Below are 70,442 nucleotides of genomic sequence, written 5' to 3'. Positions count from 1 at the left end.
GTTGGAAGGGACCCTGAGGGTCATCTAGTCCAACCCCCTGCTATGCAGGAATATTCGGCTTTTCTTTACGGGTATTGAACCTGTAACCTGGTGTTTTCAACACCATGCTCTAACCAACTGAGCGATCCAGGCACAAGAGTACCTCAGTATGGAAAACTCAAAACGGGCACGTTTGAAAACCGAGCCACTTCTGGGTTTTCGACGTTTGAGTTTCAGAACGTTCGGCTACGAAGGCGTTCGGAAACCGAGGTACCACTGTATACCAAAAGCAATAATAATAATTATTCCCTGCCAATAATAATAATAATAATAATATTTATTATTTGTACCCCACCCATCTGGCTGGATTTCCCCAGCCACTCTGGGCGGCTTCCCCCCCCCCCCAAAACCAAATACATTAAAATATCACACATTAAAAGCTTCCCTAAACAGGGCTGCCTCCAGATGTCCTCTAAATGTCTGGTAGTTGTCTATCTCTTTGACATCTGATGGGAGGGCGTTCCGCAGGGAGGGCGCCACCACCGAGAAGGCCCTCTGCCTGGTTCCCTGTAGCTTTGCTTCTCGCAGGGAGGGAACCGCCAGAAGGCCCTTGGAGCTGGACCTCAGTGTCCGGGCTGAACAATGGGCTGAACGATGGTAGGAATTTGAAGCAACTCTGCTGCAGTTTAGCTGCACTTTTTGTGGGGGGGTGGGTGGGCTAAATGACCCTTGGGGGTCCCCTCCAACTCTACACTTCTGTGATTCTACACTGCATACGGTTTGTGGCGCTTGGGAGTCATTGCAACAGCACAGGGCCTTTGCAAGCCTTCCTGCTGCCAGCAAAACGAATCCCTTGGAATGTCTGCAGGCCAGTTTCTTTGAGGGAATGTGCGGTAGCTGGCAGAGAGATGTCAGTTTGGCTGGGAAGGCGACTCTCGCACCGGCCTCCAGCTCTGAGATTAGTTCCGAGCGTGGAACAAAGCTCCGTGGAACCTTTCCTCGGCTACCCTTTGGGGGTGGGGGGTGTCTGCAATTTCAGTGGGTTCTTTCTCCCAATGCACACGGCCCCCCCCCCCCGATCTGGACCCTTAAGCAAAGGTGTTCAGGGACTTGAATCCCCCACTTGGCAAATACCCCAGCAGGAATCCTAGAATGGTAAGATCCGGGAGGGACCACGGGGGTCATCTAGCCTGAATTGTCGTCACACCCACAGGTGAAGCCGTCCTCCACCGATGTCGTTTTCCGCACAGAGAGGCACGTCCCCAAGCTGGGCGTGATGCTCGTCGGCTGGGGCGGGAACAACGGCTCCACGGTGACAGCCGCCGTCTTAGCCAATCGGCTGGGCCTCTCCTGGATGACAAAGACGGGACGGAAGGCAAGTGAAACTGGGTGCCGCTATCGGGCTTTATGTGGGAACCAGTTCCTTGGCGCGAGGGCTAAAAACGGGAGCGAGGAATGTTCCGTGCCCGGCCAAGTCTGACTAGCATTTTGTAGCAACAAGTGTATTTTATCTCTTTTTTAAATGTGTGTCCATAATTGCTTTTATTTCTGCTGGTTTGTTGTTTCCTTCACTGCTGTTTTTCCTTTTTTGTTGTTGTTTTTGTCATTGTTTGTCTTGTTTACTCACCACTTGTCAATACTGCAGTGAGTCACTCTTGGAAATTTGTTTGAACTGCGATGCAAACATGTTTTCCCCCTTTTAATAATGTTTCTTTATATGGTTTATCATGCGCCTTCCATCGAAAGGGCCAGGTTGGTTTTGGGGTGAAAATGTTGGCACGAAATTTGACAATTCCTTGCCACTAATAAAAAGCAACATTCAGTCTCTGATCTGGGGGTGAGAATGTTGATTTCGGTCCGATCCATTCCCCCCACCCGCTTCTAATAAAAAGCAGGGTTCAGTCTCTGATTTCTCATCTGTTGCTGTTTTCAGTCTCAAGTAAATAATCCTTAACTTTTTTAAAAAAACAAACAAACAAACAGCTGCAGCTCCATGTTAGGACAACGTTAGACTACCCAAAATGTCGACCCCAAAAAAGTGCATTTCAACTGAGTTGAATTGGTCTGTCTAACCCAAACCTGGGGAACCTTTGATAGATATATAAATTTTTTATTTGCCTCAGCCACAGCAAAGGAATTAAATGCAATCAAATACAGATCTACCTGCAGTTGGCTGTACAAAATACATTCTGAGAACTTACTATACAAATGAAAGAGTTGATAACTGCCCTTGATCACAAATACAGCATATCAATGTGTGAGGCTTTCTTTACTAGCCGTTAAAACAGGTTGGGGAACCTTTGACTCTCCAGATGTTGCTGAACTACAAATCCCATCAGCCAGGGATGATGGGAGTTGTAGTTCAGCAACACCTGGAGGGCCAAAAGTTTCCCCGCACACCGATCAAGATCACCTCTGGGAAGATCGCAAGTGGGGCGTCAGAGGGACAGAGTCTCAAAGGTTACCAGATTTTTTTTCAATGAATCCACTTTTCAACTTCCTACTAAATAGATGGATTTTGTCAGGGGACTGATTTCTAAATCCGGGGGCTGTCCCCGGGAAACGGGGACGTCTGGTAACCATACCCAAGGGTCATAGTCCAACCCCCCTCACTGCAATGCAGGGATCTCCACCATTTTTATTTTTTTGCTCTCTGGCAACTACCATTCTAAGGTAGACTGCTGCTGAACAGGGAGCTCTACCTATTACCTAACTGATTTGTAAATCTGGGGACTGTCCCCGGGAATCGGGGACGTCTGGTAACCTTAGGATAGACCATCCCCACCTCTCTCTTTTTGGGGGATCTCTGGGATAGACTGCATCTGAACATGGAAGCTTGCTTAATAGTTGTGATGAGACGCCCATCCTCCAACCCCAGGCGCCCGCCAGATGTTTCGCCAGCAGCCGAGCATCCTTTGAAACCGGAGCAAACCTTTGCTGGGTACCGTCCCTGAATCTGGAAGGTTGCGGGCCGAAGCTGTGAGCCGAGATCTCGACGTTTCTAATAAGTCTCCGTCTTTCTTTTTCATAGCATGCCAACTATTACGGATCTCTTTTGCAAGCGTCCACCGTGTGTCTGGGCACCGGTCCGACTGGCGAAGTCTACATCCCTTTCCGGGATATTCTTCCAATGGTTCACCCCAATGATATCGTCTTTGACGGTAGGTGCTGGGTTGGATAAGGGGGTGGGAGTAGAGCTGGCACATGTCCGGAATCTCCCCGGACCTAGCTGGGATTTGGCCGTCGGAAATGGCGTCCGGGTGGAAATTGCCTAAAAGTTATTTACAGATAAATTGCAAGCAGATAAAATCACTGGCAGGATAATAACCTGCAGTTAAAAAGTAAAGGGACCCCTGACCATTAGGTCCAGTCACTGACGACTCTGAGGTTGTGGCACTCATCTCTAGCTTTATTGGCCAGCGTACAGCTTCCGGGTCATGTGGCCAGCATGGCAATGCCGCTTCTGGCGAACCAGAGCACCGCACGGAAACGCCGTTTACCTTCCCACCGGAGCAGTACCTATTTATCTACTCGCACTGGTGTGCTTTCGAACTGCTGGGTGGGCAGGAGCAGGGTCCGAGCAACGGGAGCTCACCCCGTCATTGCGGGGATTCGAACCGCCGACCTTCTGACCGGCAAGCCCTAGGCTCTGTGGTTTAACCCACAGCGCCACCCGTGTCCCCAACCTGCAGTTACGTAAGAGTATGTATTTAAAGAAGATAAATGAGTAAGTTAAGTTCATTTGGATATGCAGAATATATATATATATATATATATATATATATATATATATATATATATATATATATAGGACCCAGGGGCGCTGTGGGTTAAACCACAGAGCCTAGGGCTTGCCGATCAGAAGGTTGGCGGTTCGAATCCCCGCAATGACGGGGTGAGCTCCCGCTGCTCGGGTCCCAGCTCCTGCCCACCTAGCAGTTTGAAAGCACGTCAAAGTGCAAGTAGATAAATAGGTACCACTCCGGCGGGAAGGTAAACGGCGTTTCCGTGCGCTGCTCTGGTTCTCCAGAAGCGGCTTAGTCATGTTGGCCACATGACCCGGAAGCTGTCTGCGGACAAACACCGGCTCCCTCGGCCTATAGAACGAGATGAGCGCCGCAACCCCAGAGTCTGACACGACTGGACCTGATGGTCAGGGTCCCTTTATATATATATATATATATATATATATATATAGATATAGATATAGATATAGATAGATATTATATATATATGAACCGCAGAAAGAGGGGGAAGGAAGTCATGTTTGTAAATGTCACATTTATGCTGTAAACCACTTTGAGATTTTCTTAAAAAACATAAAGCGGTATAGAAATTTATAAAATAAAATAAACACGATTGTAAAATCAGTGACAGGTATAATATATACCTGAAAAGTATAAATAATTTAAAAAATAAAAATAAATGGCTTAAATGTCCAGATAGCAACCTCTGTCGGATGTGTAGTCTTTGGTGAATTTCCTTAAAAATAGCTATTCCCCCCCCTTTAAAATAGCTACTGATAAAGTTTGCTGACCCCTGCCTTAGATAGGCCTTTAAAAAACAAACGAACGCAGTATATTCACAGTGCTGCTGTGACCGTCTTGCCCTTTTCTCCCGTGCCAGGCTGGGACATCTCATCCCTGAATCTGGCCGACGCTATGCACCGGGCGCAAGTCCTCGACTGGGCGCTTCAGGAGCAGTTGCGCCCCCACATGGAGGGCATGAAGCCAAGGCCCTCCATCTACATACCCAAGTTCATCGCGGAGAACCAGGAGGAGAGAGCAGACAACGTCCTGGCGGGAACCATAGCGCAGCAGGTGGGCGCTTGGGACCAGCGGGTGCGGGGTTCCCAGCTGCTGGCATTGCCCCTCGTGACGGGCTGGATCCAGACCTCCTGGGCTGTTCCTGTGCGCAGGATAGCTCTGCAAAGCTCGGGTTTATTACTGCGTCCCGGGTTCGGTTCCCGGTAACGTCTCCTGGTAGGCCTGGGAGAGAAACGCTGCCAGTCCGTGTTTCCCAAACATTCTCTGTTCCGATTTTAAACCAGTCGTTTATTCGGAAGCTTGGAAGACTCCGCATTGTCTTAGTTTCGAAGGGAAGAACCGCAGCTCAGCTGTTCGACATCCCAGAATGCTCCTGGGAAGGACTCCCTTGTCAGAAACCCTGGATAGCTGCTGTCGGTCAGTGTAGACAATACTGGCCTATGTGGACCAATGGTCTCTGGCGGGCATTTCTTCCTATATTCCTACTCAAAATGGCCCCTTTTATTCAAATCCACGAGAACTGCGATCATAGGTTTTTTTTTCTTAAAGGAATTGTCCCCTAGGGCAGGAATGGATCACCTGCTCTGCATGTGATCTCTGCAGGTTCAGTAGTACCGCTGGATCCCTCCCCTTGCCTGAAATCCTGGCGGGTTGCCGCTGCCCGCCAGTGTGGACAGCACTAAGCTAGATGGACTCAGCTGGATCCTCAAGGCATCCCAGGGGCTCTCGTTCGTCATTTTGGGTTGGGAAACGACATTTGTAACATACCTGGTCGATCTCTCCTCCCCTCCGCTTAGATGGCCCAGATCCGACAAGACATCCGGGACTTCAAGAATTCCAGCGGGGTAGACAAAGTGGTTGTGCTCTGGACGGCAAACACGGAGTGCTTTTCCGACGCCCAGCCCGGTGTGAACGACACAGCCGACAACATACTCCAAGCCATCGAGGCAAGTTGCCCAAACACCACCTCCTTTTATCTGCAATGCCTCTTTCCTCGACCCTTCTATTTTTATTTTTATTTTTGCTTTATCATTTTTATTGGTTTTACAAACATACAGTATATTACACATATTATTACTTCATATCCAATCTAATACTTTTTTGGCTTTTCCCTCAATCCTTCCTTCCGGTTTCAAAAATTATTTCTCTTTTTTGTTTTGTTTTTATACTTCTTAAGTCTATCATTGCTTTACTATTCATATTTAACATCATTTTTACTTAATTTCACTTTACAACAATATTTCTTCTGTAACTGCAAAGCCTCTTGTAGTCCTATTAACGTATTTAATTGAGTTTTTTTTTCCTTTCAGATAATTTGTAAATTCAGTCCAGTCTCTTATGAATTTTTGGTTTCGCTGTTCGCGAAGTCTTCCTGTCATTTTTAACTCTGCGTACTCTGTTAATTTCATTATCCATTCCTCTTTTGTCGGTAGTAGATCTTGTTTTCCATTTTTGTGCCACTAGGATTCTGGCTGCCGTCACTGCATACTGAAATTTTTTTAGATCTTCTTTTTTAATTTCTGTACCTGTAATGCCTAATAAAAAACGCCTCTGGCTTTTTTGGCAAAATTATACTTTTAACATTTTTCTCAATTCGTTATATATCTCATCCCAAAACAATTTTACCTTTTTTACACTCCCACCACATATGGTGGAAAGAACCAATGTTTTCTTTGCATTTCCAACCTTTGTGCATTTTTGCCAATTTAACTGGTGTAATATACCACCTCTATTTTAAAGGTTGGTTGGTTGGTTGTTAAATGAATTGCAGGGTCGTTTGCTGCGAAGCGAGTTCAAACTTCCCCTGGCTCCCAAACTTTCCCTGGCTCCCAAGCAAGCAAAGGGGCCATGGGAAAGGCAAAGGGGTCCCTGGGAAACTGCAGAACTGCAAAGGAGATGGCGGCAATTTTTTGGACGCCGTTTCTCCAGAATGTGTTGGGGTGGGGACATACCTGTGGCCCTCCAGGGCCTTGCAGGACCCAGGCTTCCACAGTTGTTGCCATCGTCATCTCTGACGGGGGGCTGACGCGAGTGCGAGTCCTCAGCGCTCTAGATATTGTCATACCCCAAATCCCACCATCCCTGAGCATGGAAGGTGCCGGCTCCTGGGAGTCCCAACAGTAACTGCCAGGGCCACAGGCTTTCTTGGGATGTAAGGGGACGTGGGTGGCGCTGTGGGTTAAACCGCAGAGCCTAGGGCTTGCCGATCAGAAGGTCGGCGGTTCGAATCATCTACCCCAACCCCCTGCAGTGCAGTAGTCTTTTTTGCTGAACGCAGGGCTCGAACCCACGACCCTGACATAAAGAGTCTCGCGCTCTACCGACTGAGCTATCCTGGAATCCTTTGCAGGAAGCAGGGAATGGGGCACCATCGTTCAGGGATTACTCCTAGATCTGCGTAGTTGGAAAGGGTTCCTGGGAGGGGGGGGGGTCATCTCGACCAACCCCCTGCAATACAGGAATTTTTTTGCCCAATGTGGGACTCGAACCCATAACCCTGAGATTGAGAGTGAGGGATCTTGCTGGCTGCTGAGAGTTGGAATCTAGATGCGCCCCCCCAGTGAGTTTTTGTGGTTGGGGGGGGGTGCCTGGGTGGGAGAGGTTGCCCCCCCCAAGAAATCTTCTGCCTTGCTGCCCATCAAACCACCCCTTTTCTCTTGCTTTTTTGGGGATCCAGTGCGGCCTGGACGTTTCCCCCTCCACCCTCTTTGCCGTCGCCAGCATCTTAGAGGGCTGCAGCTACATCAACGGCTCCCCCCAGAACACCTTCCTCCCGGGGGTCGTCCAACTGGCGGTCCAACGCCGCGTCTTCATCGCCGGCGATGACTTCAAGTCCGGTCAGACGAAGATCAAGTCGGTCCTTGTGGATTTCCTCATCAGCTCTGGGATTAAGGTGAGCCGCTTAACCAAATGGGTCATTTGTTGTTGTTCAGCCGTTCAGTCGTGTCCGCCTCTTCGTGACCCCATGGACCAGAGCACGCCAGGCACCCCTATCCTCCACTGCCTCCCGCAGTTTGGCCAAACTCATGTTGGCAGCTTCGAGAACGCTGTCCAACCATCTCATCCTCTGTCGTCCCCTTCTCCTTGTGCCCTCCATCTTTCCCAACATCAGGGTCTTTTCCAGGGAGTCTTCTCTTCTCATGAGGTGGCCAATGTACTGGAGCCTCAACTTCAGGATCTGTCCTTCCAGTGAGTACTCAGGGCTGATTTCTTTAAGAATGGATAGGTTTGATCTTCTTGCAGTCCATGGGACTCTCAAGAGTCTCCTCCAGCACCAGAATTCAAAAGCATCAATTCTTCGGCGATCAGCCTTCTTTGTGGTCCAGCTCTCACTTCCATACATCACTACTGGGAAAACCATAGCTTTAACTATATGGACCTTTGTCGGCAAGGTGATGTCTCTGGTTTTTAAGATGCTGTCTAGGTTTGTCATTGCTTTCCTCCCAAGAAGCAGGCGTCTTCTAATTTCATGAGCACTGTCACCATCTGCAGTGATCGTGGAGCCCAAGAAAGTAAAATCTCTCACTGCCTCCATTTCTTCCCCTTCTATTTGCCAGGAGGTGATGGGACCAGTGGCCATGATCTTAGGATTTTTTTTGATGTTGAGCTTCAGACCATATTTTGCGCTCTCCTCTTTCACCCTCATTAAAAGGTTCTTTAATTCCTCCTCACTTTCTGCCAACAGGGTTGTGTCATCAGCATATCTGAGGCTGTTGATATTTCTTCCGGCAATCTTAATTCCGGCATTTCCGGGTACTCAGGAAACCTAAAAACCATCCCTTTCTCCACCCGCTATTGCCTCTGGACCTGGCATGGCACCCCCAGAAAGTTACTCAATATACAGTATAACAAACCTTTGGCTATCACAGCTCAGAACATCCGTCAACCTCGACTAATGGTTTTCTAACTTTCTTTCTGATTATGTGTTTTATTTTAAAAAGCTATTGCTATAAAATCCAAATCCTAAATAAACTCATTCTTAGTCCTTTTTTCACAATAATTCACATAGTTCTCCTTAAAAAAACTTCTAGCAACCCTACAAGCGATGCCAATTACAGTTGTCTTTCAAATACGTCATAAAATTTCTTCCAGTCTTTCAGGAAAGTCTGGTCCTGCTGGGTCCAAATTTCCCGTTAGTTTCGCCAACTCGTCATAGTCCCATCACTTTCATCTGCCACTCTTCTTTTGTTCATAATTATTCCTCCTTCAATCGCTGGGCTAATAGTATTCTCGCTGCAGTTGTCACATATAAAAACAATTTTTTTTATCATGCTTGCAAATCTCTGTAGCTACTATAACAAGTAAAAGGGCTTCTGTTTTTGTGTTGTTGTTGTTTTTTGCAAATGTTTATTTCAACATTTTTAAAATCACATTATAAATCAGTCCATTACTTTCTTGCATTCCCACCACATACCTTCTTTTTCCTTACATTTCCAGCATTTGTTATTTGTTTTGTACATTTTAGCTAATTTCACTGGTGTTATATACGGTCTGTACATCATTCTCACTATGTTTTCCTTTAAAGCACTGCAGGCAGTGAAATTTATTACCTCTTTCTATCATTTTTCCCAGTCTCCTAATTGCATATTATATATTTAGCCCAGTGTATCAACCCAGAAGTGAATCCTGATACAGAAATGAGAGCAGTAGGGAGATCTGTCCACAGGAGTCTCTGCTAGCTTGACCCTTGGGGCAGCCAAACCGGCTCAACTTGTTCCAAACCATCCATAAACCGCCTCTTGAACCAAGAGAAGGCAGCTGTTTGCTGTGTATTTTCCTACTTCTACGCTTTGCTATTTACTTAAGGTGTTCCTTGAGGTCTAGCGGCTTTGTGCGATTTTAAAGAATGGTAATAATTTTATCGTTTAAATGCCACCCATCGGACTGCCCTAGCCACTCTGGGCAGATGCCAGCAAAATATTAAAAACGTGATAAAACATCAAATATTAAAAACTTCCCAGAACAATAAAAAATTACAAAATTCCTTCCAGTAGCACCTTAGAGACCAATTAAGTTTGTTATTGGTATTTTAATTATAGGCACACCAGGTACCTGAATTGTGAAGTGCAAAGAGGTCTATGAGCACTTAGTGATTGGGGGGGGGGGAATTCCATGAATAATAATAATAATAATAATAATAATAATAATAATAATAATAATAAAAATAAATTTATTATTTGTACCCCGCCCATCTGGCTGGGTCTCCCCAGCCACTCTGGACGGCCTCCGACAAATATTAAAATACATTGGCATCTCAGAACTTTACATGCATTCCCTAAACAGGGCTGCCTTCAGATGTCTTCTAAAAGTCAGATAGCTGCTTATTTCCTTGACATCTGATGGGAGGGCGCCACCACCGAGAAGGCCCTCTGCCTGCTTCCCTGCAACCTCACTTCTCGCAGGGAGGGAACCGCCAGAAGGCCCTCGGAGCTGGACCTCAGTGTCCGGGCAGAACGATGGGGGTGGAGACGCTCCTTCAGGGATACAGGGCCGTTTAGGGCTTTAAAGGTCAGCACCAACACTTTGAATCGTGATCGGAAAAGTCCCGGGAGCCAGTGAAGTTCCTTTAGGACCGGTGCTATATGGTCCCAGTCACCAGTCTGGATTAGCTGCTGTTTCCGAGTCGCCTTCAAAGTGAGCCCCATGTGGAGCGCATGGCAGTAGTCCAAGCGAGAGATAACCAGAGCATGGGCCGCTGTGGCGAGGCCATGCGCAGGCAGGGACGGTCTCCGATGGAGCTGGTGGACAGCCGCCCCGGACGCAGAATTGTCCTGCGCCTCCACGGACAGCTGTGAGTCCAAAATGACCCCCAGGCTGCACACCTGGTCCTTCAGGGGCACGGTTACCCCGTTTGGGACCTGGGAATCCCCCGTGCCAATCCTCTCATCGTCGCCCCCCTCTCTCTCCCGCCGGTTCCAGCCCGTCTCCATCGTCAGCTACAACCACCTTGGCAACAACGACGGGAAGAATCTCTCTGCGCCTGCCCAGTTTCGCTCCAAGGAGATCTCAAAGAGCAATGTCGTGGACGACATGGTACAGTCGAATCCCATCCTCTATGGGCCCGGGGAGCGCCCAGACCATTGTGTGAGTAGGGGCGGAGGGCGGGCGACGTTTGGCATGTGTCTTCCTGCACCAGGCTGCCAGGAAAAGGATTGTTTTCCCGGTTTCCTCACCAGCCCCATTCCCCTCCTCTCCCCGGACAGGTGGTGATCAAATATGTCCCCTACGTCGGCGACAGCAAGCGAGCTATGGACGAATACACCTCCGAGATTGCCATGGGCGGATCGAGCACCATAGTCATTCACAACGTCTGCGAGGTGCGTGAGGAGTTGCGCCGGGAGCGGATGAGGAAGTGGGGAGAGTTGTTCCTCACCCGCCCCAAAGTCCCTGTTTGGAGAAAGAGAGCTAGAAAATGAGCGGCTAAGGTTCGCAGGCTACGAAGGACTCGCTCGCCAATTTTCTTGGCCGCTGCACGAATTTATTACAGCCAGGAAGCGGGAAAGGGCAAGCAGAATATCAAATGGAGGAACGGGGTATATATAGAGGTGTGGGGTATAGCTATTAACGATAAATTAACACGTGCCGTTAAGGTAAGGCGGGGAGTAGGCAGGAGAAATGATTTTTGAGGAGATGGGGAAGGTGTTTGTAGAATTCGTACTGTTAAAACGGAAAGGGGCCTGACCATCGCAAGAGGTGTTGACATTTTGGGAGGTTGGATACTTACAATAGAATGGTCTCTGTGGTGCGGTACGCATTTTTATTCTTATTTATTTATGATTGTTTGTCAAAATAATAAAATATTTTTGGGGGGGAGGGAGAGAAAAAATGAGTGGCTATTTCCGAGCTGGGGATACAGGTGCGAATTATTGTGGAACAAAAAGGCAAACCCTGCTGCTCCCGTCTCTGCAGGATTCCTTACTGGCCAGCCCTATCATATTGGATTTGGTGATCCTGGCTGAGCTCTGTGAACGGATCCGAGTGACTGTCGATGGCGACTCGGAGCCTGAGCCGCTCCACAGCGTCTTGTCCCTCCTGAGTTTCCTCTGCAAGGCTCCCCTCGTCCCCGAAGGAGCGCCGGTGGTCAACGCTTTCTTCCGCCAACGGTCCGCCATCGAGAACCTGTTCAGGTAACCGCAGGCGCCGCCGCCCCCTTTTGGAAACTGTGTCGTAGCCGGCCTTGGTCCTCCTCCCGAGGAGACCCACGGAAATGAGCAGGTGTAACTAACTTGGAGGGACGTGGGTGACGCTGTGGTCTAAACCACTGAGCCTAGGGCTTGCCGATCGGAAGGTTGGCGGTTCGAAGGCCCGCAATGACGGGGTGAGCTCCCGTTTCTCGGTCCCAGCTCCTGCCCACCTAGCAGTTTGAAAGCACACCAGAGTCAAGTAGATAAATACCGTATTTTTCGCTCCATAGGGCGCACCGGACCATAGGGTGCACCTTGTTTTTAGAGGAGGAAACAAGAAAAAAAATATTTTTCTGGTTTTCCTCTAGAAGCCGTTTTTTTGAGGATCAGCTAAAAGTTTTGCAGCTTTTTTTTGCAAAAGGAAAAGCCCTGTTTTTTGAGGATCAGCTAAAAGTTTTGCAGCTTTTTTGCAAAGGGAAAAACCCTGTTTTTTTGAGGATCAGCTAAAAGTAAAGCTCCTTTTGCAAAGAGGGGAAAGCAAAGAGGAAAAGCCCCCTTTCAACACCCCCTTTTCTCTTTGTAAAATAAAAAGCATGATCCTCTTTTGGCCCCTGGGCAATTCAGCTCCAGCGACCACCATTCACTCCATAAGACGCACAGATATTTCCCCTTACTTTTTAGGAGGAAAAAGGTGTCTTATGGAGCGAAAAATACAGTAGGTACCGCTCCGGTGGGAAGGTAAACGGCGTTTCCATGCGCTGCTCTGGTTCTCCAGAAGCGGCTTAGTCATGTTGGCCACATGACCCGGAAGCTGTCTGCGGACAAACGCCGGCTCCCTTGGCCTATAGAGCGAGATGAGCACCGCAACCCCAGAGTCGGACACGACTGGACCTAACGGTCAGGGGTCCCTTTACCTTTAACTAACTTGGATCCGTTCATTTTCAGGGGGTTTGCTCTGAGCGAGACACGGTTTGGTTTAACATATCGGGACGTGGCTTTAAGTAACCATAGCAAGCTAAGCTTATCTTCCTATATAAATATAAATGTAAGCCTGTCGTCGTGCTGCAGTTTGCGTCGCTGCCAATGGAAGTGTGTGCATTTTTGCACATAAACACACACACACACATATATATATATACTGCGGACCAGTATATGGACCATGGTCCGTATTTGCCCCCTCCCAAAAAAGTTTCGTTGTGTTTGAAAGCACACACACGCAATTTGCCGTTTTAAAATCCTTTTCTAGCTTTAAACGTATTATTACTGACCTCTCCTTTGAGACCTCCATTGTGAAGCCATATATATATATATATACTATTTTATTATTACTATTATTATTATTATTATTATTATTATTATTATTATTATTTATTTATTACAGTGGTGCCCCGCTAGACGAAAATAATTCGTTCTATGAATTTTTTCATCTAGCGAAGCGGCAATGACAGCCGCGCTCCGCTAAACGGAAAAAAAAAGACGAAAATTTTTCGTCTTGCGAAGCAGCCCCATAGACTTTTCCGTCTTGCGGGGCAGCTTCCGCTAGACGAATGCCGTTCGTCTAGTGAGTTTTTCGTCTAGCGAGGCATTCGTCTAGCGGGGCACCACTGTATTATTATTATTATTATTTATTAGCTTGAAAAACAAATATACAGGGCCACCCAGGCCTAAGAGTCCACATCATTGAGGCAGTGCTGACAGAATAGCCCATACTGAGCTTCTATAGATAGACCAGAGGCCCAGTTTTCAGTATCACAAAGGCCTCATAATTCCTTTTCCCTCCTTCCAAACACATATTCCGGGGGGCTTAACCCCCAAACCCTTTGGGTGTGTCTTGAGGCGGATCCAGACTTCAGGTTATTCCAGGTGCAAACCAGCTCCAAATCTGGACCTTTATAAAATAAACAAACCTCTCAAATATTATATTTTATGTGCCCACCCATCTGACAGGGTTTCCCCCAAGCCACTCTGGGCGGCTGCCGACAAAATTCTGAAAACACAACAGAACATCAAACGTTTTAAAAAATAAAAACTTCCCTGGAAAGGGCTGCCCGTTTTGGCAATGCTCTGGTAGCCATGGAAACCTCCTCCCTGTATCTTTTAACACCCCCCCCCTTTTAAGGGATGATTTGCACCAGTAACCATGGCAACCCTGGCCTCATTGATTGGGGTCTCCATGGTAACCCTGTGTGTTTCTCCCCATGGGGTGTGGTGGAGTTTCTACCATTCTTCCCTCCCTCCCCTCTTTCGAGACAGACGGATGCCAAACACAGAAAAATAGGGTTTGAGCCTGACGCTAGGGAGCTGCTGCCGACAGTTAGGTTAAGGCAATATTGAACTGTATGGTTTGCTGGTCTGCAGTGTCCAATTTAAACAAGTTACAGGTAGGTAGCCGTGTTGGTCTGCCATAGTCAAAACAAAATAAAATTAAAAAATTCCTTCCAGTAGCACCTTAGAGACCAACCAAGTTTGTTCTTGGTATGAGCTTTCGTGTGCATGCACACTTCTTCAGATACCCTTCAGATAAACTATGGCAAGTTCTTAAAGAAATGGGAGTGCCTGATCACCTCATCCGTCTCCTGAGAAATCTCTATGTGGGACAAGAAGCTACAGTTAGAACTGGATAGGGAACAACTGATTGGTTCAAAATTGGGAAAGGAGTACGACAAGGCTGTATATTGTCTCCCTGCTTATTTAACTTATATGCAGAATTCATCATGCGAAAGGCTGGGCTGGGTGAATCCCAAACCGGAATTAAGATTGCCGGAAAAAAAATATCAACAACCTCAGATATGCTGATGATACAACCTTGATGGCAGAAAGTGAGGAGGAATTAAAGAACCTTTTAATGAGGGTGGAAGATGGAGGGCACAAGGAGAAGGGGACGACAGAGGATGAGATAGTTGGACAGTGTTCTCGAAGCTACTAACCTGAGTTTGGCCAAACTATGAGAGGCAGTGAAGGATAGGGGTGCCTGGCGTGCTCTGGTCCATGGGGTCATGAAGAGTCGGACACGACTGAACAACAACAACAAATTCTTTATCTCCTTGACATCTGCTGGGTGGGCGTTCCACAGGGAGGGCGCCACCACTGAGAAGCCCCTCTACCTGGTTCCCTGCAACCTCACTTCTCGCAGGGAGGGAACTGCCAGAAGACCCTCAGCGCTGGACCTCAGTGTCAGGCTGGACGATGGGGTTGGAGACGCTCCTTCAGGTATAGTTATACAAGCCCAGGTTGCTGAGACAGAAGGGCAAAAATACTGGGAAATGTGGGTTAGGGAGAGCAAATCTTGGTTTGAAGGAGCGTCTCCACCCCCATCGTTCAGCCCGGACACTGTGGTCCAGCTCTGAGGGTCTTCTGGCGGTTCCCTCCCTGCGAGGAGTGAGGTTGCAGGGAACCAGGTAGAGGGCCTTCTCGGTGGTGGCGCCCTCCCTGTGGAACGCCCTCCCATCAGATGTCAAGGAGATAAAGAATTACACAAGTTTATCGGAAGTGTATCTGAAGAAGTGCGGATGCACACGGAAGCTCATACCAAGAACAAACTTAGTTGGTCTCTTAAGGTGCTACTGGAAGGAATTTTTTATTTTGTTTTGTTTCGATTTAAACAAGTGCTTCTTCATTCAGCAGCAGGAGGACTGGAATCTCAGCCTATTTTAAAGGACCGTAGCGCACCGGCAGGACACCTGCTTTGTGTGTAGAAGGTCCTAGGCTCCCTGGAGAGCCAATGCTGCCAGTCCGTGCTGGCAGTACTCATGGTCAGCTCACTATAAAGGCAGCACCTTGCGTTCCCTATCCGAATCAGCCATGAGGACTAGAAACTCACCTTGTTTTTAGGAATACAGTGCTGCCTTGGTTCTCAAACAACTTGGAACCCAAACACTGCAAACCCGGTTTGCGAACTTTTCTTGGAAGCCGAACGCGCTCTGTTTTGAGTGTTACGCTTCCGATTTGAGTGTTAACGCTGAGGACTGTCTGTTTTTGCAATTTATTTTGCCTTTTTGTGGCTTGTTTTTGTGACTGTGTGCAACCCAGTTCAGCTACCGATGGATTGTGTGACTGCAGTACATAGTTTATTGCTTTCATTTTATGGATCAGCAGTCTCGTTAGATAGCAAAATTCATGTTAAATTGCTGGTTTTAGGGGTTGTTTTTAAAAGTCCGGAACGGATTAATCCGCTTTGCATTGCTTTCTACGGGAAAGCGCGCCTTGGTTTTGGAACGCTTTGATTTTGGAACGGACTTCCAGAACGGATTAAGTTTGAGAACCCAAGGTACTACTGTAAATGAGTTCAGGATTAGGGGGATACACCTTTCATTTATCTCTCCTTGCACAGAAGATGCTCTCTGAGTGCATAACTCAGGTTTTTCTCGCCCTGCAGAGCCTGCGTGGGCCTCCCCCCACAGAACCACATGCAGTTGGAGCACAAGACCCAGAGGAAGTGGTCCTGCGCCAAGCAGGCCCCCCTGACGCTTGCACCCCCAGCAGCTTGGCCGGCCGCCCCCAAGAAGGCCGCCCCCCACCTGAACGGATTTGTGCGGTCAGCAGAGAGCAACGGGCACCACCCTCCCGGAAGCCACCTCCTCGGTTTGCAAAACTAGGCTTGCGCAACGAATCATGGCGTGGTTTGTTTTCTTTTTTGGGGGGTGGGGGGGGGAGAGTGGGAACGCTATTTCTCTTTCCAACGAAACTTAATTCAGAAGCCGCGGGCGTTTCAAGATGTATTGATTTTTAGTTCGAAACAATAAACACATAGCTAAGAGTTGTTCCGGTGATTTTGCATTTTTTTCCTTCTCCTTAAGAAATATTTTAATGGGGAAGCGCACGCAGGTTTTACACTTTTCTATGCCAACATCGCGTATTTTCATTTTAAGGTTTTTAAATTAGAATTGTCGTTTTTTCCATTTAATTGACCCATATACATTCAGAACGCTTAATCTTGCATGAAGTTTTATCTTTTTTCTTTCTGAAGGTTAGTTCCATCTTTTGTTTACTTTTTATTTCACAAAATTTATGCGCTGCTTGTTTGTAAAGAAAACCTCAAAGCGGTTTACACATTTTAATTCCACTTCCAAGGTATTGTTGGAAAACCAGGACCAACCTTGTCCCCTTCTTCCTGATAAGATAACAGTCCAGGTGTTGCAAAATCTTCTATAATCTTTAACAGGGAATTTAAGTTCAACCCCCCCCCCCATTTTTAAAGCTATGTGCGGAATTTTTTCTGTTAAGGGTTTGCTGGAAATTTGCAACACCCTCTTCAACCCCCCCCCCCAACCCCACCCTTGCCAAATTGGCTGTTTGAAATGAATGGAGGGTAGAAATTGCTCAGCTCGTGGGTCAGAGCCCCTGCTTGGAATGCAGAAGGTTGCAAGGTTCGTCCCCGCGTGAGGTCGCAAGACAGCGTGGTTGACACGGAGCACATGAGCTCTTTATTTGCATTCATGAGGACTGGAGCCTTAGCTTATTTTTTTAAGCGGAGGGCAATAGTTCAGTGGCAGAGGCTGGAGTTCTGTAGCTCAGCAGTTAAGAGCAGCTGCTTGGCCTGCAGAATGTCCCTGGTTCAATCCCCAATGGCACCTTCGGCTAGGGGAGCGGCTCCTGTCTGAGAGCCCAAGAGAGGGGCTGCTGCCGGCCAGAACAGTTGGACTGGGTGCAAGGCAGCTCCCCGAGTTTAAACCTGCATTTTGCATGGGGTCATGAGGACTAGCACCTTGGTTGTGTCTTTACGGTAGGGGTGATAGCTGACCGGTGCTTCACGTGCCCTGCCTGTGTAAGGATGTGGAATTGCAGAGTTGGCGCCCCAAACACCATCCAGTCCAACCCCCTGCAAATGCAGGAATACGCAGCTGCCCTCGCAAACAAGACTGAACTGCACGGACTCGGTATATGCGAAAGGTAGCTTCTTGTAGCCTCTCTTCCCCATGTAGCAAGCATTGCCGAGGCCGCAGCCGTCTGGGTCTCGGATCGCAGGCGGAGAATCTGTCAGGGGAAGCTTTTCCCCTGGCGTGCTTGTGGCAGGTGACGAAAAGAAGCTGCACCTGTTGAAGTAGCGGGCTGCTACAAAGCTAAACGTAAAGGGGTGAGTAGAATCCTAGAGTTGGAAGAGACCCCAAGGGCCATCCAGTCCAACCCCCTGCCAAGCAGGAAACACCATCAAAGCATTCCTGACAGGTGGCTGTCAAGCCTCCGCTTCAAGACCTCCAAAGGAGGAGACTCCACCACACTCCTTGGCAGCAAATCCCACTGCCAAACAGCTCTCACTGTCAGGAAGTTCTTCCTAATGTTTAGGTGGAATCTTCTTTCTTGTAGTTTGAATCCATTGCCCCGTGTCCGCTTCTCTGGAGCAGCAGAAAACAACCTTTCTCCCTCCTCTAGATGACATCCTTTTATATATTTGAACATGGCTATCCTATCACCCCTTAACCTTCTCTTCTCCGGGCTAAACATACCCAGCTCCCTAAGCTGTTCCTCCTAAGGCATCGTTTCCAGGCCTTTGACCATTTTGGTTGCCCTCCTCTGGACACGTTCCAGCTTGTCAGTATCCTTCTTGAACTGTGGTGCCCAGAACTGGACACAGTATTCCAGGTGAGGTCTGACCAGAGCGGAATACAGTGGTACTGTTACTTCCCTTGATCTAGACGCTATACTCCTATTGATGCAGCCCAGAATTGCATTGGCTTTTTTTAGCCCTCTAGGAGCAGGATTGCGGGGGCTGTCTGCATGTATGTGAGCACCCAGGGATATTGGGTGTGGGGAATCTTGAGGTGTGCTGTTGGGGGACGGGAATCCCCAGTCAGACCCCCCAAAATGTACCTAAATGAAACATCAATCTTGTGTCGCAAGGGGGGTGGACTAGATGACCCCTGGTGTTCCCTTCCCAACTCGTACCATTTTGGATTCTGAGCTACTAGGAGTTTCTGTTCTAACCAGGGGGGGGGGGGAGAGTGTCTTAGCATCACAGAATCGCAGAGCTTGAAGGAAGGGCCAACTAGAAAAAGACCGCGCTGTAGACTCTTGCTGGCGAAAAGAACACACACAATCCCCCACCCCATTCTGTATTTTTCTTTAAAAAAAATCCAAGTTAACATTTATTGATGCAAGGTTTTCTATTTCCCCCCCCCTCCTTGTCGGCGACTTTTTTTTTTTTAAAAAAATTGCAGCGCATTTCCAAAAAAAAACACGAGTTTTCTATTTACAACGACGAAAGAAAGCACCCAGCCTAGCTCTCTGGTTTTTGGGGGCGAGGCAAGGAATTTTTACCCCAGTGTTTTTCAACCACTGTTCCGCGGCACACTAGTGTGCCGCGAGATGTTGCCTGGTGTGCCGTGGGAAAAATTGAAAAATTACTTTATATATAGTCAATATAGGCACAGAGTTAAATTTTTTAACATTTTCTAATGGTGGTGTGCCTCGTGATTTTTTTCATGAAACAAGTGTGCCTTTGCCCAAAAAAAGGTTGAAAAACACTGTTTTACCCCATCCCAAAGATCTCCCCCTTTTGCAATAATAATAATAATAATAATAATATTAATTAATAATAAGGTAACGTCAACCGGCCCCGGACGAATCTCGCTCTCTTGTTCCCCACCCCGTTCTGCATTCAACTCTTTTTACAAATTGCATGAGGTCTGTAGCAAAACCAGAATGTCTTTAAAAATATATATATAAAGTTTAAACGGTAATGTAGCAGGTTTCTCCCCTTTGCATATAGAACCGTCAAGCTGGAAGGGACCATGGAATCTCCTTTTATCAAAAGTCTAGGAGCAATTTAGTGGCAGGGGACGTGCATTAAAAAATAACAATAATGCCACTGGGAAATTTATATTAGGAGGGGAAGGGAACGATTTTTCCAGCTTCGGAGGAACTTCATGCCAGTGCTGGGGCGGAGCCAAAGGCTAAATGTGGGCGGAGCAACAGTTTCTGTGGACACACCCGCTTTTCTTAAAGGGCCCGCAACTACCACTCCTCTAGACCAGCATTCTTCCAAGCTTTTGGAGGAGGGGCGTCCCCAGATACAGCTGGACTACAACTCCCATCATTCCTGGCCCACTGACTGAGCCAACCTGCGCTGATGGGATTTGTAGTCTGGTGACATCTGTGCAGATTGGAGGAATCGAGGTTGAAGATGGGAAGCGGGTGGGAGTTTTAATAAATTGGGATGCAGAGAGGTTAAAAAAACAAAAACCCCTGCAAAAGAGCACCGCCCTGCTGGCCGCTACAGGAAGTTCCAGCCAGCTTTAAAAATAATAATCCAAGATTCTTTTTTTGGGGGGTGGGGGGTGAAAAGAGAGGGAAGGGGGAAATGTGGGGACCCCCCCACTACACCAACAAATCATGTCTTACAAAAACAAAAGAAGAAGAAGAGTTTGGATTTGATATCCCGCTTTTCACTACCCGAAGGAGTCTCAAAGCGGCTCACATTCTCCTTTCCCTTCCTTCCCCACAACAAACACTCTGTGAGGTGAGTGGGGCTGAGAGACTTCAGAGAAGTGTGACTAGCCCAAGGTCACCCACCAGCTGCATGTGGAGGAGCGGAGACGCGAACCCGGTTCCCCAGATTACGAGTCTACCGCTCTTAACCACTACACCACACTGGCTCTCTTTTAAAACACATTTAAAAGACGCAAGGCCTGCTCTGAACCAGTATCAGCTTGTCTTAAATCGGGGTTTGGCGTGGGTTTCTTGACCAGAGGCTACTCCCCCCCACCCCCCGCCGGGAGCTGGAGGCAAAAGTGGGCAGGGCCACGGATGCAAATTCCGCCTCTGTACAGCAGGCCAGTTTCTATATGCACGAAACCCTCTTTATCTTCCATCGGGGAGGCGGTCCGAGTTCGAGGAGGCAGGAGAAAACACTCGAAGGAAGGTGCAAAAACCAGGCTTCCCTCGAGCCCACCCCCACCCCCCCGGCAAGTGCTGCCCCTCTTCCGTCCCGTTTACCAAACCGTGCCCCCAATACAGAATCCCAGCCCCTACGCCGCCCCTCCCCCTGAAAGACAACCCCGCTCTGCAGCATTGTTCGGGGGGGGGATGTTTGCCCAGCACCTCCAAAGTACCCCAGCTGCTGTTGCTCCTGGTGTCTTCGAGGGCCTGGGAAAGTCCGAAAGAGTCGAGAGATATGGGGGGGGGGCACAAGGCCGTCCAGCCTGCCCCATCGCAAGCCCCCCTTGGAGACTCGCGAGCGTCTTGAGAGATCGGGGCGACCAAAGTCGATCTATAAATGTGTTTGGGTCAGCAGTTCAAGTTGGGGATGGGGGGGGCAGTTTATTAAATTAATTTTTTTTCCATAGGGGAAACCCCCCCCCCCGACTTGTCTCCGCAGTGGTCAGTCCAGGTCGTATCCAAGGGGGCGGGTGCTAGGGAGACAAGATGTCACTGGAGCGTTTGGGGTCCATGGCGAGAGACATGGGGGGGGCAGCGGCCCCCCGGGGTCACAACTCAGACAGCTGCCCCTGTTTCCAGTACGAGATGGTATTCTCGGCGTTGGGGGTGGCTGGGCCGGTCCTGCCTGGCCACGGGGCGCCCCGCCCCCCACGCGGACCACGGGCACCCCGGGACCCTCGCCCCCGCCGCGGGCGTCGCTCCACGCAGGACCTCGCGCTCTCGGTCTGGAACGGGTTGAGGAAGCCGGCGCCCATCTCGCCGTCGTTCCGAGGGGTGCCAGGGGGGTTGCTCAAAGGCGCCAGGCTGCTGGGAGAAGCCTTGGGAACCGGGAATGTGAAAAGGGATGGAGAGACAGTTAATTCCGCTCATCGTAAAATTGAATCGTTAGAAGGGGCCACAAGCAATGCAGGAATCTTCCGCCCGATGCGGGGCTCGAACCCACCAACCCTGAGATCAAGGGTCTCGTGCTCCACTGAGAGAGCTACCTCGCCCAGCAGAATCCAGCTCCCAGGGGAAACCTCAAACCATTTGTTCTTTTGAAAACTCAAGTTTCTAGCCCTTATGATGACCTGTCTAGAGAGACCAATGGAGTGCGCCTCTGGGGGTGAAGTCATCAGCACCGAAGCGACCTCCCCCCCGGGGGGCAAGCCTAGCAGTGTGTCTGGCGGTCTTGGGCTCCCCAGAAAACAAAAGCCCCTCTCGGCCTCAAAGATGGGGGTCCAAAGGAAAGCAGACCAAGACATTTGGCACCGGCTGGGCTGCAGGAGTTGCCGGAAGGAGGCGTATAAAGCGCCATCGAACCGTCAAAGTGCAAGTAGATAAATAGGTACCACTCCGGTGGGAAGGTCAACGCCGTTTCCGTGCGCTTCTCTGGTTCGCCAGAAGCGGCTTAGTCATGCTGGCCACATGACCCGGAAGCTGTACTCCGGCTCCCTCGGCCAATAAAGCGAGATGAGCGCCGCAACCCCAGAGTCGTCCGCGACTGGACCTAATGGTCAGGGGTCCCTTTACCTTTACCTCTAACCGCTTGGCCCTCCTGCCCTCCCTTCCCCACAGGGCAGCACCGTGCAAAGTCTCACCTTCGACATGGGTTCCATTTCACCAGGACCTGTGGAGGAAACAAGAGGGGGGTGGAATGAAACACTTGACCTCGTTACAGACCCTGTTGGAAGGGGCTTGGGGGTAAACAACAACAACAACAACAACTAATTATTTGTTTATATCCCCGCCCACCTGGCTGGGTTTCCCAGCCGCTCTGGGCGCCTCCCAACAGAATATTAAAAACACGATAAAACATCAAACATTAGAAACTTCTCTAAACAGGGCTGCTTTCAGATGTCTTCTAAAAGTCAGACAGTTGTTTATTTCCTTGACATCTGACGGGAGGGCGCCACCACCAAGAAGGCCCGGCGCCTGGTTCCCTGCAACCTCGCTTCTCGCAGGGAGGGAACCGCCAGAAGGCTCTTGGCGCCCTCGGCCAGTAAAGCGAGATGAGCGCCGCAACCCCAGAGTCGTCCGTGACTGGACTTAACGGTCAGGGGTCCCTTTACCTTTAAGAGCTATAATAGGAGGCTCTAATGAGAACTGCTTTGGGGGGGGGTTCGTCTTTTTCGTAAGCCTTTCTTGAATTATTAACTGGACTTAACATGGACACTGGTACCAGAGCCTGCAATAAATTGCTCATCTTCCAACATTGTGTATGCAATCAAATGCCAACAGTGCCCTTCAGCTCTCTATATTGGACAAACAGGCCAAACCCTACGCCAAAGGACATAAATCTGACATCGGGAATCACAAGAAAGAGAAACCAGTAGGAGAACACTTCAATCTCCCAGGACATTCTATAAAAGATCTCAAAGTGGCTGTCTTAATACAAAGAAATTTCAGAAATAGACTGGAAAGAGAAGTGGCTGAATTGCAACTAATCACCAAACTTAAAACCATGGAGAGATCTGGTCTGAACAGAGACATTGGATTCTTATCTCATTATACATAACAAAGCTATCTTTAGCCATTTCACCCCTTGCCTTTCCCTGCAAGACTAATTGCAACAGGTTTTCCACACCTATCAGCTGATCACCCATTCCCACCCCCCTTCTGAGTAATACCCCTCCCCACTCCCTCACTATATTTAAGGATCTGGTGACTTCTGTTTCAGTGTATCTGAAGAAGTGTGCATGCACACGAAAGCTCATACCAGGAACAAACTCAGTTGGTCTCTAAGGTGCTACTGGAAAGAATTTTCTATTTTGTTTTGAATTATTAAAACAAACACTACAGCGTGAAGAATCCGCGAGCAGGACTGGCAGTTCTGAAACCCACCTAAGGATCCGTTCATGTGTTGCGGCTCCATGGCATTCATTCCGGGCATCGCGCCTTCCGGGCTCAGCCCCATGGAGAACTAAAAATGGGGGGGGAGGCGGGGAGGGGGCAGGGTTTGTGGGGGGGGGGAGAAGTTGGGTGGGGTGGGGGGTGGAGAAAGAGTTAGTTGCAAAGGAGTGGAAGCTTGCATCTCCCCTTTAAACATTTCTTTCTAAAAATTTAGCTGCGATCCAGTCCGGGGTTGGGCCGGATGACCTCTGGGGTTCCCTTTCCGACCCCACAGTGTTCTCTGCAAATTGGTCCAATCGAGAATACTCAAAGGCAATTGTTGGAATACATCGGGACAATACAGCGTTGAGAACCAGCAATTAAATCCGGTTTTCATCAGTGCTTCGGTTTTCATAGCATCACAGAATTGAAGGGTTGGAAAAGACCCCCAACCCAGTGCAACAGTTTATATATATATATATGTGTGTGTGTGTGTTTTAAATTAAGTTTTGTGTTTTACAATTTAGAATACTCATCTAAACATCCTTAAAACATCAAAGACTTCCCTTCTTTTTTGCATATCACAAATCCCTGCATATTTTACAAAAAACTAAACCTTTCGGTATTCCATTAGTACATCCACCAAGACTTATTTACACGGCTGAATTTATCCTGACGCTGCCCACGTTTTCAAATGTACACAATTCCCCACCACCACCACCATGTATTCAATAATCGTCTTCCAATCTTCTCTAAACGTACTTTCTTCTTGTTCTCTTATTCAGTAAGTTAGATCAGTGTTTTTCAACCTTCTTTGGGCAAAGGCACACTTGTTTCATGAAAAAAATCACGAGGCACACCACCATTAGAAAATGTTAAAAAAATTAACTCTGTGCCTATATTGACTATATATAAAGTAATTCTCTTGAATAGGAATCAAATAAACACAATTTTTCCCACGGCACACCAGGCAACATCTCGCGGCACACTAGTGTGCCGCGGAACAGTGGTTGAAAAACACTGAGTTAGATTCCCAAGCTGCGCATATTCCATCAGCTTAATTTGCCATTCTTCTTTACTTGGGACCTCGCACGTTTTCAATTTTTGGGCTAACGAAACATGGGCCGCAGTTGTTGCACAAATAAATAACCTTTTTTTGCCACCTGGGAATTTCTGTCTGAATTACCCGCAACAGAAAGGACTCTGGGGTTGTTGTTTTTTTTGGAAAAGTACTTTAAAACATTTTTTTCAATTCATTATGGATCATTTCCCAATACTCTTTTGCCCTTTAACAGGTCCACCACATATGAAAGAATGTTCCCTCCATTTATCTCCAGCACTTATCTGATTCAGTCTTATACATCTCAGCAAGCCTACTAACAGTTTCCAAAGGCCTGCAGAAGCCTGAGCCTGCCGGCCGGAGGACAACAGCTATTCCGAATTTAAGAATGGAAAGCGTAATGCTGGTGGTCAACAAACAGGTTTAAAGACTCTCTCAAGGCAAATCTTTAAAAATATAAACACCAACAATTGGGAAACACTGGCCTGCGAGCGCTCCAGTTGGAGAACAGCCTTTACCAAAGTCGTCGTAGGCTTTGAAGACACTCGAACTCAGGACGCAAGGGAGAAACGTGCTAAGAGGAAGGCATGCTTGGCAAACCCACACCGGGATCCACTCCCACCCACAATGTCCCCACTGTGGAAGGACGTGTGGATCCAGAACTGGCCTCCACAGCCACTTACGGACTCATTGTTAAAACCGTGTTTATGGAAGACAATCTTACTCGGCTACGAGGGATCGCCAAAGAAGAAGAAGAAGAAAGAGGAGGAGGAGAAGAGGAAGAAGAAGAAAGAGAAGAAGAAGAAGAAGAAAGAGAAGAAGAAGAGGAAGAGGAAGAGGAGGAGGAAGAAGAAGAAGAAGAAGAAGAAGAAGAAGAAGAAGAAGAAGAAGAAGAAGAAGAAGAAGAAAGAGAAGAGGAAGAAGAAGAAGAAGAAGAAGAAGAAGAAGAAGAAGAAGGAGGAGAGGAAGAAGAAGAAAGAGAAGAAAAAGAAGAAAGAGAAGAAGAAGAGGAAGAGGAAGAAGAAGAAGAAGAAGAAGAAGAAGAAGAAGAAGAAGAAGAAGGAGAAGAAGAAGAAGAAGAAGAAGAAGAAGAAGAAAGAGGAGGAGAGGAAGAAAAAGAAGAAGAAGAAAGAGAAAGAGAAGAAGAAGAAGAAGAAGAAGAAGAAGAAGAAGAAGAAGAAGAAAGAGGAGGAGAAGAGGAAGAAGAAGAGCAAAGAGAAAGCTAGCCTGGCCAGTCTTGGGAGGGAATTGTGCAACCTGGGAGCAGTTGCAGAAAAGGCCCTGCCTTGTGTCACCACCGACTTGCCCAGCCAAGGGATCTCAGCACCCAGGCAGGTTCATATGGGGACAGCCTGGGCCCAAGCCATACTAAAGTTGTGTTCGATAGGTACTTACGCTGAGCCGACTTCCGGGGGGTCCAATGGGATTCATCAGGTACATGCTTTCGCTGGAGTTGGTGGAGTCTGGGGAGAGAAGGGAGGAAGATGAGACGACCCCGTTGGGCTTGGGCGGAAGTCTCTTAAACTCGACCACAAGTCTCCAAGGGTAAAGGTAAAGGGACCCCTGACCGTTAGGTCCATTCGCGGACGACTCTGGGGTTGCGGCGCTCATCTCGCGTTAATGGCCGAGGGAGCCGGTGTACAGCTTCCGGGTCATGTGGCTGGCATGACTAAGCCGCTTCTGGCGAACCAGAGCAGCGCACGGAAACGTCGTTTACCTTCCCGCCAGAGCGGTACCTATTTATCTACTTGCACTTTGACGTGCTTTCGATGGGAATCTGGATGGTCGGCTCCAACAAAATATTTAAAAACACAATACTTGCAGAACTGGACAAAATGACGGGAAGAATCCGAGAACAACGGGACCAGAAATTCATCAAAGACTGGATTAAATTTACGAATTATTTGAGGGAGAATGATTCACAATCGAATACGTCAATAGGACTTCAAGAAGCTTTGTAGATAAATGTGGAAATATTATTGTAATTATGATTTTTATAGTGATTAATGTGTATATGAATTTTAAGCAAGGATAGATTTAAGAAGTATATAATTAAGATAGAACTTTGAAAGTCATTTGAAAGGACTGAGGGAAGCCACGGCTGTAATTGCCAAAGCAGATGAATGCATGTGAATTTATATTTTTGCTTTCTGTAGTAGTTATAGATTAAAATAATAAAAATTATTATTATTATTATTTTATAATATCAACTTTATTTAAATTTAGTTGATTTAAATAATTTTCACAACGGATTTAAAAACCTTTCACAGGTACAAATACAAAAGAAGAGCAACAACCACAAAAGGTAAAAAAACAAAACAAAACAAAACAAACAAACAAAAAACCAAAAATAAAAACAACAAAAATAAGAACCACACAAAGTGGAAAAGGGGGAAGGAAAAAAGAAGAAAAAAGAAAGAAAAAAGTAAGACTAAGTGTATAGTCACGTAGGTAATTTCTTCCAATGCAAGAGAGATACAAAAATTATTATTATTATTATTAAAAAACACAATACTAAAAAAAATAAAATGACAAGAAGTAAATAAACCGACAACCGAGCGCTTTCCTTCTGGGTTGTGTAAAAAGCACTCACCTCCGGGGCTGGGCAGGAGCGGGGTGCCGGGGGGGCCTCCACCTCCAGGGGGGCCCTGTGGGGAAGCAGAGAGAGGCAGGACGGCGGCATTCGGCTGGGTCTAGAAGATAAAGAAAAACCCAGAAGTGCGTTCATGAAATCCCTCCAATGGTCGGCCTCCCCACACAAGACTCGCCCTGCACCGAAATGTGAACACCCCTTGCACGGGGGGCTCGGCGCCCCCAGATTATCATGCCACCCCATGGGAAACTCACCCCGTAGCCACCTGGAGACGAGGAGGAATACGGGATCTGGAAGAAAGCAGACAAGAGGCTGATGTAAGAGGAGTTCAGGCATGGAATCCATTGCTTATCTTACCCTCTGGTGCAACAGAAAATAAGATTGCTCCATTTCCCGTGGGACAGCCCTTTAGATATTTGAAAGTGGCTCTCCTATCTCCTCTGCCTCAGGCTCAACATAATCAACTCCTTCAACCGCTCCTCATACGGTTTGGTTTCCAGACCCTTGATCATCTTGGTTGCCCTCCTCTGCACACCTTCCAGCTTGTCAATATCCTTCTTAAATTGTGGTGCCCAGAACTGGACGCTGTATTCCGAGTGTGGTCTGACCAAGGCAGAATGGAGTGGGACTGTGACTTTCCTTGATCTAGACCATGGGTAGGGAAACTAAGGCCCGGGGGCTGGATGTGGCCCAATCGCCTTCTCAATCTGGCCCATGGGCGGTCAGGGAATTGGCTTGTTTTTACATGAGTAGAATGTGTCCTTTTATTTAAAATGCACCTCTGGGTTATTTGTGGGCCCTGCCTGGTGTTTTTACATGAGTGGAATGTGTCCTTTTATTTAAAATGCATCTCTGGGTTATTTGTGGGACAGAGGAAATCAAAATGGTCCAAGGCCTGGAAACGATGCCTTAGGAGGAACGGCTTAGGGAGCTGGGTATGTTTAGCCTGGAGAAGAGAAGGTTAAGGGGGGATATGATAGCCATGTTCAAATATATCAAAGGATGTCATCTAGAGGAGGGAGAAAGGTTGTTTTCTGCTGCTCCAGAGAAGCGGACACGGGGCAATGGATTCAAACTACAAGAAAGAAGACTCCACCTAAACTTCCTGACAGTAAGAGCTGTTCGGCAGTGGGATTTGCTGCCAAGGAGTGTGATGGAGTCTCCTTCTTTGGAGGTCTTTAAGCAGAGGCTTGGCAGCCATCTGTCAGGAATGCTTTGATGGTGTTTCCTGTTTGGCAGGGGGTTGGACTGGATGGCCCTTGGGGTCTCTTCCAACTCTAGGATTCTATGAAATCGTTCATTATTTTTTCTCAAAATATAGTCCGCCCCCCCCTCAAGGTCTGAGGGACAGTGAACCAGCCCCCTGCTGAAAAAGTTTGCTGACCCCCGATTCTAGACACTAGCTTCTGTGGATGCAGCCTAGAATAGCCTTCGCCTCTTTTGCTGCTGCATCACACTGTGGGCTCATGTTAAGTTTGTGGTCCACCAAGACGCCTTAGATCCTTTTCACATGTACTGCTGTCAAGCCAGGTGTCCCCCCCCCCCCCGCCCTATATTTGTGCATCTGGCTAGGGCACAGTTTTTGCGCAAACACCCATACGCATGTAGGAGAGAGCATGAGGGCTCAGCGTAACATGTAAACAAGCCTTTCTGTGTAAGGAGAAATCACACTGGTGAGGTCCTAGGAAGTGGGGGAAAGTAGAGGGAATGAATCCTGCAGTTCAGAATTTTATGCCAGGGGTGGGTTGTTGTTGTTGTTGTTGTTTTAAAGTTACCGAGTTTGAATTCATGTTTGGCCAGGGGCTTCGCACTCCAGGACCTCTGCAAAAAAGAAAAGAGAGAGAATATATAAACTGATCGTTTTAGGTTTTTTTCTTTGGAAACAGCTTGGACGTTTGATTTTATTTTTGAGCATATGACCCTGGGTTTAGGCTGCATTTGCGATGTTCTATTGTCGCCTGTGGGTTAAACCACAGAGCCTCTTGGGCTTGCCGATCAGAAGGTCGGCGGTTCGAATCCCCGCAATGACGGGGCGAGCTCCCGTCGCTCGGTCCCTGCTCCTGCCAACCCAGCAGCTCGAAAGCACGTCAAAGTGCAAGTAGATAAATAGGTACCGCTCCGGCGGGAAGGTAAACGGCGTTTCCGTGCGCTGCTCTGGTTCGCCAGAAGCGGCTTAGTCATGCCGGCCACATGACCCGGAAGCTGTACGCCGGCTCCTTCGGCCAATAAAGTGAGATGAGTGCCACAACCCCAGAGTCAGACACGACTGGACTTAACGGTCAGGGGTCCCTTTACGTTTACCTATTGTTGTCTGTGAGCCGCTTTGGGGTTCATCTGAACGAAAAGCAGTATGGGAATAGAATAAATCAAATCAAATCAAAGAGGTTGCTTGGAGAGACTGCTGCAATGCCAGATTGAGCATTTATTTATAGTTGTGCCTTGGGTCCTAAACGTCTTGGAACTCGGACGTTTCAGCTACCGAACGCCGCAAACCCGGAAGTGTGTGTTCTGGTTTTCGAACTTTCTTTGGAACCCGAATGTCAGCCGGGGCTTCCGATCGGCTGCAGGAGCTTCCTGCAGCCTATGAGAAGCCGTGCTTTGGGTTTCTGGCTGCCAGCTGTCCACCCCCTCCCCCAAAAAGGAAAACAACACAGAGGTTCCTCACGTGTTCATCGGCGGCATGCCAGGACCTGCAAAGGATCCAGGAGGCGGTCTCATCATGGCACCGTAACTCTGGGGGTAAGAAAAGAGGTGTGCTCCTGTGACAAGGCAAAAGGGCTTTCGGGAAACGATATATAATGAATGGAAAAGGATGTTTAAATTGGCAATCCCCACCCCCAATCCCCGAAGCCTTTTTACTAGGAATAATTTGGACAGAGGTCCCGGGAAAGCTGAGTTTATTTATGTACAGGATGGGACGACAGCAGCCAGAACTTCATATGCACAGAAGCGGAAAGGTTACCAAAGGAGGAGGAATGGCTTTCGAAACTGATGGGACTCTGCTTAAATTGGCTGCAAAACTAAGAGGACATAATGGCAAAGTGCTTAAGGAAGAAAGGAGACCTATCAAAACAACGCTAGTTTCTGAGGTTGCACACAGCAATCTGAGACTGCGCCTGCATGCGGCCAACCTCTCCTCCGCCCTTTTCATGCCTCTCCTGGTTCTGGGAGACCAGAAGGGAGGGCAGCTGGTTGCAGCAAGAGGGTGAAACACTTCTGATTCCTCCTCCCAGTCTCCTCCCTCTTACTGCTCATCATTGTCCCACCACCCCACCCGGGGCTCTGAGCCTTCTTCCCTTGGGGACTCCCCAGTCGGTTTCCTCTCCTGTATCCAACCAGTCCGTGACAACTGCCTAAATCTCCTCCTTTCCCGGGTCTTTCCCCAAGCAATCTTGGAATTTGCTGCCAAGGAGTGTGGTGCAATCTCCTTCTTTGGAGGTCTTTAAGCAGAGGCTTGACAGCCATCTGTCAGGAATGCTTTGATGGTGTTTCCTGCTTGGCAGGGGGTTGGACTGGATGGCGCTTGGGGTCTCTTCCAACTCGATGATTCTATGATTCAATCTGAGACTGTGCCTGCATGTGGCCAGCCTCTCCTCCGCCCTTGTCATGCCTCTCCTGGTTCTGAGAGACCAGAAGGGAGGGCAGAAGGGAGATACCCGGTACTGTTCATCTCTCTTCTCTTGGTTTCCCTCCTCCCCTGTTTCAGCCTCTGCCTCCGATTCTGGACTTCTCTCTGCCACAGACTCTCCCTGCTCATTAATCCCTGTTGCCTCTCCAACCTCTGACACCTCCTCTTCCCAGTCTTCTCCCTCTGACCACTCGTCGTCCCCCCACCACCGACCCCCAGGCTCTGAGCTTCCTTCCCTTCGGGGGTCCCATAGCCGGTTCCTCCCACCATCCCTCTGCACCCAACCAGTCTGCGACACCTTGGAAGGGACCCAGGAACCTCAATGCGCCTTCTGGGCATTTTGTGACCCTGGGCGTCAGTTTGGGGGCGCTCACCTGCGGGGCCATCCCTGTCAGGCCACGTGGGGGGCTCATGCGCTGCATCGGACCCACGGAGGGGTGCCCTGGCGAGGAGAAGAGAAGAGAAAGGACAAGAACGCATTTAAGGCAGCGGCATAGAACCTGCTTGCTAACCTCATGAGATCCGTAAGCTTGGGTCTCTTTTTTTTGGTATTTGTTTTCTTCTTCTATTATTATGATTATTATTATTTTGACAAAGTCATAACCATAGATAAACAAGAATAAAAATGTGCGCCCCACACCCCCGAGACTATTCCAATGTAACTAGCCAACCTCCCAAAAATGTCAACACCTCTTGCGATGGTTTGACCCCTTTCAGTTTTTTTAACAAACAGCTTCCCCATCTCCTCAAAACCATTTCTCCTGCATATTCTCCATCTTACCTTAACGGCACATGTAAATTTATCATTAATAGCTGTACCCCACACCTCTTTATACCATTCTTCCATTTTATATTCTGCTTGCCCCCTTCCGCTTCCTAGCTGTAAAAATTCGTGCAGCTGTCGAGAATATTTGTGAGCAAGTCCTCCTTAGCCTGCATACCTTCCACCCCATCGTAAATCGATAAAAATGCTACCTCTGGACTTTCGGTCAGCTTTAACTCGTTGATTTCTGTTATCTCCTTAAACACCCCTTGCCAGAAAAATTGTACATTTTTTACACCCCCACCACACGTGAACATAATTCCCTGTTTCCTGGCATCCCCTCCAACATAACACCGAACGTTCCTTGTTTATTTGATTTAATCTGACTGGTGTTAAATACCATCTCCAAACTAATTTATAATAGTTTTCTTTTATTCTTATAGACAACATTTTCAACGTACAATTCTCCCATATTTCCCCCTCCCCGACTATCTGTCTGCTCTGTTGTCTCCTTTCCCCATACCTCTTTTAAACTGTCCTTCTTGAGCCTCCCATTTAAATGAAAATAGTAATTTAAAAAATTGGGTCTGTTTTTGAAGTCAGGGCCCCGAATCTTGCTTGGCATGCAGAAGGCAAACTTCTTCTGCAGAACAAAATAAAAAAAAAATCTTTCCAGTAGCACCTTAGAGACCAACTAAGTTTGTTCTTGGTATGAGCTTTCGTGTGCATGCACACTTCTTCAGATACACATGTGTGCATGCACACGAAAGCTCATACCAAGAACAAACTTAGTTGGTCTCTAAGGCGCTACTGGAAAGAATTTTTTTATTTTATGTATATAGTTGTACAATAAATCCTATAAATAACAGGATCCGGAGCCAGTACTCTTTACTCGTGAGAAGCCACACCAGAAACCTTACACCACCAGCCCCAAGAAGTCGGGGAGAGCAAATGTACTGAGCCTGACTCGGGGACAAAAACCAGCTTCCTCCACAGCCCACCCACCCACCCATTTGCCAGGCGAACTTCGCCGCCCACTGACCCCACAACTCACCTTGCACCCATGACGCGGGGTCCATCGCGTTGGACATTGGAGGCTGGGGGCCAGGCACGCACGCCGGTGGCTATGGGGGCACAGGGGGGAAGCACAAGAGCAATGAATCTGAGCACATAAACCTGTCTTCAGCACCCACGCAACTTTGGAACTCCCTGCCCCTTGACCCTTTGGTGGTGAGAGAGGTCGGGGTTGGCGTGGGGCGTGATTGTTCTTTTGTGGTGTTCTTTGGTCTCCTGTGTGAGTGGGGTGGGTGGGTGTTTTTGGTCAGGTTAGCCATATTGATTTGTATTTTGATCTGAATATTTCATTGCTTTTTTTTTCCCTTTCGTGAACCTCTTTGAGGTTGTTGGGTTTCCCCAAACACACACACACACACACACACACACAGTATATATATTTTACAAACTAGATCGATTGGATAGACGGGTGGGTTAAGAATCACCTTATCCCCCACATTGGGATACCTGCATTTGCTACAGAGATTTTCGAGTTTCACCTGTATTTTTATTGATTGATTTGGTTTATATATATATATATATATATATATATATATATATATATATCACCTGGTTGTTAAAACAAGAATGGTTTACACAAAAAAGGGGGGACAGAATTCTCAACAGGAAACATTAACAGTGATAAAGTAAAACTTTCGAAAAGTTAAAACGAAAACAGATTAAGCTAGCTTGGGTGAGATCCGAAAATCCAGATGGGGAACAGCAACATACATGCAGGACAAATGATATACACACATAAAGAAAGGAAAAGGAGGGGGAGATGGAAGAAGATATATCAGAAAGGCAAGCGGGAATAATGTGAAAACTTAAAAATGAGGAGCTATCAGGTCTAGGAAATGAAATATTCCATTTGTCCGGAGGTGGGGGAGCAACCAGGCAAATTGCTGGGGTGTTGTTTTTGGAAATTGAGGGTGGTGGTATCCCAATGCTAGTACTACTCAGAGTAGACACATTGAAAGTCAATGGGCACGGCTAACTTAGCTTTCGTTCCTCTCTGTTGAAGACCTCGGGATTGCAGTGTTAAAAGAAACCCACAGCGCCACTGGCCAGGGAGATCGTTTCCGCCACTACCCGAAGGAAACGTTTCGCAGGTGCCACCCCAGAATAGTGGGGCGGTACCCCACAGACTGGGTGCGTGCCCTCTGGTGGGTGGTCTCACCTGGCTAGGCATCCGCAGCGAAGGCCGGAGTCCAGCCGGGAAACGTGGAGACATGAACGGCTGCGGGAAACACAGAGAGAGTCAAATAGCATGTTGGCAGTAAATCACACTGGAGTTAGCTCTCCCTTGGCAAGAAACGCCATCTGCACAGACTTGGTTGAGTGCCAGGCCTAATGAGCAGAGCAGCTCTTCTTCCATGGGAAGAAAGCTGCCGAAATCGAAGGTCCCCACCTCCCCACAGCAGTCTGAGTCCCCTCCTCTCCAGGGTTTTTTTTGCCAAGCAATTGGAGACTATGCCTGCGGGCAGCCAACCTCTCCTCCGCCCTTTTCATGCCTCTCCTGGTTCTTGGGAGACAGAGGAGGAGGGGATTTTGTCACAGCAAGTGCGGGAGGCAGCTGTGACTTTTCGCCAGCCAGGCTCCTCTCCCCCACTTCGCCTCCCCTCATCTCCGGCTTCTATACAGTGGTACCTTGAGTTTCCGAACAGCTTCGTTCTCGAACAACTTGGAACCCGAACGCTGCAAACCTGGAAATAACCCGGAGTTCCAGTTTGCGAACGTTTTTCGGAAGCTGAACGTGCTCCGTTTTGAGTGCAACGCTTCCGATTTGAGTGCTACATTGGAGTCTGTCTGTTTTCGCTACTTATTTTGCATTCTTGTTTTCGTGGCTTTTGTTTGGAACCCAGTTCAGTTACTTATTGATGGATTGAGTGGCCGCAGAATTGGATAAAAGCTGCGAAGCCAAGAGAACCGTTAACAGAACGACAACACAGTGATACCTTGATTTGCGAACTTAATCCGTTCCGGAAGTCCGTTCTTAAACCAAAGCGTTCTTAAACCAAGGCGTGCTTTCCCATAGCAGCAGGGGACTCAATTTAAAATTTACAACACACTCAACAGGAAGCAAAAACATGTTCTTATTCCAAGGCAAAGTTTGCAGCGTTCTTATTCCAAGTTGTTCATAAACTAAGCTGTTCTGAAACCAAGGTAGAGGCAAATTTTTAAATTGCTGTTTTAGGGGTCGTTTTTAAAAGTCTGGAACTGGAACTGTGGTGCCATTTTTCGCATTACTTTCTATGGGAAAGCGCGCCTTGGTTTTGGAACGCTTTGGTTTTGGAACGGATGTCCGGAACGGATTAAGTTTGAGAACCAAGGTACCACTGTGTTGTTGTTCTGTTAACGGTTCTCTTGGCTTCGCAGCTTTTATCCAATTCTGCAGCCACACAATCCATCAATAAGTAACTGAACTGGGTTCCAAACAAAAGCCACGGGAAATGGGAAGAATATTGAAATCCCCTCTATACATGATAGGGTCCAAAAGCTGACAGAATATGCTGAATCAGATGGTCTATCAGAAAAAAAGAATAAACCAAAACAGGATTTTGTTTCAAAATGGGAGGTTTTCAAAGAATATTTGAAATACAATTACAGTGGTTTAAACTCTGTTGCAGCATTCGAGGAACTTCAGTGATGATTGCAAGTTAGATATAAGAGTTAAGATATTTCAAGAAAATGTTAAATTATGATAAACGTGTTTTTTTGGCAACAAGTAATACGAAATTGAAATAAGGAATAGACAGGAAGTCGGGTCTATAGTGTTAAGATAAGACCAACTTGTGTTTTGTTGTTTGGTAAGAGAGTTTTGTGTTTCTTGCTATTTTTGTGTGTAGTTTTGTATTTGTGTTTTCTTGTTGTTGTTGTTTTATCAATAAAAATAAAAATAAACTCTGTAGTCTCACCTGACTTTGCAGCCCCATCATCGCGGCACTGGGGTGGTGTGGCGAGCCCTGGGGGGGTGGCTGGGAGCCAGGATGTCCCTTGTGGGGCACGGAGGGAAACAGAAACAAAGTTATGGTGGAGAGGGCCCTAGGTCACGGCTCAAGCCTCCCGCCCTCACCCCCCCCAAAAAATGCCATTTTCCCACAGCTAGTCCAGGAGGGATCACTCAGGAAGGAACTGAGAATAAAGCTGCCGGCATCGTAATACCGTTAAAAGACAAATTTATGGTGGAATTGGGAGTGCTCCGGTCGCCTTAGCACAAAAAGGATATTGTAGGGTTGGAAAACGTTCGGGAAGAGGGTGATCCGAGTGATAAAAGCAGGAGATGGAGGTCCCCTATGAGGGAAGGTTGCAGGGTTTGGGACTTGTTTTAAGTTTGTGAAACAATGCATGGCACGGGGGAAATGGAAGTTTTTCCCCCCCTCCCTCTCTCAGAACGCCAGAGCCGACCATGAAGATTCAGGAAAGGGGGGGAAGATAGGACTTCTTCCGGCAGCGCAGAGTTAGCCCGCGGAACTCCTTGCCACAAGAGGCAGGGGCGGCCGGCAAACCGGACGGCTTCAAGAGAGAGCTGGGCTGAATCGATGGGAACAGGAGAGCGCGATCGATGGCTATCATCGCTCGGCAACGATTCGAGAATCCTACTCGCAAGAAACGGAGTCGAAGGGAGAGGCGGCGGCAGAAGCCGCCAGGAGTGACCACTAGGGGGAGCTGCTGGTTCACACACACCAGGGAAGATAGAGCTTCTCCCCGCCTCCAGATTCCCCTCTCCTGTTCCTCCCCCCCCCACACACACCCTGGCCGTCTCCCTCCCCACATAATTTACCCACACCTTCCCCAAAGGAAATTCCACAAGCAAGGCACCATCTAATCCACAGGTTCTCCCTGTCGGGCCGAGGTCCGGTGGTAGACTGCTCCTGCAGGTGGAGGTTCCATTCCAGGAGAGAAAGAGAAAGAAAGAGAGAGAGAAAGGGGAGCCTTGCTGGCTCAGACCTGAGACCCCCGCAAGCGTTACCTGGAAAAACCCAGACATCATCGGACTGGGGGCCATTCCATCGCCGGGGGCCACATTCGCCATCACAGGACTGGGGGCGGCCGTGGAGCTCTGTCGAGGAAGAAAGGAAAGCAGGTGGGTCAGAGTGGCGAGTCACAAAATGTGCCACGATCTGTCCTGCGAACCTGCATTGCAGGGGGTTGGACTAGATGACCTGCCGGGTCCCGTTTAACTCTTGTGATTCTACGATTCCAATAATCCAGATTCGGGGGGAAAACAACATGGACCATAAATCCCGCGCCAGAGGGAGCCGGTTCTGGTATCTGAGGGGGCTCTCAAGAGATGAGAGTAGCCAACATAGATACATTTTCTAAAATTTATTTATTTCGCAAATGTGAACACTGCTTGAGTGTACAAACACACACACACACACACACACACAAAACACCCTGAAAACAGTTAACAAAAAATAAAACAATACAATTGTGCCCAAGAAAGATCAACAACAGCAAATTGAGACTTTTTTTTAAAAAAAAGTTGAAATAACAGTAGACTAAAAACACATTGGGATGCGGGTGGCGCTGTGGGTTAAACCACAGAGCCTAGGGCTTGCTGATCAGAAGGTCGGCGGTTCGAATCCCCGCAATGACGGGGTGAGCTCCCGTTGCTCTGTCCCAGCTCCTGCCCACCTAGCAGTTCGAAAGCACGTCAAAGTGCAAGCAGATAAATAGGTACCACTCCAGCGGGAAGGTAAATGGCGTTTCCGTGCGCTGCTCTGGTTCGCCAGAAGCGGCTCAGTCATGCTGGCCACATGACCCGGAAGCTGTACGCTGGCTCCCTCGGCCATTAACGCGAGATGAGCGCCGCAACCCCAGAGTCATCCGCGACTGGACCTAATGGTCAGGGGTCCCTTTACCTTTTGGGGTGTCTTGGTTTTTAACCACAGAGCCTAGGGCTTGCCGATCAGAAGGTTGCTTGGTCCCTGCCCCCTGGTCAGGGGTCCCTTTACCTTTACTTGCAGAGAGTTTTCCAAGCCTGTCTGAACAAGAACGTTTTCAGGAGGCACCAAAAAGAGGACCGTGGCAGGGACTGCCTGACGTCAAGAGGCAGGGAGTTCCAAAGGGCAGAGGTGCTGCAGCCACACGAAACCAATCAAGGCAGACCCCTCGCAACCGGGATCCAGTTCCATTTCAGTCCGGCACGGTCAGAAAAGACTCGGGGCCCCTGTTTCCATCTGCCCCGCCCGAACAACACACCTGTACCCCGCTGAAAATATGGGGAACCATTGGAAACCACGGTTTCAAGATTTAATCCCACCCGCTCTGGCAACAACCACTATCCAGACTCTCCGTTGGGATGCAGAGTTGGGGAGCGGGCTGAGAAACTTGATCACACATACACACACCCCGTTTGAAAGACCGCCCCTGAATCCAATGCTCCGCATCTCCTGAGCGGCTGGGCTTCTTTAGGTGGCGCAGAGTTAAACCATGGAACTCCCTGCCACAGGAGGCAGCGATGGCCATGAACTTCAAACGAGGATTGGGCAGATTCAAGGAAGGGGGAGAGGGCTATTGATGGCTAACTAGCCAGAATGGCTATGCCCCCTATTCCAGAACTGGAGGCAGCGACGCTACTGAATCCCAGTTGCTGGGAATCTCCAGGAAAGGAGAGTTGCTCTCGCACTCGGATCCTGCTCCCTGGTTTTCCCACGGGCATCTGGCTGGCCGCTGTGAGAACAGGACGCTGGGCCACTGGCTGGATCGATCCATCAGCTGCATCTTCTTGCATTGTCGGGGGTTGGACTAGATGACCGCCAGGGTCCCTTACGATTCTATGATTCTACATTCACCCAACATCTTAAGTCTCACAGGCCCCCCAGCAAAGAGAGAGAGAGAGAGAGAGAGAGAGAGAGAGAGAGAGAGAGAGAAGGGGGGAGGGAGGCAGAGCCGGGGGCTGTGGGTCTCTCTCTGTGTGTGTGTGTGTGTGCTGGAGGAAAGGTGGTCCAGAGAGGATGCGGTTTCCATGGAAACCGGCAGGGAAGGATGCTCAGCGCGAGGGGTAGAGATGCCAGACACCTACAGAAGCAGCCACACAGGCAGCCAGGATCCGGAGCTCGTTCTCGAGAAACAGAGAGAGTCGAACGAAGAACGCTGAATTCTTTTCTTCCTATCTTTCGCTCTCTTTCGCCCCCCCCCCCCGCACGCCTCCCCCAATTACAGGCAATTTCAATTTCCCCTGTCAATGTGTCTTTCCTCGTTGTTAGTTTTCTAGGCTGACGCGTTTCCCCCTGGTTTTAAAACGGTCTTTCAGATTACAACCCACACCCTTTGGTTTTATAACCATCCGATTTGTATATTGCCAAGTCATATATTTTTGGGGGGTTTGCAGCAGCGAAATATAATTAATAATAATAATAATAATAATAATAATAATAATAATAATAATAATAATAAATTAAATTAAATTAAAAACCATAAGAAAATTAAAAAGGGATGCCAATTAACCGTTGCAGGAGGGTTTCTTCTTAATTGCCTGCACAGGCCTGGGCAAAATAGGTACTTGAAATGCCAAAACAGAAAATGTATGTGGAGTATTTGCTAACCTGGCGCACACCAGATGTTTTGGGGGAGCGCCAGATGAGGATTTGTAGTCAGACACATCTGGGAGGTCCTCAACTGACAAAATCGTTTATTATTATTGGGGGGGGGTTCCCTGCCCACCGCCCCACACCTCCCAAAAACTGCTCCCTGCTGAACATTATAGCAAGAGGAATCGGTGCCTGGCCTTGCTTGGTTTTTTTTTTCCTCATCCCTCCTCCTCGCGCCTTCCTCGCATGCCACGCCTCTGAGACGGCAAACGCGCGTACTCACGTAATCGTGGAAGGTCTTGGCTTCGCTCGAGTGCTCGCACGTCTCCCTCCGGTCGGGCGCGGCGCAGTACAGGTCCCAGAAGACACTGCGGGGTGAAGGAGGGGGGGCAGAATTAAGATACAGCCAAGGCTGTCTTTGACCAGATCAAGACTAATTTGGGGAAGGTAAAGGGAAAGGTGATGCTGGACAGGAGAGGGGTGGGGTAAAGTATGAATTATTAGAAAATGAAAGGCTGACCACGGCACCCTAACACCAGAGGGAAAACGGACTATGAGAACGGAAGGAATATTTAGGCATTGGTTAAAATGTGTTGTGTTTTTTTTATATATATTTGAAATTGGAATCAGAGGAAATACAGGCCACAGCATAACTAAGTTAAGCGAAGGGAGGATATAAGAGGTAGAAATGTGTAATTTGATGATTTGTTTCATATAATAAGATTTTAGAGTTGTGATATGTTGATAAGAATAAGGTTTAAAGATGTGTAATTTGAAGTTGCATTCGATAAAAAACAAGATTTGAGATAGGATGCTAAGAATAAGGTTTAAGATATATTGATTATAATTGTAAGATTAAGGTTTGGTGTAAGAAAGTAGATTTTTACAATGTTACAAAGTTACTGAAGAAGATTAGAAATGAACGGAAGTGCCAAGTCTAGGATGTTAAAGAAAAGGAGGAGGAATTAATTGTTTTGTTTGTGTGTTGTTGTTTCTTGTGTAGTTTGTGTAGTGTTTGTATTTTGTGTATTTTGATTTTGAAAAACCAATAAATTCTTTAATAATAATAATAATAATTTGCCCATCCAGGTCCAGGAGGGCCGCCTTCAAATCGGGGTGGGGGGAGCATGAAAGTGGGGGGCCCAGCAAAGAAGTTTTTAATCTGTGACATTTTAATGTATTTTAATATTTGTTGGAAGCTGCCCAGAATGGCTAGGGAGACCCAGCCAGATGGGTGGGGTACAAATAAATTATTATTATTATTATTATAATTATACGTTCTAAAACGAAATAACTTAATAAGCAGGGTGCATAAAAATTGATGATTTTATATGAAAAAAATCGATTATTTTGATTTAAATCGGATTTTTATTCTGCTGTAATCATTTTTTTAAATTAAATTTATTTACTTTATTACATCTACACAAAAGAAAAAAGAACACTGAATAAAAAACAAACAAACGATAACCAAAGAATAGCAATGTTAAAAGATTCCATGTTGAATTCTTCCTTAAAAAAAACCACAAAATGCATTCAATTAATGCCTTCCTATATTCCCAAATAATTCAGTATTAAATAAATCGGATTTTTTTTAATAAAATGCTTTTGGAGGAAAAAACCTTTCGAAAGATTTTCTATTTAAGTTACATTACAGTTCACAGGCTATTCACCAGGAAATAAGGATTTGTTTTAAGTTTTTCATGTGTGCTAAAACTCGGCCTAAGTTTTTTTTTTTTTTAAGTTTAACCACATCAGTTAAAAAACAAGGATACATATGTTATAATGTTGTTGCTTTATCAAAATAAATTGTTTAAGTTGTTATTAAGGAAATGGTTATTTTTCTCCTTCCAACAAAGTACAGCAGAAAAGTAGTCCAATAAAAAGTTAATTTATTAAACCTCACAATAATTTCATAATTATCTATCTATGCACTCCTAATAGTATAACCAAATCAGTAATTTCTGATATAACTGTAAAAAACTACTCTGAAAATTTATTATTCCAAAAATGAAACCTTCCTCTGGTTGTAAATATTAAGGTTATACCAGCAAGAATGAGTCTTTCTGAAAAAAAAAAAAATGATTTAAATTAAGCCTTACTGACTAGTGATTTAAATTGTGATTTAAATCGATTTGATTTAAATCAAATCCACCCTGTTTAAAAGAAAAACATTTCTTACAAGGTTTTCTTTAAAAAAAAAAAAAACCAGATGTCCATCTTAATTAATTAATTAATCTGAATTAAACTTAATCTTAATGAAGACATCTTCTTAATTGCCCGCACAGACCTTGCGGAATAGACAAATCTTCAGCAGGTGTCGTCAGCAAGTTAAAACAGGAACCCCCCCTTTCTGCATCTCTAGTGGCAGAGAGTTCCGCCGGACGAGGGAGGTCGACGACGACTGGGTCTCTATGCGGTTGCCGAATGGACCTCGCTAACTCGGGGAACACCGAACGACGCTCCTGCAGGCGGTCTCGGCGACCCATAGAATTGGAAGGGACTCTCGAGGACCACCTAGGGCTGAGCCCATGGGGGCGCAGAAAATCCCACCCTTTTCCAATGTCCACCAAACTTTCTGGGATAATGAATTTGCATAAATGGACTTTTCCACGATATTCTAATTTTTTGAGTTTCACCTGTATGTATGTATGTGTGTGTGTGTGTGCATCTTGCTATAGAAACAGAAATGTAAGGCTGTCGTCACGCTGCCATTCGGCAGTGCAAGCAACTCTCCCCGCTTGGTGTTCATTGAAGAAGGGGGAGCATAGCCACTGTGGGGAGTAAAAGGTAAAGGGACCCCTGACCATTAGGTCCAGTCGCGGACGACTCCGGGGTTGCGGCGCTCATCTCGCTTTACTGGCCGAGGGAGCCGGCGTACAGCTTCCGGGTCATGTGGCCAAGCATGACTAAGCCGCTTCTGGCGAACCAGAGCAGCGCACGGAAACGCCGTTTGTCTTCCCGCCAGAGCGGTACCTATTTATCTACTTGCACTTTTGACGTGCTTTCGAACCGCTAGGTGGGCAGGAGCAGGGACCGAGCAACGGGAGCTCACCCCGTCATTGCGGGGATTCGAACCGCCGACCTTCCGATCGGCAAGCCCTAGGGTTAAGCCGCAGAGCCGCCCGCGTCCCTTCTTGTGGCGAGTAGCCACCGATAAAAAGAAACCAAGAAAAAGAAATACTTGGGAGGGGCGGTGGGGGGGGCGCAGAGACAGAGAAAAAAACGAGGGAAGGAGAGAATGAGAAAGCAAGGAAATATTTGACCCTTGACTAGAGTGTTGGGGGGCTGCCAGGAAGGATTCCACACACACACACACACAAAGATGCCTGCAAACCCCATTCGTCTCCCCCTAACAAAACAACAAAAAAACTGGGGTGCCATTTGAAGGAGAAATTGGTGAGGAGGGTGGGAGACCAAAAAGGGTGCACATTTATCAGCTGAGGTCTGAGCCCCTCGACTCTCCTCTGCCCCCCCCCCCAAAATGAGCCAGATTATTTTCCTCCGTTCCAAATTATATCCATGTGTGGGGAAACAAGGCAGCCAGACTCTGTAGAGGGCAGGGAGGGGATATTTCCGGGTTTTTCAGGGGGGGGGGAACGGGAGGGAACGAGGAAGCTGGCGAGAGAGAGAGAGAGGAGCTTTTGAATGCGTTCCAGTTGTGCCTGAAGCCAGAAGCCGAAGGGAGGGAGGGGGCTATACTTAGCTTTATTAAATAGGAACCCCCAAATCTGGGATCTCCCACCCCCTCAAAAAAAAAACTTGTGCCAAAGTTTAGAACCGTACCGTTGTTGGATGACGTTTGGGTTTTTGGGTGTTAACGGCAAACCCCGGTTTAATGGACCAATCACACGGATTGTAAGGGGGGGTACAAAACAAGGCCCCCCCCGGTACAAAACTTTGGCACAAATTTCTGGGTTTTATTTAGTATACTTTCAACGCCAGGTTCTTTTAAAAATTTCTGTTCCCCCCCCCCTTAAATCTGCAGCTAGCTCACCAGGAAGCTGGACCTCACAACTGCCAAGAATGACATAATTGCAGAGACAGAAGGGCCCCCCAGAGGACATCTAGCTCAACCCCCGTGAGGCAGGCATCGCCACAACGGGGTGATGCAAAATTCAGTATAGCAGCGCCATCGAGTTAATTATTTCTAGGCTGGCGTTGGTGAAGTGGTCAGAGCGTCGGGCCAGGATCTGGAAGGGATCAGGGTTCAAATGCCGCCGCGATGGGCCACAAAGCTCCCATCGGGTGACACTGGGGCGCCCAGCCGCTCACTCTCGGCCCAACCTACCCCGCAGGGTTGTCGTTAAGATAACATGAGGAATTGGGGGAAGACCTTGAAGGTGGACGGCAAATGTAATCCAATAAATATTATTGAAACTGATTAGCCACCATTTTTAAAAAGAAAGAATAAAATTGTTTCAAGAGGCTACGCTGTGGACTAGAAACTTAAACAGGCTTGCTCTCTTTTTTTCTTTTTCTTTTTGAAAGCAGAGGTCCTCGCGGCACGGGAAGCCTTACTTCCTGACCACGATCAAGGGTTTCTGCCTAATCGTTTTTTGTCACAAGTCATCGCGGACCAAGGAAGTGTTTCATATGGTGGAAATCCCAAACTCACACCAACGTTGGGTTTTCAAACCTCTAGCCTGAAGAAATGGAGGCAGTGAGAGATTTAAGGAGGAATTAAAGAACCTTTTAATGAGGGTGAAAGAGGAGAGCGCAAAATATGGTCTGAAGCTCAACATCAAAAAGACTAAGATCATGGCCACTGGTCCCATCACCTCCTGGCAAATAGAAGGGGAAGAAATGGAGGCAGGGAGAGATTTCACTTTCTTGGGCTCCATGATCACTGCAGATGGTGACAGCAGTCACGAAATTAGAAGACGCCTGCTTCTTGGGAGAAAAGCAATGACAAACCTAGACAGCATCTTAAAAAGCAGAAACATCACCTTGCCGACAAAGGTCCGTATAGTTAAAGCTATGGTTTTCCCAGTAGTGATGTATGGAAGTGAGAGCTGGACCATCAAGAAGGCTGATCGCCGAAGAATTGATGCTTTTGAATTATGGTGCTGGAGGAGACTCTTGAGAGTCCCATGGACTGCAAGAAGATCAAACCTATCCATCCTTAAAGAAATCAGCCCTGAGTGCTCACTGGAAGGACAGATCCTGAAGTTGAGGCTCCAGTACTTTGGCCACCTCATGAGAAGAGAAGACTCCCTGGAAAAGACCCTGATGGTGGGAAAGATGGAGGGCACAAGGAGAAGGGGACGACAGAGGATGAGATGGTTGGACAGTGTTCTCGAAGCTACTAACATGAGTTTGGCCAAACTGCGAGAGGCAGTGGAGGATAGGCGTGCCTGGCGTGCTCTGGTCCATGGGGTCACGAAGAGTCGGACACGACTAAACAACAAAAGCCTGCTGAAGAGTTCTGCGTTACTGCAAAGCTTGCACACTATTTCATGAGATTTTGGGAGGAAGCCTCCAATAAGGTTTGGGGATTTCGAGGGAGGGCATTTTGGGGGTGGAAAAGCATTGGGGGGGGGGGCGTGCATGGTTGGAATGACCGAGGCCTATAAACCTATGCCCAGTTTTGAGAAGGTTGGATGTAGAAATGACCTTCTCCCCCTGCCGTTAACACGAGAACCTAGTGGGAGTCAGGACAGGCAAAACGAAGGAGTTCGAGTTCAACCGTAGAACGGTGGCAGTGACGGCCGACGGCTTTAACATGAAATCTCAGGGTCGTGGGTTCGAGTCTGACCTTGGGCCAAAGATTCCTGCATTGTGACGTCGGCTTGTGGGTGGGTGGGATGACCCTCCAGGTCCCTTCCAACTCTACAAATTTAATGTTCTAGGATTGGACAAAGCCGTGAAGCAGTTTCTAGCCAAACCTCTCCCTCTGCTGTTGGGGGGCAGCGATGCCTCGGAGTACAAAATGGGGGGGAGGGGTCTTGCTGGGGAAGGCATCTTGGTTGGCCACCGAATGGGCCCCCCTCTGGCCTGGCCCAGCCACTGGGTCCCCTTTCTTAGTTTCTTATGATTCCTAAATGGAGCCTCCATGGACAGAGACAGTCTACCTTAGAGCGGCGGCACCCCCCCCCCCCACCTCCCTGGACAGCTCCCAGGCCCCCGCCCTTCGAGAAGGGGTGTTGAAACGTACTCACCACCACCAGGCGTGCAGAAATCCGGGCGGTTCTCCGAGCGTAATGCTTTTTTCCCACTGGATCTGAGTGCAAAAGAAAGGGGAAAAAACCACCACCCCACACATACAATCCGGTTAAGGCAGGCTGTAGTAAAAGTGGTTTGGTACCCCGAGTAGGGGAAGCTTTTAGGGGAGAATGCAAAGGGAAGGGTGCCCCGAGGTTGGGGGGGACGGGGGACGGCACAGATGTGCCTCGGAGGCAGGACACCTGCTTGGCATGCAGAATGCCACCCCCTGGCACCCGCTATTAAAAAAACCAGCTCTTTTCTCGGAGCAGGAGGACAGGAGACTTAGAAATTTATTTTTTTAGAGGGTGTGCCATTGCTTCACTGGTAACAGCAGCTGCTTGGCATGCAGAACGTCTCCAGGCACGGGGCTGGGAAGGGCTCCTGCACCCTGCTGCTGCCAGCCCGTGTGGGCGGCACTGAGCAAAATGGGCCGAGGTTCTTCCTTCCTGCCTGCCTTTTGCCAGCCAAACGACTCGTGCGTTTAGCGCATTATTTGCTTCCTCCTCCCTCCCCAAAACGAAACAAACTGGTACATCGTCCATCTTCCAGACCCCTTCCCTCCTCACCTCCGAGAGGAACGTCTGCGCGGATTTCTGCGCCCCGATGTGAAGAAGGTATTCATAAACGTACAACGCCAACCTGGAGGGGCGAGAGGCGTCAGTCAAGGGCCTGCCGGGCCCGGGTAGCTCAGTTGGTGAGAGCAAGGTGCAGAAAACGCCGAGGTTGCAGGTTCGACCCCCTGTCATTTCAGCGGGTCGGTCTAGATGACCGCCAGGGTCCCCTCTCCAACCCTACAATTCTACGATTCCTGATTCTATTCTGCTCCCCCTCCCCAAAGCCCCCCTTTCTGCCTATTCCCAGCAAATCCTTTGTGCGGGGATGAGGACCATATCCGGACCCTTTCAAATACCGCTGGACTCCCAGCCAGCCGGACCAATGGTCACGGTTGGTGCAAAAGAGATGCTATTTCGAAAAGAGGCATTCTCTCCCCAGAGGGGGAAAAGGCGACTCAGGAACAGGGGGCGACAGCTATGGGCTGCGATGGCGATGCTCTACCCTCCCCTGTTGGAGGCAGTAAACTCCTCTGGACAATATCAATTGCCGGGAATCACAATTGCCGGTATTTTGGCGTTTTCCCCGAACCGGGTGCCGAGCAGAGAGGGGCACAAAAATATCACTGTTATTATTTATTAGATTTGCTTGCCGCTCTCCCAACCCCGGAACCCAGGGTCTTTGGCAGCATGAAAATGCAAGATAGCAAAACACATAATGCATAACCAGAAGAACAAAACAAGGAGGGGAGGGGGGGAAATATAATACCATATATACTTGAGTATAAGCCTAGTTTTTCAGCACATTTTTTGTGCTGAAAAAGCTGCCCTCGGCTTATACTCGAGTGAGGCAGGCAGTGGGGGTGGTGAGAAAGAAGCCCTTTCTCTCCACTCGTGCCGCTATCGCCCGCTCACCCCAGTCAACCATTCCTTAAGAAGCGTACAAGAATGGCAGTTCTTTACTCTCCCCAGGCAGCTTGTTCCATTCCTGAACTGCTCACATAAATGCAAACTTTAGACCCCAGAAGACAGAAAGCCTATCAGTTAAGGAAGTATTAAAACCCCACAGGTGCTCACTTTCCCTGGCTCCTGCTTAAACAGGACAGGATCCCAGCCTTCTCTGTATAACACAAGGGAACATTGCGCTGTGGGTTAAACCACAGAGCCCTAGGGCTTGCCGATCAGAAGAATGGCGGTTCGAAACCCTGCGACGGGGTGAGTTCCACAGCAGCAAAGGAGGAAGAGGAAGGAGCAGCCCAAAGGGCTGCTTTGGGCTGCTTGTTCCTCCTCCTCCTCCTCCTCCACAGCAGCAAAGGTGAACCGGCTTATACACGAGTCAATAAACTTTCCCAGGTTTTTGTGGGAAAATTAGGTGCCCCGGCTTATATTCGGGTCGGCTTATACTCGAGTATATAGGTAAATAGATTTGGAGAGTGGGGGTCCCAGGGGTCCCTGCCTGAAATGCAGGAATCTCCGCTACAGGTTCTACGGTTCGGAGCCAGGAACTTCCACGTGCAAAGGATACACTTTCTTTCTTTTGTTTAAATAATATTTATTAAGCTTTTCCAATTAAAACCAAATTACAATACATGATTAAATTTTCCATACTGCCCTTTCTCTCACCAAGGGGAGCCTAACTCAACAAAAACCCCTTCCCACTGGGGCAGCCAACAATTCTTTCCCAATTTAACCACTTAGTTTGCACATAAGATCTTTAATAATAATAATAATAATAATAATAATAATATTTTTTATTTGTACCCCGCCCATCTGGCTGGATTTCCCCAGCCACTCTGGGCGGCTTCCGACAGAAATCAAATACAAAAATATCACACATTTAAAAACTTCCCTACAAAGGGCTGCCTTCAGGTATTTTCTGAATGTCAGGTAGTTCCCCGATTCCCCCCCTCCCCCGTTGATTTCCAAATTAACCTTAATTCACATTTATTACCAATTAAACCCCATATTACTTTTTTCTTCAAATATTTCCCTTTTTATTATTCATCTTTCATATCTTATTTATAAATCTAACATACCCTCTGCATTCACAATTATTTCTGAACCTCCATTGCCTAATTTTTAAATTTCAATAAAACAACCTAATTAGATTAATTCCAATTTTAACTCTTCTCCCCCACCCTTTCCTTCCTACCATCGCCACTATTAAATTCTATTCATTGGCCGTTGTCCCTTACCAAACCGTATGTCTTCTAGACCATCACACAAACAGAATATCCATAAAACATGAATACGCTTTCACTGCTCAGCTACGGTCCCAAGCTCCTAGTCCTCATGGAACTGAATAAGCATAGAACCGTGGAGTTGGAAGGCATCCCAGCGGTCATCTAGTCCAACCCCCTACAATGCAGGAATTTCAGCTGAAGAATCCAAGGCAATATTGGCCCTCAAACCTCTGCTTAACAACCTCCAAGGGAGGAGACTCCGCCAAATCCAGAGGGAGTGAGTTCCACTGCAGAACAGCTTTTACTATACATGATGGAAGCATAACAACAAAAACAGCAGCAGCAGGAGGAGGATATATTTCCTATTTTCACATTACAGTGGTACCTCGGTTCTCAAAACCAAAGCGTTCCCAAACCAAGGCGAGCTTTCCCACAGAAGGCAACGCAAAACGGATTAATCCGCCCCAGACTTTAAAAAAAAACCCCACTGAAACAGCAACTATCCGCTATTTAATGAGACCATCGATCCATAAAATGAAATCAATAAACGATGCACTGCAGTCACACACACGATGATCCATCCTCAAGTAGCTGAACCGGGTTCCACGCAGTCACGGGAACAAAAGAGCCGCAACAACAAAAACGAAAAAATAACCTCGGCGTAACACTCAAAACGGAGCACGTTCGGCTTCCGGAAAAAAGTTTGCAAGCCAGAACATTTACTTCCGGGTTTGCCCTGTTTAGGTTCCTAGTTGTTTGAGAACCAAGTTACCACTGTAATCCATTTTGCTGCAGTTGCTGCCTTTAAGCATCTTCTCATTAGGTACCTGTATAAATATACAGGTGAAACTCGAAAAATTAGAATATCGTGGAAAGGTTCGTTTCTTTCAGTAATTCAACTTAAAAGGTGAAACTAATATACGAGACAGACTCACGACATGCAAAGCGAGATATGTCAAGCCTTTATTTGTTATAATTGTGATGATTATGGCGTACGGCTGATGAGAACCCCAAATTAACAATCTCAACTTTGGGGTTTTCATCAGCTGTACGCCATAACCATCACAATTATAACAAGCAAAGGCTTGACGTATCTCGCTTTGCATGTCATGAATCTATCTCATATATTAAACTCCGGTAGCTAATGAAAACAATTGCTTACATAAATGGACTTCTCCACGATATTCTAATTTTTCGAGTTTCACCTGTAGGTAAAGGTAAAGGGACCCCTGACCATTAGGTCCAGTCGCGGACGACTCTGGGGTTGCGGCGCTCATCTCGCTTCACTGGCCGAAGGAGCCGGCGTGCAGCTTCCGGGTCATGTGGCCAGCATGACTAAGCCGCTTCTGGCGAACCAGAGCAGCGCACGGAAACGCCATTTACCTTCCCGCCGGAGCGGGACCTATTTATCTGCTTGCACTTTGACGTGCTTTCGAACTGCTACGTGGGCAGGAGCAGGGACTGAGCAACGGGAGCTCACCCCGTCACGGGGATTCGAACCGCCGACCTTCTGACAGGCAGGGGTCCCCAAACTAAGGCCCAATGCGGCCCAATCGCCTTCTCAATCCAGCCCGCGGACAGTTCGGGAATCAGCATGTTTTTACATGAGTAGAATGCATCCTTTTATTTAAAATGCATCTCTGGGTTATTTGTGGGGCATAGGAATTTGTTCATATATTTTTTTCCCAAAATATAGTCCGGCCCCCCACAAGGTCTGAGGGACAGTGGACCGGCCCCCTGCTGAAAAAGTTTGCTGACCCCTGCCCTAGGCTCTGTGGTTTAACCAACAGCGCCATCCACGTCTCATTGGGTACCTGTATGAATATAGTTGTATATTTTGGGGGGGGGGGGTGCCATAATTTGTCCTCGCTCAGGGCAGCATATTACCAAAGTCCGCCTCTGGGGGGAGAGTCCCCTATGGGGGGCAGCTGTTTGGACACCGGGGGGGGGGGGCAATCGGACTGGACCTGCCCCCTTCAGCCTGATCCTACCCCAGGGATCTAGGAAGCCTGCCATCCTCTCTGGGTTTTGGTTACCTCCAACTCCCAATGAGCCAGCATGCCCAATGGTCAGTGATGGAGGGAGTTGGGGGTTCAGGGAAGAGCACAAACTCCCTTTCCTGTGCTGGGGGGTTTAACTGAGACTTCTGCCCCAGGCTCTCTTTTTTGGGGGCGGGGGAGATGGTTCTGCTGGATCGGGGCAAATCGCCTGGCGTGCGGAGACTCCAAGTGCCACCTATTATCCGTATTATTTAATGAAATTTATAGGCCGCTTTTTGGGAGAAAAAAGCGAGCTGCAATTCTTGCGTTGCAAAGGGTTGGACTAGACGACTTCTGGGGGTCCCTTTCTAACTCTGCGAAGCAAGGCATCTCCGGATAAAGGGCAAAAACAATATACACTTCCCCCCGGAAAATAAAATGAAAATCATTTTCGGCGAACTCTGGAGTGAAACGAAACTAAAATTGTGACAGCGGAATAAACAGCAACTGGATAGTAGCTCAGCTGGTTAGAGAGTGGCTACATTGGAGCTAATAATAATAATAATAATAATAATAATAATTTATTTATACCCCGCCCATCTGGCTGGGTTTCCCCAGTCACTCTGGGCGGCTTCCAACAAAATATTAAAATACAATAGTCCATCAAACATTAAAAGCTTCCCTTCAGGTGTCTTCTAAAAGTAGACTAAAGGACTCTCGGGGTCCCTTCCAACTCTACAATTTTACGATTCTATAACAACCCCCCCTAAAAAAAATCAATATAAATATGTAACGCACAAACATCTTAATCCAAAACGTAGATCCTAAACTCCGTACGTGGGGGTGGCCAATCCACTGCTCAGTGCCTGGTAATCCGCAGGTAGACTGCGCCTGTGGCTGGGGGCTCGATTCTTAGCCGTCACCATTGCTCAGAATTCCCCCTTTGGGGCTGAATTTTTTTTTGGGGGGGGAACTGGGGAGGAAGATTGGTGCTGTAGTCAATTTGCCATTAGCCCTTGTTCAGTGCCCCATCCTCTCCAAAAAAAAAGCCCAGGAAGGCTGCTGAATGTGGCTAATCCATATCTGTGCAGCCCCCCCCCATGATCCTGCATGCCCCCCCTCCCCGGCCCAGGACTGCCCACCCGGTTTACCAAATATTTTGGGGGAAAGCAAGTTATGAGCAGGACATCTCAACTCTAAGGTCCAGTGCACACCCATCTTTTTGGGGGACACACACACACTCTCTCTCTCTCTCTCCCCACTCCCTCTTTTTACTTCCCCCCCCCAAATACCCCCTCTGCCCCCCCCAACTCCAAAGTCCCCCTCTCTGTTGTGGCCCTATCCATGAAACCACACACAAACCCATGGTGCCCCCAATAAACTAAATGAATTTCTAGGGAAATAAAGGGGTGGGTAGGCAGGTCAGGACACCCCCCCCCCCAGCTTTGAAACGCGCCCCCCCCGGCCTGATTCTGATTCATGGAGAGGAAGGAGAGGTCCTCCGCCTGGGAAACTCGACACTGGAAGTTTGCAGAGAGGAGTTGGGCTAATTCTGGAAAGTGGGGATCCCCAAATCTCCAAAGGAAATTGATGTGTTTTTTTGTGGGGGCTGTCTTTTTGTGGAGGGGGTCCCGCTGTCTGATAAAACTCCCTCTGGTTAGTTCCGGGAGTGCATTTGGAATGGGGAGGGGGGTGAGTGAAATTGGGCTGATTTTGGGGGAGAGGGGGGCGCCCAGATTTCTAGGGAAATTGATATTTGGGAAACTGATATCTAGGAGCGGGTTCCACCGTCTGAAAAGCGAGGAAGTTTCAGGAGTGGGTCTTTCTCTGGTGGGGGGAGGTGATATTGGGGGGGGGGGAAGAGACCCCCATATAGGGGGTGTATTTTGGGGAGGCGAAACTCCAGCTTGGAAGTTTTAGGAATGCCTTCTTTTTTTGGTAGGGGGAGGGTTTAGGCTGAGAGGCACTGAGCTGATTTTTTTTTGGGGGGGGAAATCTCTAGATTTCCAAAGAAAGCGATATTGTCGGGGTGGTCGTGTGGTTTTTTTTTAGGGGGGGGGGGAAGGGAAGGGGTTTCCAACTCACTTCTCTCGCGCCTGCCCGTCGGAAGGTACGCCGGATCCTTTCCCTTTGGCGTACATGGCTGGCTGGGGGGGTCTCTCCGGCGTCGCTGGAGGAGGGAGGGGGTCGCACCTGGAGCTAGAGGCAGGATCGGGGCCGCCACCCCGGGGAGCATCGCCGCATGGCGCCCTCGAGGCTCCTCGGCTCCAGGAAGCGGCGGGCGCGCCTGGCTCGACGCCGCGGTGATGGCTCCTCCGGGCTGGCTGCAGGAGACCCTCCGCGCGTCCCTCCCTCCCTCCTTCCTTGCTTTTGCTTTTCTCTCTCTTCCCCCCCCCCTAAAAAAAAAACCTCTTTTTTTCAGTGGCTCTTCCGAGGAAGGAGCACCCTCCCTCCTCGACTGCATCGCGCGCTCTCTTAAAAGGGCAACGGCGCCGTCGGAAAGGAGTGGGGCGCGCGTGCGTTTTTGGAGACGCGTGTTCCTTCCGTCGCCAGGTAAAAGGATGCTTGGGTATCCTGGCATGCAGTGACGGATTCACGTATAATAATAATAATAATAATAATAATAATAATAATTTATTTGTACCCCGCCCATCTGGCTGGGTCTCCCCAGTCACTCTGGGCGGCTTCCACCAAACATTAAAATACATTTAAAATATCACAGTTTAAAAACTTCCCTAAACAGGGCTGCCTTCAGGAATTTTCTGAATGTCAGGTAGTTCTTTATTCCCTTGACTTCTGATGGGAGGGCGTTCCACAGGGCGGGCGCCACTACCGAGAAGGCCCTCTGCCTGGTTCCCTGTAGCTTTGCTTCTCGCAGTGAGGGAACCGCCAGAAGGCCCTCGGCGCTGGATCTCAGTGTCCGGGCTGAACGATGGGGGTGGAGACGCTCCTTCAGGTATACAGGACCGAGGCCGTTTAGGGCTTTAAAGGTCAGCACCAACACTTTGAATTGTGCTCGGAAACGTACTGGGAGCCAATGTAGATCTCTCAGGACCGGTGTTATGTGGTCCCGGCGGCCCCTCCCAGTCACCAGTCTAGCTGCCGCATTTTGGATTAATTGCAGTTTCCGGGTCGCCTTCAAAGGTAGCCCCACATAGAGCGCATTGCAGTAGTCCAAGCGGGAGATAACTAGAGCATGTACCACTCTGGCGAGACAGTCTGCGGGCAGGTAGAGTCCCATCCTGCGTACCAGGTGGAGCTGGTAGACAGCCGCCCTGGACACAGAATTGACCTGCGCCTCCATGGACAGCTGTGAGTCCAAAATGACTCCCAGGCTGCGCATCTGGTCCTTCATGGGCACAGTTACCCCATTCAGGACCAGGGAGTCCCCCACACCCACCCGCCCCCTATCCCCCAAAAACAGTACTTCTGTCTTGTCAGGATTCAACCTCTATCTGTTAGCTGCCATCCATCCTCCAACCGCCTTCCATATAATAAGCTAAACAAGCTGTAGTTTAACCCCCCCCACAAAAATAAATAAATAAAGGAAAACAACAACAACAACAGCAACAACAACAACAACAACAACAACAACTGGATGTACGTTTCCACAATACGCAAGATTAAAAAACGAATAAAATAAAACCTTACCTACAGTTTTGTGTTGTGTGGGCTGCTGTGATGTAAATCACGGGCCCCGCCCATCAGTGGACTACTATGGTGGTATTGATACTATATTTTTTTTAAATGCACTGTATTAACCACAATTGCATCGTACAGGTTACGACGCTTAATTTCATGTTAATAAAGCTATTTGTAATTATCTGCGTCATATATTTACACCTATTATTATTTCATGTAACGACAAGTTTCTAGAGATTATGAGTCTTTGTGAACTGTCAAAACAAAAATAAAATAAAAAATTCTTTCTAGTAGCACCTAAGAGACCAACAGAGTTTGTTCTTGGTATGAGCTTTTGTGTGCATGCACACTTCTGGAATTTTTAATTTTTGTAATTTTTAATTTTGTTTTGTTTTGACTACGGCAGACCACCACGGCTACCTACCTGTTTGTTAATTGTGTTTCTGAAGGAACTTTTGTTATTGCCAAATGCCAACGTGTTTGCGTTGTTAAGTCTGTTATGAATAAGAAATCATTTTAAGTTAGAGCTTAATAATTCTTTCATTAGAAGACGCCTGCTTCTTGGGATAAAAGCAATGACAAACCTAGACAGCATCTTAAAAAGCAAAGACATCACCTTGCCGACAAAGGTCCGTATAGTTAAAGCTATGGTTTTCCCAGTAGTGATGTATGGAAGTGAGAGCTGGACCATAAAGAAGGCTGATCGCCAAAGAATTGATGCTTTTGAATTCTGGTGCTGGAGGAGACTCTTGAGAGTCCCATGGACTGCAAGAAGATCAAACCTATCCATTCTCAAAGAAATCAGCCCTGAGTGCTCACTGGAAGGACAGATCCTGAAGTTCAGGCTCCAGTACTTTGGCCACCTCATGAGAAGACTGATTGTGTGACTGCGGAAATTGATAAAAGCCCTCCTCCCCCATCATTCAGCCCAGACACTGAGGTCCAGCTCCGAGGGCCTTCTGGCGGTTCCCTCCCTGCGAGAAATGAGGTTAACAAGGAACCAGGGATTGAATTGAACCTCACAACTGGATCTTAAAATTCTTCATTGGAAAATTTATAATGACAGAATTATACACGTACAGTCAACAATTACAAACAGAGTGTACAGACTTTGTATGTAAGACAAAATGAAGGGGGGGGGAGTATGGAACAGGTTACTTAAGAGAGTTCTAAATAACGGAATAATGTATGACAAATGATTTTAATGAATAAGGAATGTTAAAACTGCGCAAGGCAAGAGCGTTTGGAGGGGGGGAAACGGAAGAAGGAAGAGTGGAAGTCAATTTTTTAAGGAAAGATAACTAGTTTAAAATTTATTTGTGAACAATTTAAGAAGCGAAAATAAGATGTAACTTTAATTTATGTAAAGAGTGTTGTTGTTGTTGTTCAGTCGTTCAGTCGTGTCCGACTCTTCGTGACTCCATGGACCAGAGCACGCCAGGCACGCCTGTCCTTCACTGCCTCTCGCAGTTTGGCCAAACTCATGCCAGTCGCTTCGAAAACACTGTCCAACCATCTCATCCTCTGTCGTCCCCTTCTCCTTGTGCCCTCCATCTTTCCCAACATCAGGGTCTTTTCCAGGGAGTCTTCTCTTCTCATGAGGTGGCCAAAGTACTGGAGCCTCAACTTCAGGATCTGTCCTTCCAGTGAGCACTCAGGGCTGATTTCTTTGAGAATGGATAGGTTTGATCTTCTTGCAGTCCATGGGACTCTCAAGAGTCTCCTCCAGCACCATAATTCAAAAGCATCAATTCTTCAGCGATCAGCCTTCTTTATGGTCCAGCTCTCACTTCCGTACACTACTACTGGGGAAACCATAGCTTTAACAATACGGACCTTTGTCGGCAAGGTTCATAGACCAGGGAATAAATATTCCTAGACCAGGGAATAAAAACCATATACTGTAGCACTGGATGGATGGAGACAAACCCAACTATGGCTGATGTTTGCACTTTTGGCAAAGGCCACCAGGTGGCTTCCTAGTGCTAGCGATGGATGGGGGAAAGGTTTTCATCCTAGAACCGTACAATTGCAGAGTTGGAAGGGACACCCAGCGGTCATTTAGCCCAACCCCCTGCAATGAAGAATCTCAGCTCAAGCATCCATGACAGATAGCCATCCAACCTCTACTTAAAAACATCCAAGGAAGGAGAGTCCACCACTTCCTGAGGGAGACCGTTCCACTGCCAAACAGCTCTTAACATCAGAAAAGTTATTCCTGGGGTTTAGTCTCTTCTAACTCGGAAGCCACTGGTTCGAGTCCTACCCTCCAGAGCAGGAGAAAAAAAGCTCGTTCCCTCTTCCGTGTGACAGCCCTTGAGATATGGGAAGATGGCTCTCAATAGGAGAGTATCAATAGGAGTATAGCATCTAGATCAAGGGAAGTAATAGTACCGCTGTATTCCGCTCTGGTCAGACCTCACCTGGAATACTGTGTCCAGTTCTGGGCACCACAGTTCAAGAAGGATACAGACAAGCTGGAACGTGTCCAGAGGAGGGCAACCAAAATGGTCCAAGGCCTGGAAACGATGCGTTAGGAGGAACGGCTTAGAGAGCTGGGTATGTTTAGCCTGGAGAAGAGAAGGTTAAGGGGGGATATGATAGCCATGTTCAAATATATCAAAGGATGTCATATAGAGGAGGGAGAAACGTTGTTTACTGCTGCTCCAGAGAAGCGGACACGGAGCAATGGATTCAAACTACAAGAAAGAAGATTCCACCGAAACATTAGGAAGAACTTCCTGACAGTGAGAGCTGTTGGACAGTGGGATTTGCTGCCAAGGAGCGTGGTGGAGTCTCCTTCTTTGGAGGTCTTGAAGCGGAGGCTTGACAGCCATCTGTCAGGAATGCTTTGATGGTGTTTCCTGCTTGGCAGGGGGTTGGACTGGGTGGCCCTTGGGGTCTCTTCCAACTCTAGGATTCTATGATTCTATGATTCTATGATCTCTCCTCTCAGTCTCCGCTTTTCTAGGCTAGACATACCCAGCTCCTTCAACCGCTCTTCATAAGGCTTGGTTTGATCATTTTGGTTGCCTTCTTCTACGCATGTTCCAGCTTGTCAACATCCTCCTTAAATTGTGGTGCCCAAAACTGGACACAGGTTGTGGTGTGACCATAGAGAATCGGACTATGGCTTCCCTGGACTTCTGCTGATGCCACCTAGAATAGCCTTTGCCTTTTTTGCTGCTGCATCACACTGTTGACTCACAGTTACTGTAAGCTTGTGATCCACCAACACCCAAAATCTTTTTCGCATGTCAAGGTAATAAGCCAGGTATGCCCCCCCTCCCCATCCTATATTTGTGCATCTGGTTCTTCCTGCCTAAGTGTGCAGAACCTGACATTTGCCCCTACTGAAATTCATTCTGTTAGCTTGGTCCCCGTTTCTCCAATCAACAGATCAACAAAGGTGATTTTGAATTCAGACTCTGTATTCTGCAGGCCCGTATTCCCTATAAGGGACGCGTGTGGCGCTGTGGTCTAAACCACTGAGCCTAGGGCTTGCCAATCGGAAGGTCGGCGGTTCGAATCCCCGCCATGACGGGGTGAGCTCCCGTTACTCGGTCCCAGCTCCTGCCCACCTAGCAGTTCGAAGGCACGTCAAAAGTGCAAGTAGATAAATAGGTACCGCTCCAGCGGGAAGGTAAACGGCGTTTCCGTGCTCTGCTGTGGTTCACCAGAAGCGGCTTAGTCATGCTGGCCACATGACCCGGAAAAACTGTCTGTGGACAAACGTTGGCTCCCTCAGCCAGTAAAGTGAGATGAGCACCGCAACCCCAGAGTCGTCCGTGACTGGACTTAACGGTCAGGGGTACCTTTATCTTTACCTTTTATCATATATTTTGGAAATGTACATCCAGGTTTTTCCCACTCTGGGCGGCCTCCAACAAATACTAAAATACAACACAAAGTCACAAATTAAAAACTTCCCTAAACAGGGCTGCCTTCAGGTATTTCCTAAATGACAGGTAGTTGTTTATCTCTCTGACCCCTGATGGGAGGGCGTTCCACAGGGCGGGCGCCACTACCGAGAAGGCCCTCTGTCTGGTTCCCTGTAGCTTTGCTTCTCGCAGGGAGGGAACCGCCAGAAGGCCCTCGGCGCTGGATCTCTGTGTCCGGGCTGAACAATGGGAGTGGAGACGCTCCTTCAGGTATACAGGACCGAGGCCGTTTAGGGCTTTAAAGGTCAACACCAACACTTTGAATTGTGCTTGGAAATGTACCGGGAGCCAATGCAGATCTCTCAGGACCGGTGTTATGTGGTCCCAGTCACCAGTCTAGAGAGCGGGGCCCTAAGCTATAGCTTGTTTAGCTTTTGTGTAAATCCGGCACTGGAAAGGACGCAGCCTAGAAACAGGAGCTTTGTCCAACTCAACTCTCGAAACCGAAAGCCTAGAGTCTCCTTTTCCCAGCTGCGAATGGCTTTGGCAAGCAGTGAAATGAGAACAGGCTTCTGGGACTGTTTCTGAGGGCTCTGATGTTGAGCTTCAGCCGTAGCTGATGCATCTGTTTTTTTTTTTGCCAGGGCTTTCCGGGAACCGGGGAGGGGGGGGGGCGTCCCCATTAAAGGAAGTAACCTTTCCTGTGTGCAGCCTCGGAGGAATGTGGTCAAACCGAATGCAAAACTCAGAAGGTTTGCAAAAGAGGAACGTTAAATGCTGGAGGACAGGCAGATACGACAAATATATATAAATAGTTACCGGAGAAATCGCGGCCTCAATATCAAGATTTCCCCTCCTTCACTTTCTTATAAACTCTCTCATAGAATTGTACAGTTTGAAGGGACCCCAAGGGCAATTTTGCTCAGTCCTTGCCAATGCAGAAAGTGCCCCCGATTCTTAGGAATTCGAGGAAGAAAATACAGGATGGGTGACACCTGGCTTGAGAGCAGTACATGTGAAAAGGATCTAGGAGTCTTGGTAGACCACAAACTTGACATGAGTCAACAGTGTGATGCAGCAGCTAAAAAAGCCAATGCAATTCTGGGCTGCATCAATAGGAGTATAGCGTCTAGATCAAGGGAAGTAATAGTACCACTAAATTCTGCTCTGGTCAGACCTCACCTGGAATACTGTGTCCAGTTCTGGGCACCACAGTTCCAGAAGGATACTGACAAGCTGGAAGGTGTCCAGAGGAGGGCAACCAAAATGGTCCAAGGCCTGGAAACGATGCCTTATGAGGAACGGCTTAGGGAGCTGGGTATGTTTAGCCTGGAGAAGAGAAGGTTAAGGGGTGATATGATAGCCATGTTCAAATATATCAAAGGATGTCATATAGAGGAGGGTGAAAGGTTGTTTTCTGCTGCTCCAGAGAAGCGGACATGGGGCAATGGATTCAAACTACAAGAAAGAAGATTCCACCTAAAGATTAGGAAGAACTTCCTGACAGTAAGAGCTGTTCGGCAGTGGGATTTGCTGCCAAGGAGTGTGGTGGAGTCTCCTTCTTTGGAGGTCTTGAAGCGGAGGCTTGACAGCCATCTGTCAGGAATGCTTTGATGGTGTTTCCTGCTTGGCAGGGGGTTGGACTGGATGGCCCTTGGGGTCTCTTCCAACTCTAGGATTCTAAGAAGAAGAAGAAAAGTCCACACAATTTTGAAAACAGCGGTTAAAATATGATCCGGTCGACCCAGTCTGCCATATTGGTTCCAAATGGCATCCGCTTGGATCGAAACGAAGAAAACGGTTCCCTGATCCTGGGAACTGATGTGCAAAACCTCCTTTATGCTATCTCTTTTTCGTATATATATATATTTATTAAATTTCCTGTTTTACAATTTAAAAATACTCATTTTTACATCCTCAAGATACCAACGACTTCCCTTCTTCCTTTTCCATGGTTCGTTTTACATATCGTAAATCCCTGCATATTTTACAAAAACTATACCATTCATTATTCCATTATTGCATCCTTCAAAACTTGTTTACACTGCTGAATTTCTCTCCATGCTGCCAGCGTTTTCAGTTGTATACAATTATTTCCCATATATTGAACAAACGATTTCCAATCTTCTCTAAACTTCTTGGTCTCTTATTCTTTACGTTAAGTCTACTTTGGCCATCTCATGAGAAGCGAAGACTCCCTGGAAAAGACCCTGATGTTGGGAAAGATGGAGGGCGCAAGGAGAAGGGGACGGGAGAGGACAAGATGGTTGGACAGTGTTCTCGAAGCTACTAACATGAGTTTGACCAAACTGCGGGAGGCAGCGGAAGACAGGAGGGCCTGGTGTGCCCTGGTCCATGGGGTCACCAAGAGTCGGACACGACTAAACGACTAAAAAACAACAACAAATCTGCAAGCTGCACATATTCCATCAGCTTATGTTGGCCCACTAGCTCTGACCTTGGCCCCGCCCCTCAACCCACCAAGTTCTGCTGTGGCCCCTCCCCTCCAGCCTGCTGGCCCCACCCTTCCACCCACCAGGTTCCACCTTAGCTCCACCCCCTTTATTCACCAGGTTCCGCCTCTTGGCTCCGCCTCTTGGACCCCCAGCTCCCACCTTGGCCCTGCCCCTCAACCCACCAGGTTCCGCCTTAGCTCCACCCCTTTATTCGCCAGGTTCCACTTCTTGGACCACCAGCTCCCACCTGGCCCCACCCCTCCCCCAGGTCCCACCTTAGCTCCACCCCTTTATTCACCAGGTTCCGCATCTTGGCTCCGCCTCTTAGACCCCAGCTCCCACCTTGGCCCCGCCCCTCAACCCACCAAGTTCTGCCGTGGCCCCGTCCCTCCAGCCTCCTGGCCCCGCCCCTCCACCCACCAGATCCCACCTTAGCTCCACCCCCTTTATTCACCAGGTTCCGCCTCTTGGACCCCAGCTCCCACCTTGGCCCCGCCCCTCAACCCACCAAGTTCTGCCATGGCCCCTCCCCTCCAGCCTGCTAGCCCTGCCCCTCCACCCACCAGGTTCTGCTTTAGCTCCACCCCCTTTATCCGTCAGGTTCCGCCTCTCGGACCACCAGCTCCCACCTGGCCCCGCCCCTTGGGGGTGGTCCTTTGGGTTCCGCTATGATGCCCGCTTGACCTGGCCTGACTCTGGGGAGGGGTCTGACTCATCCCTGGCCAGCTCCCTTCCCCAAGCTCAGAGTCCCGAAACCCCACAATTCTTGGAGGGCGTCCGAATGCTGCCTGGCTTGGCGAGTTGAGCAAGGCAAGGTTTCCCCAGAGCAAACTTTCCTTTCTGCTGCTATTTCCTCTCCTGCCCCCCCCCGCCCCCGCCCCACAAAGAGGGAAGTTGAGCTTCCCCTTTTCCCCCTCTCCACAAGCAATGCCAAGAGTCAGAAGGCAGACGTCCTGAGATCTCTGCAAGAAGCACCCGCACTGCAGGTAGGGCTGGGGTGTTTTGGGGTGGGTGGGTGGGTGAGGGGACGCTGAGCACAGTATTGAGGGCCTCTCAGCCCTCGAGGGGGGGTGTCAGTGCCGAAACTGTCGACACGTGAGCTATTGAGTCGGACCATTTGGCTCAGTGTTGTCGGCACAGGCCGGCAGCAGCGGAGGTGGATGGGCACCCCCAGCCCTACCTAGAGATGGCAGGAATCGAACCCAGGACTTCCCACGTGCAAAGGATGAGCTACGATCCTTCCCGTGGTGGTGGCGTCCCAAGGCCCTAGTCCTCATGAACCTGAATAACCACGGAGTCGTAGAATCGTACAGCTGCATGGGACTCCAGTTTGCTGCAGTGCAGGGATCTCAGCTTGAAGCATCCCTGGCAGGTGGCCGTCCAACCTCTGCTTAAAAACCTCCGAGGAAGGAGAGTCCACCGTCGAATGGCTCTTAACGTCAGAAGGTGTTGAGTTCCCGGTGTTGAGTCAGAATCCCCTCTCTTGTAACTTGAAGCCGTGGGTTCGAGTCCCGCCCTCCAGAGCAGGAGAAAACAAGCTTGCTCCCTCTTCCGTGTGATATTTGAAAAGGGCTCTCATATCTCCTCTTTCCCGGGCTAAACATACCCAGGTTCCTCATCGGGCTTGGTTTCCAGACCTTTGGCCGCCCTCCTCTGCACACTTCCCTGCTTGTCCGTATCCTTCTTAAAATGAGGCGCCCAGAACTGGACACAGTATTCCAGGTGTGGTCTGACCAAGGCAGAACAGAGCGGGACTTTGACTTCCCTAAGTTAAAAAGCGGGTGCAAACGGGGGACGCTGCCTTATCACTCTTGTCTGCACTGGGATGGGCATGGAGAGAGTTTCAAGGGCCAGGGAGAGCAGACTGGGGGCCAAATGCCACTTACCGCCACCGCCTTAAGAGTAGCGCCTTCCTGAATCAGGTCATTGCGAAATGCATCTCCTGTTGGCCCCGGCCTCGTGCCAAGGCTTTTTAAAAATAATTATTATTTATTTTTTATTTTACAAGGTTGCTAATTGCACTTCACCAGACGTTAACCTATTACAGGATTTGTAAGAACGGATTCCAAATATCGCTTGAATTCGTCCGTGGCAAGTCTGGTGTGTTTATATGTTGCTCATGTGTTTCGAGTTTGTATAAGTCTTCGATCCAGTCGTAGAAGGGAGACACATTCTTATTTCCCCAATTCAACAGTCTCAGCCTTTTTTGCCAGGCATCCCCAAACTCGGCCCTCCAGATGTTTTGGTACTACAACTCCCATCATCCCTAGCGAAAAGGAGCAGTAGTCAGGGATGATGGGAATTGTAGTCCCAAAACATCTGGAGGGCCGAGTTTGGGGGGTGCCTGCTCTTTGTTCTGGTTAAGGCAGGCCTAGGCAACCTTCAGCCCCTCCAGATGTTTTGGACTACAACTTCCATCATCCCTGACCACTGGTCCTGTTAGCTAGGAATCATGGGAGTTGTAGGCCAAAACATCTGGAGGGCCGAAGGTTGCCTAGGCCTGGGTTAAGGGCACGGAGAGTCCATCTGTATTGTCCTTTTTCGTAAGGTTCCATGTGCTGGGCATATAATTCAAGAGGATATTTTGCTCTGTAAATGTAAGGTTCTGCGGATGCTTTCAGTTACCTTCTGCCGAAAACCTTTCAATATAGGACAACGAAAAAAACATTTTTAAAAAAGGCTTCTGGGAGCCTGACATTATTGTAGTTCCCCCCGGCCCTGTGCAAGTATTAATCTCAGGGTCGTGGGTTCGAGTCCCACGTTGGGCAAAAGGGGGTTGGCCCCTAGATGACTCTTTGCGGTCGCTTCCAACGCCGCAATTCCATGATTCAGCGAAGATGTGTGAAGCGGGGACTGATCCAAGTTGGCTCCGCGCTTGGGCCTGATCAGGGAATGATTGGGGGGGGGTCTTCACTGCCAATGGGACCCCCTGCCTACCTCTCCTTCCCCACATTCACCGCGGCCGCCTCCCGCTTTCCAAATTGTGTCTCCGCAGGATGTGGAGACTCCTGGCGACCGCAGTCTTCTGCCTCCTCGGCCGGCCCGCGTACCCCAAGTGCCCTCTGCCCAACCAAACCCACCCCCCGGAGGCTCTGGCCCTTTTCTTCTGGGACTCTGCGGGTATCCTGGCACTCGCCAGCTGCGGGGTCCCTAAAATCCCCGAGGACGCCACCTTGGGGCCCCGGGTGGAAGACCTGGACTTGTCCCAGAACAACCTCCGAAGCTTGCCGGACGGTTTCCTGAGCCGCGCCGCCAAGTTGAGGAAGCTCCGCCTGTCGGACACCGGCCTGCTGGAGCTGCCTCCCCAGTTCTTCGCCAATGCCTCCAGGCTGCAGGAGCTGCGGCTGGAGAAGAATGCCCTCCGCTCGGTGCCAACCGGGGCGTTCCACGGCTGCCTGGAGAAACTCGGCGTGGATTGCCAGTGCCCTGTGGCCCGGAGTGTCCTGTCCTATTGCCAAAACTGCTCCGCCGAGACCGAATGCCATTGCTTCACCTCGGAAGGCCGGGCCCAAAACGTGACCAGCTTCCACGCCAAGCAGTGCCAAGGCATGCCCGGTTCGCTCTATGCCGCCATCCTGATGCCCATCATAGCTGTGGTCCTCCTCGCCGGACTGGCTTACTTCCTGATCCGGAGGAAGCGGACGGCTGCTATCAGCCATGACAAGAGGGGCTCCACTGCCTCCGAGGGGGTCCACGGGCAACCGCGGTACATCAGCCACTCCGGCCCGCAGGGCGACGGGGGCCACGTCGGCCACGCCAACTACGAAAACATCGACCACGGGGCCGGAGCCAGGCAAGGCAAACGGCGGGCCAGCAAGCCGTCGGCGAGCAGGTAAGCTTTTTCCTTTTCCATTAAAAAACGATTTTATTTTTGGCTTCTTGGTTCCTGAAAACTTTAAGGAAGAAAGGGGAAACAAATTGTGATTTATTTAAGCAGGATTACATTGGCAGGAAAGGGACGCGGGTGGCGCTGTGGTCTAAACCACTGAGCCTAGGGCTTGCCGATCAGATGGTCGGCGGTTTGAATCCCCACGATGACGGAGCGAGCTCCCGTTGCTCGGTCCCTGCTCCTGCCCACCTAGCAGTTCGAAAGCACGTCAAAAGTGCAAGTAGGTAAATAGGTACCGCTCCGGCGGGAAGGTAAACGGCGTTTCCGTGCGCTGCTCCAGTTCGCCAGAAGCGGCTTAGTCATGCTGGCCACATGACCCGGAAACTGTACGCCGGCTCCCTCGGCTAGTAAAGCGAGATGAGCACCAGAGTCAGACATGACTGGACCCAATGGTCAGGGGAATAATAATAATAATAATAATAATAATAATAATAATAATAATAATAATTTATTTGTACCCTGCCCATCTGGCTGGGTCTCCCCGGCCACTCTGGGCGGCTCCCAACAAATATTAAAATACATTAGAATATCACAGATTAAAAACTTCCTTAAACAGGGTACTTTTAAAGGTAAAGGGACCCCTGACCATCAGGTCCAGTCGTGTCTGACTCTGGGGTTGTGGCACTCATCTCGCTCTATAGGCCGAGCATTTTTACAGTGTTTTTAATATGTGTCTAGATCTCACCTGGGAGGCCCCCAAGGTCATACCCAGGGGATTCGAATCTGGGGGGGGGCAGTGTCCTCCCGCGACCTCCCTGGTTTTGTCCATTTCCCTCTTGACTCGCCTCCAAGGAACTTCTCGATTCCCGTCAAAACACGGCTTGCAAACTTGCCCGTAGGTTCGGTTTCCCAAACTTGGGTCTCCGGCTTTTGTTGGGACTACAGCTCCCATCATCCCTAGCTAGCAAGGACCAGGGGTCAGGGATGATGGGAACTGCAGTCAGAAAACAGCTTGGAGGGCCGAGTTTTGCGAAAACCCGGTTTGGAAAGTGGAAGAGAGGTGTCAGCAAAACCTTCCCCCCAAAGCAGGATGTCCAGACTTCCTCCAGAAGACTTCGCTCCAACCCAGAGGTCAACCAAATAGGAAAATGCAAATGCAAACTCTCTTAAAACGCTGACTATCAGCGACCGTGGAGGAGCTGGCTTTGCAGAAGAAGATGATGAGGGAGAAACGAGATTCCGCCTGCGGTTTTTAAATGAGCGGCAGGGGGTCTCGTTCGCGCTCCTCGCCTCTTTGCAGAAAAGCAGAAGGCAGCTTTCTTCCGAAAGCAAAAAGCAAAAAAAGCAGCTGCCTTATTTGCACGTTGCATCGCGGAGCTGTGGAACTCACTGCCACAGGAAGCAGGGGCGCCCAGCAACCCGGAGAGCTTTTAAAAAGGATCAGACCACATGCACGGAGGATCAAGGCTTTCCACAGTTACCAGCCACAGTGGCTATGCCCTGCCTCCCCTGTTCCTCAGTTGCTGGTGGCATGTGGGTCTTAAAAGAGCCATCTTGTTGGCCGCTGTGAGGGCAGGATGCTGAGCTGCGATGCGCCCCCCCCCTTTGGCCCGATCCAGCTGCTTGCAGGGCTCTCCTTAGTTTCATTACGGTTCCTAAACGGAGCCTCCATGGACAGAGGCAGTCTACCTTAGAGTGGCAGCGAACAAGAGTGGGAGAAGGCGGCAGCCCCCACATCCTTGTGGGGCTTCTCATTTAGGGGATCAGTGAAGCTAGGATGCCGGATCCAGTGGGTCTCTTTTTTAGATTCCCCGCTTTCAGAATTTGCACCCGAATTTTGCGATGCAGCTCCCCAATAGGTGTGCCCCCAAAATAGCATATATTGCGGGGAGAGTGGACAAAATGCACAAATCCCTGAAAATACCACGCAGCCCATTAGAGGAAATTGTGAAAACAGTGTACAGCAGCCCAACCTGCTTGCAGAACTGTTCGTGTACAACACAACGCTGGTGAATTTTCACGAAGATCTTTCGTTTCTTATTTTTGAAAATTGCAGTAGAAATGTGCGGGGATTGGGGAAATGAGAGAAATGAATAGAAAGTGGAACTGCTTATAGAGGAATGTATTGAGAGGGAAAGCTACAGAGGTGTTGAACGGCTGTCCGTTTTGGACGTGGCTAGGAGGTCTTCCCAGGCTGTGCGCGGCGTAATCTGGTGGTGTCAGAAGTGGCCTGTTGTTGTTGTTGTTCAGTCGTTCAGTTGTGTCCAACTCTTCGTGACCCCATGGACCAGAGCACGCCAGGCACGCCTATCCTTCACTGCCTCTCGCAGTTTGGCCAAACTCATGTTAGTAGCTTCGAGAACACTGTCCAACCATCTCATCCTCTGTCGTCCCCTTCTCCTTGTGCCCTCCATCTTTCCCAACATCAGGGTCTTTTCTAGGGAGTCTTCTCTTCTCATGAGGTGGCCAAAGTACTGGAGCCTCAACTTCAGGATCTGTCCTTCTAGTGAGCACTCAGGGCTGATTTCTTTGAGAATGGATAGGTTTGATCTTCTTGCAGTCCATGGGACTCTCAACAGTCTCCTCCAGCACCATAATTCAAAAGCATCCATTCTTCGGCGATCGGCCTTCTTGATGGTCCAGCTCTCACTTCCGTACATTACTACTGGGAAAACCATAGCTTTAACTATACGGACCTTTGTCGGCAAGGTGATGTCTTTGCTTTTTAAGATGCTGTCTAGGTTTGTCATTGCTTTCCTCCCAAGAAGCAGGCGTCTTCTAATTTCGTGACTGCTGTCACCATCTGCAGTGATCATGGAACCCAAGAAAGTGAAATCTCTCACTGCCTCCATTTCTTCCCCTTCTATTTGCCAGGAGGTGATGGGACCAGTGGCCATGATCCTAGTTTTTTTTTAATGTTGAGCTTCAAAAGTGGCCTAGGGGGAAAGAAACTCAAGTCTGCAAAAAGCAGTGGCTCCGTCCCCTCTCCCTGCCCCCCAACACAGCAAACTGAGGGGCATCCATTGTGGGGGCAGAGAGTAATTTCTCTCTTCCACGGTTAGCAATACCAACTGTCGCTGAGTCACAGAGACTCTTGGGTGTCGAGACAGGATCTTGCGAGCCGAGCGTTTGTGCGCACCCGTTCCAAAGGTGGCGGGAGAGTCACACGCCCATCCCGAGACAGCTCATGCTCTTAGCTAATTTCCGGTGGGGCAATTTGCTCGCTCTGAGCTGACAGGAAAAGATGTGGGGGGGTTCCCCAACACCCATTTTTTGATGTGTGTGCCAATCCACAGGGTGCGACGCAACCGCTTGTTCCAAGGAAACTGGGAGGGGAAGAGTACTTGCTTGGCATGCAGAAGGCACCTGGTTCAAGCAGGTTGCCTCCAATTTCAGCAGTGACACCAAAATCAAACAACCTCTGCCAGTCCGTGTAGACAGCACTGGCAGCTTCCTTTGGCCTTAAATAACAAGGACCAGAATCTTGCTTTATCATGAAGGAAAGGACCATAGCTCACTGCTCGGCACGGAGAGGGTCCCCAGACCAGTTTCCTGGATATTGTTGGGAAGAGGTTGCCTCTCCCCGAAAACCTGGAGAGCTGCTGTCAGCCAGTGTGGACAGTACTGAGCTAGAACAAAATAAAATAAAAAAATTCCTTCCAGTAGCACCTTAGAGACCAACTAAGTTTGTTCTTGGTATGAGCTTTCGTGTGCATGCACGCTTCTTCAGATACACAGAAGTGTGCATGCACGCGAAAGCTCATACCAAGAACAAACTTAGTTGGTCTCTAAGGTGCTACTGGAAGGAATTTTTTTATTTTATTTGGTTTTGACTATGGCAGACCAACTAACATGAGTTTGGCCAAACTGCGAGAGGCAGTGAAGGATAGGCGTGCCTGGCGTGCTCTCTGGTCCATGGGGTCACGAAGAGTCGGACACGACTGAACGACTGAACAACAACATGGCAGACCAACACGGCTACCTACCTGTAACTAGTACTGAGCTAGATAGGAGAAGGTGAGCCAGCTTTTCTGATTGCGGTCGTTGTCGGCATCCTTCTGTCTCGAGAGGCGACAGAGTGCACCGCAGGGGCGTGAAGTCAAACCGCTGGGTTGGCAGTGCCGAAGCGATCTCCCCGGGGCGCAAGCCTGGGCCGTGTGTCCAGAGGGCTGCCCAGCCTCAAAGATGGGGAGAGCAGAGGACCATCTTGGCTGCAGGAGTTGCTGGAAGGAGGCGTACAAGGAAGCCCCTAACTGCCCGAGGGTCTAAGACCCATCGGCTCCCCTCACCTAGTTTAGCCGGCCAGTCAAAGCCGTTTCCTGGGATTGTGGCCGCTGTCGCATGCTGGCAGCTTCCAGGAGCCACAGGTGAGATCTAGTTGCAGGGAGGGGGCCAAATTACCCCATAAGGAGCAGGACGTGCCCCACAACAGAGGTACTGCTGCCCCTCCCCTAACACTCCATGTACCCCTTGCTAATATCGCAATGTAATCTGTTGTGCAACCAAGGGTGGTAGTTATAACCTTAAAAAACAACAACAACAACACAAAAATCCCCCACTCCTTTGATTTCTTCCTTTTGTCCACAGGCTGAGCCCCGAAGGCCCTGATCCGGACGCCCCCCACGACGACCAGCCCGTCTATGCCAACACTCAGGATCTGTATTACAACTACAGAGGAGGACCCCCCTCGGGAAACGCAGAAGACGACATTTATATTGTTCCAGATCAGTGACCCACATAAACCCCACACCGGCTGGCTCCCCACCCCATTGCATCTGATGGTTTTATGGCTACTGGTGTGTTCAGTGCTTCTCTGGTGGAACATCTCCCCCCCCTCAATTCCTTCCTTCCTTCCTCCCTCCCTCCCTCCCTCCCTCCCTCCCTCCCCCCTTCCCTCCCTCCCCCCTTCCCTTCCCCCTTCCTTCCTTCCTTCCTTCCTTCCTTCCTTCCTTCTGTTGTAAACAAAATCTGCCCTTATTCCCTTATGGGGTATACACAAGAGCCCTTATAGAGTCCTTTCTGGGTTCTCCATCGGTAGGAGAAAATTACAGAGGCCAACCAGAGAATATTGAGAAGCAAAGCAGCTAGTAAGCCGGATCTTTATTAAAGCTGTTGCAATAGGGTCCCTCGCCAGGGAGGAGTCCAAGACCACAGGACCACCCCCAGAAACATCATACATACATCGCAGAAAAGGCAGTCTACAACAGAAATCTGAGTGCCTTGTTCATCTCCTGTCTGCCGGGTTATCCGATAATGCCTTATCTGATTGCCTTTCCTGGTAATCTGGCCATTCCTTTGAGATGGTAATCACTTAATTCCTGAGACAATGGGAAGGTTCCTTCACCCCCTCCCTCCTTGCAGAGAAAAACTTGGTCAGTTTGGGAGTCAAAATGGTTTCAGGACTGTCTTCCTGTGCTGCTACAGACATGTGGTTTATGTAAGTGTTTGCTTGGTACATTTATTTTATATATAAGGCCTTATTTTTTTTATTACACTCCCTCCCTCCCTCCCTGCACTCTTTCTTTCTTTCTTTCTTTCTTTCTTTCTTTCTTTCCTTCTTTCCTTCTTTCCTTCTTTCCTTCCTTCCACCTTCAAACAGAACCTTGGAATGGGAGAGTTGTAAGGGGACCCCATGAGTCATCTAGCCCAACCCCCTGCAATGCAGGGCTCCCCGATGGGTGGCCATGCAACCTCTTCTTTCGAAAAACCCTAAGGAGCCCACAACCACCAGGAAGTGCTTTCTAATGCTTAAATCGGGATTTCTCCTCTAACATGTTGGTTTGCGTCCTATGTGCGCAGTTCCCCTCTTTGGCCCGCGGGAGGCAGCCTTTCCACGCTATAATGGGACCGTCTCAACACCTGAAGTGTAGATCTCTGTAAGTTAAGCGTCGCGGAATCCTCGGGATGGGACCCCCAAGGGCCATCTAGCCCGGCCCCGTGCGATGCTCGAAGCGCAACTCTGCTCCTGCGCATTTCGTGATGCATTTTTGCATAGGCATCGATGCTCACGAGCTCTGCAAAAGAAGCACACACACACACACACACACACACACACCCCTGTTCCCCAATGATGTGTTTTTCTTACTAGGGACCTAAATGACTTATGGGACCTGTCACTCATGCAAATGGATGTAAATTGAGGCCAATTTTGGGGGGTTGGGGTGGGACAGGAATGCTTGCCGCCCAGGCGAACGCAGAGGAGCGCGGACGAAGCTGGATGTCGGAAGGCTAGGGACCGGCACAGAGTTAACCAACGGAACTCCATTACGCAGGAGGAACCACCAATTTAGGACCGGACAATTGATGGATGATTGCTTTTTCTCTGCCTCCGTGGAAGGAGGCAGCGATGCTTCCGGACCCCAATAGCTGGGGAAAGCAGGAGGGAGGGGCGCTCAGATTCCGCCTGCAGGTTCCTCCAGGGCAGAATTGCTGTTTGTGTACATATTAAATCTCAGCCGAGTTCTGTCCGGCCTCTTCGCGTGACTCCTCTCTCCCTCTCTTTCTCTTTGGGGACGTCGAACACACAG

At 48.7% G+C, this 70,442-nt stretch overlaps 3 protein-coding genes across 3 annotated transcripts in view; 2 read left to right on the top strand and 1 right to left on the bottom strand.

Annotated features, from left to right (window-relative positions):
- Positions 1-16,497, top strand: part of ISYNA1 (inositol-3-phosphate synthase 1) — an 18,905-nt gene extending 2,408 nt beyond the window's left edge. The window contains exons 3-11 of the mRNA XM_033136762.1: positions 1,193-1,354; positions 3,011-3,140; positions 4,606-4,799; positions 5,543-5,692; positions 7,423-7,638; positions 10,665-10,829; positions 10,949-11,062; positions 11,655-11,872; positions 16,245-16,497. Coding sequence (XP_032992653.1) covers positions 1,193-1,354; positions 3,011-3,140; positions 4,606-4,799; positions 5,543-5,692; positions 7,423-7,638; positions 10,665-10,829; positions 10,949-11,062; positions 11,655-11,872; positions 16,245-16,464 — 1,569 coding nt within the window. The 3' untranslated portion in view covers positions 16,465-16,497. The remainder of the gene's footprint in view (positions 1-1,192; positions 1,355-3,010; positions 3,141-4,605; positions 4,800-5,542; positions 5,693-7,422; positions 7,639-10,664; positions 10,830-10,948; positions 11,063-11,654; positions 11,873-16,244) is intronic.
- Positions 16,498-21,193: 4,696 nt separating this feature from the next.
- LOC117039467 (single-stranded DNA-binding protein 4-like) lies at positions 21,194-52,475 on the bottom strand. Its single transcript, XM_033136576.1, has 17 exons — positions 52,193-52,475; positions 45,961-46,033; positions 45,349-45,410; positions 39,474-39,558; positions 36,625-36,714; positions 35,570-35,647; positions 33,832-33,891; positions 32,653-32,722; positions 31,210-31,277; positions 29,873-29,940; positions 28,983-29,028; positions 27,462-27,497; positions 27,208-27,262; positions 26,010-26,077; positions 23,567-23,645; positions 22,324-22,352; positions 21,194-21,561 (listed from the first exon to the last, which is right to left on the bottom strand). The coding sequence occupies exons 1-17, from the start codon at positions 52,246-52,248 to the stop codon at positions 21,292-21,294; spliced, it is 1,293 nt and encodes a 430-aa protein (XP_032992467.1). The 5' UTR covers positions 52,249-52,475; the 3' UTR covers positions 21,194-21,291.
- A 10,739-nt stretch (positions 52,476-63,214) lies between these two features.
- Positions 63,215-68,773, top strand: LOC117039713 (leucine-rich repeat-containing protein 25-like; the record flags this gene model as incomplete). Its single annotated transcript, XM_033136895.1, has 2 exons — positions 63,215-63,918; positions 68,503-68,773. Coding segments are annotated over 2 exons (849 nt in total), but the record flags the coding sequence as incomplete, so codon positions are not given.
- Between the last annotated feature and the right edge of the window lie 1,669 nt (positions 68,774-70,442).

This window comes from Lacerta agilis, chromosome 18 (assembly GCF_009819535.1).
Source record: "Lacerta agilis isolate rLacAgi1 chromosome 18, rLacAgi1.pri, whole genome shotgun sequence".
NCBI lineage: Eukaryota > Metazoa > Chordata > Lepidosauria > Squamata > Lacertidae > Lacerta > Lacerta agilis.
This window is presented reverse-complemented; position numbering and strand designations above follow the sequence as displayed.

Excerpts from the sequence above, each read along its gene's own strand:
- LOC117039467 (XM_033136576.1), bottom strand. The coding sequence starts at position 52,248 with ATGTACGCCAAAGGGAAAGGATCCGGCGTACCTTCCGACGGGCAGGCG. Across the intron at positions 35,648-36,624 it reads TGATGTCTGGGTTTTTCCAG|GGACATCCTGGCTCCCAGCC; the intron begins GTAACGCTTGCG and ends GTGCCCCACAAG. Across the intron at positions 21,562-22,323 it reads AAATGGAACCCATGTCGAAG|GCTTCTCCCAGCAGCCTGGC; the intron begins GTGAGACTTTGC and ends CCGGTTCCCAAG.